General features: G+C 41.5%; 1 protein-coding gene across 1 annotated transcript; it reads right to left on the reverse strand.

Moving 5' to 3' along the window:
- Positions 1-1,995: 1,995 nt before the first annotated feature.
- LOC148036115 (protein RRP6-like 2) lies at positions 1,996-55,145 on the reverse strand. The gene is made up of 12 exons (XM_087678107.1): positions 54,361-55,145; positions 54,103-54,261; positions 30,558-30,716; positions 23,174-23,257; positions 22,963-23,042; positions 21,631-21,681; positions 21,430-21,538; positions 21,254-21,336; positions 21,062-21,107; positions 20,831-20,918; positions 19,411-20,015; positions 1,996-2,966 (listed from the first exon to the last, which is right to left on the reverse strand). Exons 1-12 carry the CDS (start codon positions 55,024-55,026, stop codon positions 2,163-2,165), a joined length of 2,934 nt encoding a protein of 977 aa, XP_087534233.1. The 5' UTR covers positions 55,027-55,145; the 3' UTR covers positions 1,996-2,162.
- Between the last annotated feature and the right edge of the window lie 16,944 nt (positions 55,146-72,089).

Below are 72,089 nucleotides of genomic sequence, written 5' to 3' on the forward strand. Positions count from 1 at the left end.
TAGGATGATGGACAACACAATATATACCACACAAGATCATGCAAAGCTAGCTACCACCCCCATGGTGGTTAAGCTTCTCTTGTAGGTTGCATTTATGGATAGACTCGACCACACCCTAGACCAAGTGTGTCAAAGCAGGTACATGACATACATCCAGCATAACAAAACTGCTGCTGCCAGAAGAAAATTGCAGCCTAACATCACCAATGCCCACAATATCAAGAGAGCTGTCATCACCCAAGCGCACAGAACCCGAAATAGTACGATATGAATGAAACCACTCTCAGCAAGGTGTCACACTAGGTGGATGCATTACTATCATTATTATAAAACCAAGTTACACATACAAAACATCTCAACAATACGAAGGTGAACCAAATCATCAAAATTGACATCGTTAATATAAATACAAAGAGGAGACAATCTATATTGGAAACACCATTTGGCATGAAGATCCACTTTCCAAGGATGCCTTCACCATTAGATAAACATGTAGTTGTAAATGTCATGAGGCATCTGGTAGATCAAATGCAAACCTACTAACACTACCTTGCACTTGAAAGAAAGGGATGGAAACTAGAACGTGCCAAAGGGAAGCAAAGATAAAACATTACATGTGGTGGATGCTTATCTTGCATCAAATAAAAGGTTTACCATTGCCTTCCTCATGAGGTATGAAGTCCCTAGCATCAAAATATAGCTGCACCCACATACATTCACTAAGTTCTCTCATTCCCATAGCGTCTTCAATCCTTCAAGTTCCCCAAGTACCTCCTAGTTGTATTCCCAAACACAATGAAGGGCTGAGCATAAGACAAATGTGTCCAAACACTCAACGGGGACAAGCATATAGCCACTAGCATCTTGCACCAAGCAGTAATTGCCTAGAAGTCAACCTCCATTGATGGCTCTCATGTACATGCGTAATATTGTATGCTCAAATTTGTGAGCTCTCAACCACGTAAGTGTTTTTACACACCTCAATAGAAAGCCAACGCAATTTTAGAATTTGAAAATAGGGAAATGCTCCATCAACTTGTTTAGCCTTTAGATTTTACAAAAGGAAAGCATACTAGTCAAACTATCTACTTGATTGTATGCGTGTGATGCTTTTGCCAATGTTCCGTTAAGAAGAAGCAATATATGTAAAACGTCAAGATCTGCACTGCACTACTTTTGAAGAAAACATGAAGAGCTTATAGTTCTTGGTGTTTTGGACCAATTTTGGTGTATAAAAATTCTTTCCAATCCACTATGAAATGTAGAAGTGCACCAACATATCTGTCACATTTCCTCCCAATTCGCTATGAAATGTAGAAAGCGCACCAACATGTCTGTAAGGATAACAGCCCAAGGTTCATGAACCTGAACCAATTTGTGGTCCCTTAAAAGTAAGCAACATTGGGTAGTTGCCAATCTTTTTGAGCAATCAATCTCCATAGAAATAAAGACATTCGCATGTCCATTAACAAACAGGGAGAAGAAATTGGATATGATGATAGCAATGCTATGTTCCTTATGCACTCTAGGAAGTTCAGTGCACTTGTGTTGCTGGACTAGTTGTGATAGAGTTGGAAACTAGCAAGTGCATGCTAGAACCAATTTGAAAGCCAACTCTGGCAACTATATTGATTTTATAAATTAGTAAACAGTTATAGGCTATGCTAAAGAAAGATGTTTCTTGCATGTTAGAGCCTAATTTGTGATTGAGAAATAGATAACATCTATAACGCCTATTTCCAAGTATGAATAGACTCTGCAAATCTGTGTAAGACCTTGGGTAAATGAAGTTTGGGAAGGCCCAATTTTAGCTGGTGGATCTGATACAAGCTCAATTTTAGCTGTCTTGGTCATCCTCCTGAAAATCATCCTTTCTTGTTACATTTTGTAATCAATATGCACTTGTTTCACCCCAGCTGCTTTTCTCTGGTCAGAATAAAACAATACCGACGATAATAACAGCAAAACATGGCGTGTTTTTTCCTCCCAAGTATAAAATGAGGTTACAATGAATGCCTCACTAAGAAACATAGGAAAAGTCCTCCCTGCTGACTTTTTTCACAGCCAGATGGGGTGGGAGTTTTCTCCTATTCTCAAGTTTCTCAAACTTCCACAGTCATCCAGTAAGTAAGAACATGGTCTATTTGCTTCAGTCAAACCACCTATTTAAATACACCAGTCCTGTTACCAGTCTGAGGAAACACTTGCCTTCGCTTTCCAGGAGAGATTCCTTCAGGCTTGAACTCTTTCATTCTCCTAAGTGGATCAAAAAACGTCTCATCAACTTTGCCACCATAATCCCTGCTACTGCCTTGCTGCTTAGGGTGTTTGAATTTTCTCGTGTCTGTAGAAATTGCTTCTCTGTGGGAGACGTCCTCAAATCCTTTGAAAAAACTTGTGTTCTTTCTTGCAGTTGCATAATCAAACGACTCAACTTGATCGCCTGGCCTTTCAAAATTAGACGCTGTAAGGTTTGATGTGCAGCTCTGATTTTTCTCAAGATCAGTATCCATGCAACCAATTTCCAATGTTGACAAGTTTTTAAGCCTGGAGTGATGTCCTGAGGTCCCATGACCCCAGTACTTCTCAGAAATGGAAAGAGGTAGTTTGGACCCTGTAGTAGTTGTTTTCTGTTCTGAAAAATCAGGGGCAGATTGTTTAACAGAAGCCAAGACATCAGGCCACCAACCCCTTTGATTACCAGTTTCACAGTTGCTAGTGCCCTCACTAGCCTGCACATGTTCCTTGTCTTCAGGAGTAATGTCATTCAATTTGGTTTGATTCTCAAAAAAGATGACCTCCTCTGTTTGAAAATCCCTTTGCAGATCATCTGAATGGGCTGTACCCTGTCTTTCTACTACTTGAGCTCTCTGTAGTCGTTCATCTGACTGGTCCATGCCCATAAAGTTGTGAAATGGAAGAACAAGAGAAGCCCTGATTTTCTCTGCTTTCAACTTGGCCTCAACCTGTAGGACAGTGGAAACCAAACATCAAAATTTGCTTTTTATGTGCCCTACTGAATCTTAAATTACAGGACATAAGTGCAAGTGTAGGCAGAGATCTCTCTCTCTCTCTCTCTCTCTCTCTCTCTCTCTCTCGTGAAGATAATTGAATTAAGTAGCAATATTTACATCAGACCATCAGCTCAGGTAAGAAAAACAGAACAGACACAAATCAAGCTGAAAGGTGTCTAAGACGATAACACACAAATATCACACAGAAAGGACAGCTGGAGTGGAGCGAACAATATCCAGCCAAGGAGCAGCAATGTCAGGAAGAACCAAGTCAGCTGAAACCATAGAGGAGATCTGCCATAACACTAAACATCGAACACGGGCCACATGACCATCGATGCCCGAAGCAGAATAAAAAATGAAAGCATTCCGAGTACGCCAAATATGCCACAGAGCTGTCCATCGAAGGAAATGGAAAAGCCACGAATAATTTGATTGAGGCAACCTTCCCATAATGCATGAATGAGCTGATAACCACTGCTGAGTTGCAAAGGACCACATAGGGAAACAAAACTCCAAATCTGTCGAGCAATTGGGCAAGAGATGAAGAGATGAAGCAATGTCTCATTGCATGTAGTGCAAAATACACGACGACCACGGGAGATATTATGAGCACTCAACACATCCCTAGTTGGAAGACCTCCAATAAGCAACCTCCACACGAACACTTTAACCTGATAAGGCACCTTAGACCTCCAGAGTTGGAGAAATCTATTTTTGTTGTCCCGAATATGCCATAATTTATTGGCCTTTCCAATGTCCCATCTCTTGACCTCGACTATCTGATGATAGATCTGATTAGCTGATTGCTCAAAATCATCAGGAACCACAAATCCAATCCTGCCAAGGAGATAATGGCTATAAAGCACACAATGGAGAAAATCTCAGAAGCTTCTCCTATAAGGACGACCAAATGTCATGATAGCCACCAAGCACCCGAAAGTACTGACAAATATGCTGGAAAGAATAAAGATGGGGCTGCCCAAGAATGACACCATTATGGACTGTCTCCAAGCCCAAGCGAGCCATCCAATTAAATTTATCTCGCTGCAAGTCTTTATCAGGGCAGTCCAACAACCTAAAGGTAGCCAGCACTTCTCTTTGCAGTGAATTCTCCTCCTTACGAAGATTAGGGGGGCGCCAAACTACAAAACCGAAATCTCTTGCTAGGATGCAATTGAATGAGAAAGGAGAAAAGACTAGGAGACCTTAATAGGCATCATGGAATTCAGCACATGCCACCAACACAAACTCGAATAATCATGCGACCATGCAAGATAACAATCTTTTCAATGAAAGATTTTGCAATATCTGTCTAGGAATGACTCTACACACAGTGTGCCTACAAAAGTGCCAATCTCAAGGCAGCCATATGAAAATTAACATCCAATAAAGCTACTTCCCCCATCCTTTTAGGAGTAGTCATATGCTACCAAGAAATCCACACCTAGCCCAAACGATTCCCTTTCTTTTTCCACAACATGAAGCGGATAGGCTGAACTAGTTCCAAAAGAGACTTCTTAGTCCAAGTCAGGGCAAAAAAAACGAGACCATATTATCCATGATGCATTGAGAGACTTTAAGTCTCACATGCAAAGACCAGCCTTGAGATTTCCAATATATAAACCAATCATGTATACAGGATGACATCCAATCAAGCAAGGCGCGGGGAGCTATATCCATACCAATAGAATAACCCAAGTGTCAGGTAATATCTGCTTTAGAAATCACTACTCCTTGCCAACCCAAAGCTTGCAAATCACTCCCCGTACAAGAAATCAGTGTAAATTTCTGAGCATTAATATAAAGCTTCGACGCTAAAGCAAAGAGATTCCACGTAATCATTGCCTGATTTACATTAGTCCAATTAGCCTTAAGAAACACTAAGGAATCATTAGCCAAAGATTGATCCAAAAGTTGGGCACCATTGGGAAGAGACAAATCATCAGCCAAAGATTCACCCAAAAGTTAGGCACCATTGAGAAGAGAGACAAACCAACAATCTCGCCTTTGATCAACCAACATATCCACCAATGAGAGCATTGGATGAGTGACTAAGGCAAATAGCAAAGGACTAAGAGGGAAGCCTTGCTGAAGGGAACGAGACAAGGCAATTTCATATGTGATCTCCCCATTAAGTGCCAATACGTACCAGAGCACCGTGACTAATGGTATAAACAAGAGAAGTCATGCAAGCACCAAATCCCATGGTGGACATCAGCTGCCGCAAAAAAGACCAATTGACATGATCAAATGCCTTTTCAAGATCAGGCTAAGGCATAACAACTTGCTGGCCTCAGGCTTTGGCATAATCAATCCCCAGTTGAACATTCAAAATGTTATGTATGATATTCCGTCGCTTAATAAAACCATATTGGCGTGGATAAACCAAGTGCGAGAATACTTTTTGCAATCTATTGGCAATGATTTTATAAAAGATTTTATACAAAGAATCCATAACAGAAATGGGTCTCCAGTTAGAGAAGAAACCTTGGCAACAACCAAATCATAGCAATCTTCCAATCTGAAGGCATCAAAACACAATTCCAGACTTGTTGACACAAGCAAGTTAATGGATCCTTGAGCTCAATACGGACTTAAAACAGCTCATCAGGAAACCCATCCTAGCCAAGGCTTTTCCTATGTGGTAAATGGGACGACGCATCCTCCACTTCGGCCTCTAAGATATCAGCCTCTATCAAATCAACCCATTCAAGCTTAACTTAATTACTAACCAAGCCATAAATGTATCGTCAAGCAAAGTGAACAAAATCAGAAAGAATATCTTGTGGATCCAACAAAGATTTATAATAGTTGATGCACATTTGAATGATGGAGCCAAGTTTAGTAGCCATATCATCTTGCTCATCCAACAAACACACAATATTTTCCCGAGCGTATTTCTAGTGTAAACAAGCGAAGAACTAATAAGATTGACAATTATTATCATGCAAACCTTCCGCTCAGGAGCCAACAATTTGTATTTAGCATATTCCTCCTCCTGAAGAGATTGAACTCTATATTTCATGAAACCAGCCTTCCGTTCGTGGATGGGCGGTAGTTCCCTAATAACAACTTAGTTACAGCAGTAACATTTATTACAAATTTGAGAAATGCAAATCAACTTACAATCTTGGACACTGGACACCCTGTTGGCCCCAAAACTGGCGCCCCTTTCAATATTTATTTAACTTAATTGAAAAAGAAGTTGATGTACGATGGGATTCTCCTAATCCCTTTCAATATTCCACCTCCCCTTGCTGTCTAAAATGACCAGCAAGTCTTCAATCTGATTTGCCCCTTGATTCAGGCAATCAATCGACCTTCACCCGCTTTGATGCAGATGGAAAATGCCCCAAATTCATTGAATTGTTGGTCCCTCCACCTAAATTTGATTGAAAACAGCTTCATCCCTATTGAATTGAAGTCTTGGAGCTTTCAATTTCTAGCATGCTTCTCGAGGCTACTACTAAACCCTAATTTTTTCTGCAAATTAGGATTTACAGCAAAGAAATCTGAAATTTATCCACCTCTGGTGATCTCAATGCTCTAATCTCTGGAGCACCGCTGTAGAAAGATTGGGAGATGAGAGAGAATGTTGAGGAGAGAAAATTCAGACTTTCTTTGCAAAGAACTGAAGAAAATTTGTCATTCAGTGCTACTTCCTTGTCTCAACAGCCTGTAGATGCAAAGAACTGAAAAAAATCAATCATTTACTGTTGTTGCCCTGTCTCAACAACCTGCAAATGCTGTCAACTGTTGTTGATTGGTCTTCTCTTACCCTAGCTGATATAGAGACAACGAGTGAGCCAACAAAGTTTGTGAATGTTGCAATTCAGCCTGAAAAGAAGCAGCATGCTGAATACCATACTATAGGGACAACGCACGTGCATTATGCCTAAAAACAGCCCAAGCTTCCATACCCCTAGATAGGACCCTCCAGCTAAAAGCAACAATCAATTGCTGGATACACTCCAAAAACTGATTTTGTAGCAAAAAAGATTGATTGAAATGCAGAGGCAAACGAGCAAGCAGAGCATTAAAGGCATGAACCAGCCTATGAGTCAAATCCAAAACCAAGGGATGGTGATCTGACAAGACATGCTGTCACTCCACCCACATATCAATCACTGCAGGAAAAAAAGAATCGCTCTGACAAATGTAAATCCTATCAAGTCTGACCCAAGTGTCTGGATACTAAAGAGAACAATAAGTATATCCAAACTGGGATACATCCAAGACCACATGTCATGTTTCAAAGACACAGCTGCCAATGCATCCCAAGCCTGATGCTTAAGTCATCCATGACCGAGTGAGGTGAAGTCGCCTGATCCGCAGATACACATGCATTAAAATCACCCATAACAAAATCTTGACGAGCCATGGAAAGGTAGTGCAAGTCATCCCCAAAGCTGACGACGTTCTTGAGCAGTAGAAGGAGCATACACACCCACCAACCACAAAATATCACCCTCATACGTGATTTCGAGCATCAGAAATCTGTTGCGAGCATCAAGAGAAACCAAGGATGGTTGTAAGGAAGATCGAACAACCAACATAACTCCAGATTTATGTGGAACCTATCTACTAAAAAACACTGTATAATCCTTGTATGCATAAGAAGAACCTGCCAAAGCATGTTGTTTGTGCTTCATGGCACAAAAAACATTCCAATTAACAGCTAAAACAATTTTCCACAACCGATACTACTTACTGCCAAAAAGCATAGGATTGGCACTTCCAAGTTGGCCTTGCATATGCATCAATTGCCCCATTGGCAACATCATGCTATTGTATTTGTCTCTTCGATGCATCTTGCTATTCTGAAGCTCTTGAAGACGATTTTCTCTTCTTGCCTTTGTTGCCCTCCTTTAATTTAAAAAGCGCATGAATTGAGGATCATTTGCCAATTGCACAAACATTTCAGCTGCTATTCTCAATTGGTCTTTACGGACGCTGATCATCAAATTCCTCTTTCTCTTGTTGGTCATCACCTTCAAGAGACAGAAGAACCCACCTTTTGATCTAAACCAACATTATCACCTTGTTGTCTATGCTGTTTGCCTTGTCCAAGATTAAACATTGCATTTACCTTAACACTGTGAATTTTCATATTGAGAGACATCATCCCTACTTGACCCTATCTCACTATCTAAAGACATTCTTATTGTAATGCTCAGCTCAAAACAATTTCAGCAGTAGAACAAATCTTCTAACATTTAATCAAGTGCCTTGAGTCCACTAATTCAGGGGAGTTGATAATATCTTGGCAATGGAACCTTAAAACTGGCCTTCTTTTCCGGACAGGGTGGCAAATAACTTAATTAACCACCACTAATTAAGTGAGTAATTAATTCACATAAACTGAAATCAATTCACATAAGTTGGCCCCAAAATTGGCGCCCCTTGTGGTATTTCTTTAACTTCTTATTGTAAATGGATGGAGTACAGCTGAAATCATTTTATCTCCTCCACTAATCCAAGTGCCTCTTGCAATCAAAACTAATTAGCAAGCCTTCAAACCAACTTGCCCCATGGTTTCCTTGGGGATTGGACTTCACCCTGCTCCTTGAAAGACAAATTCAATCCCAAATTTAATATTGGTTGGCTGGCCTCTTGAATCTCCCTAAAATTCTTTAATTTCAATTGCTAGAATCCAAGTCCTAGGCCCTCAATTTTGAGCACACATCCCAAGGTAATTGTCAAACCCTAATTTATGCAGTAAATTAGGGTTTACAGCAACAATTTTCCAATATCTCCACCTCTAATGACTCAAATGGCTGGATTTTGTTGAGATAACTTGAGAGATGACTATGGGATGAGAGCGAATGTTGTAGAGAGAAATTTCAGAGTTTCATTGCGAAAAATATTGAAAAACTACTACTACTCTACTCAAAAAGCCATGAAAGCTGTCACCTATATTTTAGAACCACCAGAAAGGTTGTTACCCCCTCCTGTATGTTATCACTTACACAAGGACCTTGGGCTGTTGTCACCTGCTATATGACTAGTCCCTGGTGGCTACAAACCACAACAGCAGTATCTCCTTGCTCTCTAGCAGCCTCCTTTTCTCTCAAAAGGGCTGGAATAGCCTTCCAACAATACCAGAAACGCTTTTTATACTTGCATGAGCAAGTTTTGCCAAGTGATAGCCTTCTAATACCATTTCCCAGCATTATTCCACAAAAATAATTCCACCAGTATCCTTGAGCAATTATTAGCCCTTAGACATGCATATTAATTAATTAATACCTAGTCTCTAATGTCACCACCGATATTAGTGGCCAATAAAGTCAACTAGGCCAAAATCTCACACCACGTAGCAACAAGTACCTGTCAAACATAACTTATTACAACTTTTGTATTTATTATCAACTAATATTTCAGGGTCCTAGGTCCCACACTATGAAATATTTAACTTGCCCCTCATACGTGCAAGTCACGTTAGCACATTTGAATAGCTTTTAATCAAATAGTGAGCAAAGCAATAAAATTTCACGTCCTCATGACAATGGGCTTCTTACATACTTTTAATTGTTACTAAGAACATTTAGTATACCTAGCATAGTTCGGTCTAAAATTTCTTAGCATAGTTAGTATACCTAGTACGATTATCCCTAGGGTTTTCTATCAAAAGGCATCGTGCAAAGTGCACACTAACCATTGATTCTACTTTGATTCATTTTCATATGACCAAGACAAAGTGAACAGAGAGAGGAGAGACAGAGACAGAGACAGAGAATGGAACACACCAAATCTACAATGAAGAATGTTGTATAAGGAAGCAGATATGTACACGGGCATAGAGTGTATGTCTCCACCTCAAAGATCTTACACTGTGAAACCCAAGGACAGCAATCTCCATGATCAGCAGTTTGGAAACCTGAGATCAGAAAAACTGTGAAAGAGTGTACTGAAGCCAGGTAATATATAGCCTGCCAAAAATAGGAGAAAATATCCTGTCAGCTGTATTTAATGCAACCAACTATGCTATCCAACCACACATGTATTGTCTAACTGCACTACTAGACTACCATGTGTCCTGCACTGACTGCCACCTACTAACGTCACCTATACGGCGAGACTGCCACGTGTGACTGCAAAGAGTTACTCACAAATTGCCTATCTGAGGAATGTCAATCGCTAATACCCCTCTCAGATCTTGGACAAGGCAGAAGGCTAAGGGATCTAGAGCACTGTCGAAGTAAAGCCTAAGGAAGAACCTTCCTAAACAAGTAAGCAAGATTGTCCTCTGTCTTGCAGTAGACTAGAGCAATAATCTCATCTAGAATCTTCTCCCGAATGAAATGATACCGGATCTCAATGTGCTTCGTTCGAGCATAAAACACAATGTTCCCAGCCAAGGCAATGCAACTCTCATTGTCATAGTGAAGGACAGTAGGACCTGTTTGTGGGCGACCAAGCTCCTCCAATAGCCTACAAAGCCACATTGTCTCACATGTGGTAGCAGACGCCCCCTGATACTCCACCTCAGTTGAAGATAGGGCGACTGTGTGTTGCTTCTTGCAGCTCCATGAAACAACACTGACACCCAAGGTAAAGCAATAATCTGACGTGGACCTCCGATGATCCACATTGCCAACCCAATCTAAATCACTCCACCCTGTAAGTACCAAGGCTGCATCACATATACCTGCTAGACAATAGATCCCAAGATCAGTGGTCCCTCGTAGGATCCGCAAGATCCTCTAAGCAGTTTGTCAATGCACCATCTTAGGTTCACTCATGAACTCGGCCAGCACACCTACAACATAAGAAGTCAACACAAGTATTGAGAAGTCAGATCAAGGAGCCAACCAACTGCCTATAACAGGTAGCATCCACCAAAGAAGAATCGAAATGAATTATAGCCTTCCAATTCGGGTCCATAGGAGTCATAATAGACTTGCATCCCTCCATCTTACGCGTTGGGGAGCTCTCTGAGCGTGGTCCTGCTCAACATCTCGACGTCTCTTGGAATCCATGGAAGAAATTGATGGTTTCGAGCAGCACTTCCGCATAGGTTTGGAGAGAGAGAGAGAAAGAGAGACTTGGCTGATTGTAGCAGAGCTTCATCGCGTCAATAGCAACAGAGAGACTTCTGCATGGGTCATTATGTGTTTGTGTGTATGTGTGTATGTGTGTTTGATGTGACGCTCTACCCTTGTTTATATAGTAATGAGAGGGGGAGGGGTAAACAGAGGGCGCTTGCTTTTTGGCGTTTTTGATGACATCATCGATGGCAAAGATTTTCGTTTACTAGTCAAGAGCTCCTACACATACCGCTACTAAAAAATAAAGATCCCCCTCAAAGCGTGATAGATCTTATGACCTAGTATAAGAACGTCTGTCATAAAGTCTCCGATACCCTTCGATGCCCCCTCTGTCTAGTCCTCCCTTTGAACAGCACGAGAGAGATTACCCATTCACCTCCCAACCTCACCTAGAAGATTGTTGGCTCCTCTCCCTAATTCCACTGCCAGCCGTCCGCTTCAGGTGAGTCCTACTATTCTTAGACTCACTTACTCTCTAGGCTCCCCTTGAACCCATTCGGGTGCCCAAGGCCCCCGGACGGTCATCCCTCGTGCTTGTCTCCCATAACTTACATTTATTAATGTAACATTTCCTTCCCCTTAAGAATCGATTTCGTCCTCGAAAACGATACTTGGAAGCTCCAGCTGTAAATTGGGAAACCTTTTCCTTAAAGTACTTACTCGCTCCCATATTGAGCTTTCTTCTGAACAATCTTTTCATTTGACCAACTATTCTTGATAAATAGTATTCCTTGTTCGTCTCTTACGAACATTTAATATTCTTTCTGGTTCATATAGATTAGATCGGTCATCTAATAGCTCCTCAATGTTATCATTTAAGATTAGATTATCCAAACCACCCAACTTCTTCCTTAGCTTACTTACATGAAAAACTGGATGTGTTTTACTACCAGCAGGTAGTTGGAGCTTGTAAGCCTGTTCTCCCACCCTTTTAAGTATTGTGAAAGGACCACAATACCTGGGTGAAAGCTTTGGACATCGTCCCGTTTTCATGGTTTTAGTTTGTTCAGGCACCTTAAGATAGACCTATTCTCCTTCTTCAAAGGAGATGTCTCTTCGGTGAGGATCTGCATAAGCTCTAGCTCGATTTTGAGCTTTCTTAATATTTTCTTGAGCAAATTTTAACATACTATTCATATCCTCCAAAAAGTCATTGGCTGCCTGAACCTTTTCCTTATGCAATCCCACTGCATGAGGAGCTCTGGGCTGAAACCCATACATTAGCATAAATGGACTATATCCAGTGGAAGAGTGCTTAGCACTATTATATGCAAACTCTGCTATCGGTAGATACTCTTCCCAATTAGTTTGCCTTTTACTTACATATGCCCTGAGCATATCTTCAAGGATTTGGTTAACCCTTTCAGTTTGCGGGTGGTCTGCCGTACTCATGCTAAGTTTAGTATCCAACTTCCTAAATACAGCCCGCCAAAATTGACTATCAAATTTCCTATCCCGATCAGAAACTATATTTGCCGGAAGGCCATACAATCGGTATATGTTCTCAATGAACAGTCTAGCCAATTTTGGTGTTTTAACATCAGTTGAAGTTGGAATAAACCTAGCCATTTTGGTTAATCTATCCACAATCACCCACACAAAGTCGTGCCCCCTCTGTGTTTTGGGTAACGCAACAATAAAGTCCATGGAGATACTCTCCCATTTTCCCGAAGGAATCTCTAATGGGTGGAGAAGTCCTCCCATTTTCAATCTTTCAGCTTTATTAACCTAGCATTTATTACATTTGACCACATAGTCAAGGATGTCCTTATTCATTCCAGGCTAATAGAACTGCCTTTTAATAAGATTATAAGTTTTATTAACTCCCAGATGTCCCGCACTAGGGGTATCATGACACTCAAAGAGTATCTGGCGCCTTATTTCTTCATCTTTCGGGACACATACCCTACCCTTGTAGAGTAAATAACCATTATTAATGGTAAAATTCTTCCACTTGAATCTCATTTGAGCAACCCCTGATGCTCCATTTCCTTGATGAACATCCTCAGATATTCCTTCCTCTGTGGAGGCTCTTCCATTTGGATCCTCGTTATTTATTGCTTCCCATATGTTGGAATATGTCGGATCAACCTCGCATATCCCTTTCAAATATTCAAGTAAACCGGAAGTGAACTGAGTAAAACTCAATTCATTTATGATGGGCCTTCTGTTGAGTGCATCAGCCACTATATTGTACTTACCCTTTCTATACCTTCTTTCGTAGTCGAACTCTTGGAGGAGTTGGGCCCATCTGGCTTTACGCCCTTGTAGATCCGGTTGGTCATTAAGCCACTTAATGCTTTCATGATCCAACAAGATCAAAAGCCTGGCACCGTACAGATAGTGCCTCCATTTCTTCATTGCATGTACTATTGTATACAACTCCCTCTCATAAACAGAATAATTCCGTTTTGCATGGCCTAATTTATTGCTTTCAAAAGCAACCGGTCGACCTTCTTGTAATAAGACCGCGCCTATCGCCTTATCACTGGCATCGGCTTCAACCACAAATCGTTTATTGGGATCCACAATTAATAGTATTGCAGATGTAGCAATAGCTACCTTAAGTTTTTGAAAACTTTCATTTTGGTCAGTTCCCCAATTAAAGCTCTTCCCTTTTCCTTTAAGTTGGTCTGTCATTGGAACAACTATTTTGGCATAATCTCGAATGAATCTACAATAAAATCCAGATAAACCTAGGAAGATCTGCAGCTCTTCCAAGTTTCTTGGAGATGGCCATTCAATAATTGCCCTTACTTTTTCTAGATCCATCTTGATTCCCTCTTTCAAGATAATATGCCCCAAATATTTGACCTCTTGTGCGAAGAATTCACATTTAGTTTTCTTCGTGTAAAGGGAATGTATTCTTAACAATTGGAATACTAATCATAAGTGTTCAAAATGCTCTTCTCTTAATTTACTAAAGATAAAGATATCATCCAAGAAGACTACTACAAACTGTCCTAGATAGGGCCATAACACACTATTCATCAGCTTCATAAAGGTAGCTGGTGCATTAGTGAGGCCAAAAGGCATCACCAAAAAATCATAATGCCCATATCTAGTACGAAATGTTGTCTTAGAAACATCCTGTGCCTTAATTCTTACTTAGTGATAGCCTGATCTTAAGTCTATCTTTGTGAAGAATTTTGCCCCTTGTAATTGATCAAAAAGATCCTCCATTTTGGGCATAGGAAATTTATTCTTCACTGTTATTTTATTAAGTGCTCTATAATCAACACAAAGTTGCATAGAACCATCTTTTTTCTTTACCAATAAAATTGGCGAAGCCCAAGGTGAATTGCTAGGTTGTATAAACCCTTTATCAAGATAATCTTTAATTTGTCTTTCGACTTCTTGGTGCTGTGTTTCACTTAGCTTATACGGTGGTTTAGAAATAGGGTGTGTATCCCTATCTATGTCGATTGGGTGATTTACATCACCCCTATTTGGTGAAAGGCCACTTGGTAAATCAGAAGGAAACACATCTTTAAATTCATCTAACAAACCACTTAATTCATTACTTACATTTAGCTCATTAACATAAAAAAATTATTGCTTTATATTACAAAAAGTAAAAGTATCCTGTATAGGAAGGGGCCATAACATATATACCTCACAAGCTTCCTTCTTTATCACCTTTTGAACTTCAATGGAACACATCAAAGGGTTATCAGATATTTCATGTTCACCTTGAATCACAAAAGTCTTACCATCTCTTTCAAATTCCAGTGTATTATGATGATAACTACGTTTTAAGGATGGTTCCAATCCCCATAGCCACTCCCTCCCTAAAGCAATATTGGCTCTTTCCATATTCATAATTTGGAAATCGAGTTTATCTTTATATCCTTGGGTCTTAATTTCCAAATTGGATACCATTGTATCCCATATTTTATTATCCTGACCTTGCATCATACGAACAACATATTGATGCCCACTCTTTTGTTGGGGAAGTTTCAATTTTTTGACAAGTGCATAATTTATGAAATTGTGGGTGGCAAAGTCATCAATCATGACTCTAACCCTCTTTCCAGCTATCAATCCATGCACTCTAACTAAATCATGTGGCCCAAAAGTAGGCTGCCACATAGAAGTTGACATACAACACCTGTGTTGTACATCCTTGTCCAAGACCTCTAAAGATTTATACTTTTCATGCCCCTTTAATTTCAGGGTCTTCACTACACGGATTTGTTTTTCTTTTCCCTTGCCCTTGTTCTTATCCTTTCCTTTATCTTTCCCCTTTTTCCTTTGAGGGCAATTCCAAGCAACATGGTTAGGGGATAGGCAATTGAAACACAGCCTTTCTTTTTAGCCTTATCAAAGTCATCTTGACTTAACTTTGGCCTTATATATTGTTTCTTTTCAAAGGTTGTTTCTTACCCTTGAGAAATTGCATTTTTCTTTTAAATTTGCCTACAAATTTTGAGGCTTCAAATTTCTTAGTCTTGGGCTCCGTATCAGTGAGACTAGTGAGTGTACCTGGACGCGTATTATCTTCATTGATTAATGCAAATTTAATTGCCTCTTCAAGCGTCTTAGGTGAACTCCTTTTCACTTCCTTTTTAAAGGGCTTATCTAGTCCCCTTATGAATCCTTACCCTTGGTCCTTCAATGCTTTGATACCATGTCAGAGTGAAGACCAAGACAAGAGTGAACAAAGAGAGAAGAGAGAGAGAAAGAGAGTGGAACACAGAAAATCAGAAAATCTACAATGAAGAATATTGTATAGGTAGATATGTACATGCGCAGAGTGTACATCTACATATGTCTCCACCTCAAAGATCTCACACTCTATGAACCCCAAGGGCAGTCTCCACCATCAACAATCCAGAAACTTGAGATCAGAACTATGAAAGAGTGTGCTGAAGCCAGGGAATAAATAGCCTGTCAAAAATAGGAGAAAATATCATGTTGGCTGCATTTAATGCAACCAACTGTACCACCCAAGGAATGCCAATTGCTAGCAAATTGATCATCATTCTCTTAAATTTCCTCTCTTTCTTTCTAGCAATACTGCCCATACAACTAGGCCAATAGTGATATCATAGTCAACTTTATTCTCTCACCATCACCACCCTTGCACTCTTTGTCCTTACTAGTTCACTTTTTCTTGGGCTATTCCACACTACTAAAGCACTCCCTCAACCTTAAGTTGATGGAAAGTTCTACGTGTTTCTCTGTTGGGCGATAGTCTATGACAATTTGTCCAACACCATCATCTAGAGCCACACGTCCTACAAACTTTGCAACTCAGCCCTCAACCCTTGCAAGACCGCCACCTAAAATGGCTCTGCCATTTGCAGCAATTGCCACCATATCTTTATTGCTTTCATTGTGAAAGGCTTCACCAGCTCCACCAAAGGCTCTATCTGTAGCTCCACCACCTACCCGTTCACAAGTCCTACTAGCCCATACCACCCTATTTGAATGAAAGTGTACCCCAGAGTCATGAACAATCATGGTCCCATGAGCAAACAATGGTTTAGTGTATGTCATAGCACGAAACATCTAGCACTAGATAACAAGCAAACACACTAACACCAACAAAACGTCACCCTAGAATATCCAACCTACACATGAGACACTACACAAGTTATACCCATGATATAGAATATAAAGGGAATGGACACCATACTCACCTCCTAGCCATGGAGCCAAACAAGCTCACCCCCGAGCCCTAATTCAAACAACATATCAAGTCACAACCACGTCCCAAAAGCTTGTGCCTCATACCACCAGCCCATAGTCCCAAAATATGGAAGCATCAGCCAACAGTCCCAAAGTCCAACAGTGGACATCACACAATGATGTGCTCAAATGGTCCTTGAGTCCTTTAAATAGGACTTGACCGCCCTAACCCTTTAAGTGCCCCTAATGCATTCACACTAGATCCCTTAATGACCATTGTGACCAATGTTCTTGGCGCCCATCTGAATAACCAAGGATGTAACAATATCATAGGAGTGTTCAAAACCATGTGTCGACAAGACTTTGGCAATTCTTCTCATTATCTAAATGAAGATAATGTATGTGATCATGTATATACATAGCTACTTTTAGACTCATATTTATCACATGAAGTAATCAAGACCATGTGTAAACAATGATGTGCCTACTCTTCTCGTCTTCTAATTGAGAATGATATATTGGAAGAACCTCCACTTCGTGGGGATTGTGTTTTGCCTTGCTCCCAGCCAGTTCTCTCATTTTGTCACATGGTTGGAACTTGTCATAGCCTATCTTCAAGCAAGCATTATGCCATAGCTCACAAATGATCAAACTAGTACACAAGCCATTAGTTTCCTCACTACTAATGAGCTGTCGTTTGGTATGTCAATGGACATCTTTTTATGTCACTAGCATTTATCATCACAATCTGATCTTCGCATGCAATACAAGCAAGTCATGATCATGGACCCCACAAACAAATTTCTACACATGCAAATTTTGTCACGTCATCAAGTACGACATTTCCTACATCACTAGTGAAATACCGAAGTCATTAAGTGCATTGTATTCCATTAATTCCTATTTTGGTTTCCATTTACAACCCCAAAACATCTTTATTTGTATCATTTGTTAGTGCCAGAGCGCCACTCAAGAGATTTCAATGACTCGTGTGCCTATAAATAGGGCATGGGCATTCATCCATCTTCACTCCACACTTACTCTCTCATTCATTCTTCATCATTTCCCCATCACACCTTCAGCCTCAGCCCTCTTACCATTGTTGTCTGCACCCCTACCCTGGTGGATATCTCAATTCCTGGTGCTGTCCAGCTTATCGTGATGCCATACAAAAAGGTGATTTCATTCTAGAGGTCTTACCCACATTGTCATCAGCTCCAAACACTCAAGTTGCCGTGTTTTGAGTCCACACAACCTAGCAGCCTGTTCCTCATCATCTCCATTGCTGTAGTTGCTGGTTTCATTTCTCCCTGGACCTGTACAACAGATCATCTTCATCATTATTGTGTATTTCCAGCTCCTGCTGCCAGCCCAACACCCAAGGAACAATTCCCAGCCATCAGCCACTTAATGGAGGCTTCTTTTGTGGCAAATTAAAGCTGTCTACCATAGGTTACACCCTCTCATCAGCCCTACTTCAGATACCTGCGCTTTTGTGTTTTCTTCACTCCTAAAGGGCTGCCCAGCAATTGTCTATCTGCAGCCACTTACATGGAGAGATCTTCATCAAATATTCCAGCATTTTCTTCTCCAATTGGCTGCTCAGCAATCTCCAACAGCTCCTGAGGACTGCATTTCGCTCCCTCTATTGTTGTCCTTCATCTTCCAGTGTCTACTCCAATATTCCATTGTCCAGAGGACTGCATTTTGCTCCCTCCATAAAACAGCCCTTTTTCTTGCCATTGACACCTCTACCCAAAGCACTCCATTTCACTCCCTTCTAGGTGCTACAGCCTAATCAGCCATAAGACAATGCAGTCATCTTCAAGCTTTGCTCCATTGTATCAGCATGACTCTGTGTTCATCATTATTCATTCATATTCTTCTTTACTGTTTCTAAGTTTCTCGTCTCAGTGTTTGCAGTACACTTAACCCTATCGTCTCTCGACATGGTATCAAAGCATACTACTCTGTGTTTCAACAATCATATTCTTGTGTCACAAGACAGTTCTAATTTAGGTTCCTGTTCCACAGTAGGAGTCCATACACATTAAACCCTAGCGTATTCACACTACTCACAAAAATCCTTTAATCCCGACATAAGACTTAGGAACTTGCAACATACATGAAAGTTCCTCTTGTGGGCATGAATTACTGATGTATTTCATCATACAACAGCAATAACTACAAGTGATAAGCGTCCTTGACCTATGCATAAATCTACCATGGAAAATATGTACAAATTAACTGCATGGAAACAAGGCGATCAGATGTTTATCCTTGAATCTTCTCGATGTTCAAATTTACTTGGAATCCCTCCAATATCTAGAAGGGATGTTTAAGCCCCTCCAATATAGACAATAATAAGATGAATACTAGTCTGCCTCTACACTGACAAGAGTTAAGTGCTTTGATGAAGCAGGACCTAGGTTGCACAAGTTCATGCTAAGAACGCCTTCAGATAAGGACTGGTGCAAACGGCTTCTCAAGCATTGGAACTATGATGTAGTTTTGACTTCCTTTTCTCTAACATAAACTTGTTTATGTCAACATGGCTTTTTCTTGTTTACAAGAAGAGACCTGCATGATAAACTGTGGGGAATCTATGCATTCATCATACCAAGTTAACTTTGACACTGCAAACAACACATGATCTGTATATACTAAATATCAATCTGCAACAAAATCTCCATCAAGTTAAAACTTGCCTGCTCAGAATCTTTGTCACTGTGTCCACCACTTTTAGTTTGCCGCATACTTTTCTTACCAAGCATAGAAGCTAGACCTTTGGCTTCCTTTTTCTTCATTACTGCACCCACTTTGGCAGGTATTGTCATTAAGACTGCATCAGATTGAATAGCTTTAGCACCAAGTTCAGCACCTGATACTGGCTCAGACAAACTATCAATGTCAGTTGCAGTTTCTGTTTGGGTGCTTGATAAGGAAGGATCATTGACTGGTACTATGTCTTTATGCTCTGAAGGTTTGTATTCAACAATTGGGCTAACTTGAAAAAGAGCAGCATCGGCATTGGTGTTTCTTTCATTTACACCCAAGGCAGTATCATTTTGCACCACTCTTGATGGTGTATTTTCAAACGGTATCTCCTCAAAAATGGGCATGTGAGTTTTCTTTTGTTGACTGGAACTGGGCTGAGCTTTAAGCAGTAAATCAGACTGTTCTTTGAACATTGCAGCCATCGATTTTGACTTGTTAATAATGTCCACAATAGCGCCTATGTTGCGAGCCACAAGTGTATGCTTGCCCTTCAGCATTGGATGCAGTCTCTTTGCAGTGTCAGGCATCTCTTCAGCTGCAGAAAAGAAGAAGAATCGGCAGGGTCAAATTTACTCGATGACTTTCCCTTTATTTTTGAATTTCAATTTGAAACACAAACTTATAAGTGTATGCTAGTGATACAGCTACAGAATGAATCATACCAATAAAGAGTTTAGAAAGAATTATAAATCACTTACAATTTCTTGATATAAATTGATGAAAAAGTGTTCATGTGCCAAAGTAAAATAAATCCAAATGCATGATTGGAGACCATGATGAGTCTATAGGAAACAATTTGCTAACAGTAGTCTGCAATGATTAGATGGATAGCCAAAATGCCGCCCAACATATTTTTCCCACAAGAGCAAACCAACTTTGTAAGCTCCCAATATGCTATTATCTTACATTTGGGCCCTAGAAAAACCATGCAGAAATCCTTGTGCCACATTAGAGCTTTCTGCTATAAATTTTTAAGCCTAGCAAAGAAAAGCAATACGCAAGCCATGAGGGAAGAACATGATGACTGAGGCCCATTCATAGATAGTTCAGCAAAGACAGAAAACCAGCATTGTCCATGCATTATCAACCATATTCTTAGTCCAGTCTTTGATTTATACAGGCTTTGTTAAGTTAAATTTTAAAACAGAGAACCGTTCCACAAGTGGATGAAGTTGGTGAATTTAACTCCAAAAAATATAATGATTCGTAGCAAGATGCGAGTTTAATGTAGTAAAAACCTTCCAATCAAAAGGCAATGAGAGAACTACTGTATGACCTGCACTCAGAGAGAGACTCTGAAAGTGCAGTATCGTTTTGATACAAATAATTAGCAGACTGATAGATACCCACCTAGCTTTATTAACAGATGATTGGGCAGCACATAGCCAGTGCTTTCATCCTCAGCACGAGCAACCTGATCTCTCCACATATATAATCCCTGAGATGGCATACCGACCATATATTTCAGCACTGATCCTTGATATAAAAGACAGAAAAACTACTGATAAGCTTTTCTGGCTTTCTTTGCATTACAACTGTGAAAATATTAGACACTAAAGCTCCATATGATCCAGCACTTACAGCGAGCACAGCAAGCTGTTCTGCATGGAATTGTTTCTCATGAAGCCTGTTACACCACAAGACATTACAATAACTCAGCTTTCGAGTCCAGAGTTTGAATCAGTTCTGTGCTGACCTTGTGAAAGTGCTATCCCCTTTTGTACAAGGGTGCACCTGGTCTTAGAAAAACAACAGCCTTTATACAATTCTCACCCATAAACCTGCAGATAGGATGTCGAAGTTGTGATTTCTTTCTCATAGAGTTTCAAGCAAACATCCCTGCTCCGATTGCAAACCTAATCACATCAGAAATTTATTTCCTCATTAGGTGCCTATACCTATGGAACAAGTAGAGACTCAATTTCTGATTGCACAACTCATGTATACACCTCTCTAAGAGGTTCAGGACCCTCCAAATCACCACATCGAGTAGAGATCAGCATTTGCTTCAACATATCTCCCACATATAACAGGTAATGAGTATCCTCCCTTGCATAACTGATTCACAAAACAGATACTTGCATTACTTCTCCCTCCGTATGTTCTAGATAGAACAAGTAGGTTTAAGTCTTAATTCCCATTAAACACACCTCAGCATTTCTTCTGTCAGGGGTCGAAGTCGCCAATCGGCCATTTGATACCTGCAGCATACCCCAGTTGAAAAACATTGCAGAAAATCAAGTCCATGCATTGAGAACGTCTACACTTTCAAGGTGGTCCAAAATTTTGGGAAGGAATGGAATGAAATAAATACGATACCACCCAGGACATGTCAGTACATTATACATATATGCACAAGGCCCATGACAGGAATGGTCCCCAAGCCCAAAAGGGGCTAGAGCACTCTAATGTGCATCGAGACTCTAGGTCATCTCACAAGTGATGTCCTAGAAGTCCCTACCTCCAACAAATACGTCATTGTATCTCAGTTGGCATGTGCTATGGAATTGATGACACCTCAAATACCACATGTTACATGGACCTTTTCTTCACACACCACCTCAAACCTTTGTGTTTTTGGGAACTAGGGATGAGGTCAGCTGGAAGAGGAGTTGGAGACACCAATGATAGCTTTGAGAGCATACCACACTTTGAATGGATCCTGAAATAGAGCAATGGCAGTCTGAATCTGTCTAGAGACTCTTAGTGAAGTTGAGAGCAGTGTAGGGAGCCCAGACTGCTGATTACTTTTCTTTAATCTTATGATAAACCATAGTTTTTTATCATTATGCCTCGACCATCCCAACAAATGAAATCTTTAATATTGTGGATCTTCCCCTGAAGAATATTAATGCACAATCACTCCCTCATAAACTGTTACCTTTGTGTTTTCCCTTTTTATGTGTACCCCTTGGTCTCTGAATTTATTTGTATTGCCTAGCCTGTTAGATCTATACTTCATGGTGAATTTTGGAATCTTTCATATATAAGCATGCATGTGTTATAATTGTGTACTAGCTGCACACATGCATATATGTACATTATATAGATCCTAAGATGGAAATGGCCAAGGAATGGTGCGAAACTATAATACAAGTTATATCATTTTAACGTGTCTATGCATTAAGGATGTTGCATCAACCTCAACACTTCCTTACCTTACGATGCTTTCCATGAACATAAGTTGAAACCCTTCAAAGATATATTGATGATGGGCACAAGACCAGGTTCAGGAATTAGAATTAGATACCAGGACCCAGGCCCTTCTTCAATATTATCATGATACCTTGCAGCCCTATCTTGACACACTTTGTTTGAGGTCAATTGCTTAGAAGTAACAAAAGCTATAGCTTGTACATTATGAATCTTTTAAAAGGGGTTGTCTTCAAAAATCAAACGAGCTTACTATCTTAATCCAATCTAAGTTGTATTGTAGATTGGACAAGTTAATGCACATCATCTATGCACAATGAAAAGCATACCGCTTATCAGGTGTAACCCCACAAAAGTTCTCCAATAGATATGAAAGACTGAAACTCTTGAAACCCAGGACCCTTGATGCCTGCACATAAATGATGATGAGTAAGATAAGTGCACCATCACACACAAAAATACGCTCCTCACCAGTACACCTTATACCGGTGAGGGTGGAAAACCTACCAGAGAGGTACCATACATCAAAAAGTTACAAACCTGCCCTGTATCGAAAAGGTTGCACACATAAATACCGAAATCACGTTGCAGCCACATTATATCCCAATCTGCACCATGCATCACCTATGACAATCACTCACCAATTAAAACGAAAGAGAGAAGGGGGGGCAGGCAGGTGTGCATATGATTTTCAAATGTCATTGACAAAGAGAGAATATCTTTCAAGTCTATCATTGTCCTTTAATATTCTCAGAAAAACAAATAACAAGCAAACAAACAAAACAGAAGCATCAAATAGTTTACTCATGTCATGTCATTATATAATATCAGAAGCCATGAGGGACTCCATTGTTAGTTATATAGAATTGATCATCCCAAACATAACGGCCGCATTGTCCTTGTGACTAATCTACACCTTATTTGCACTCAAACAAGAGAAAAGTAAATAATCTTACTTGTTAGCTGAGGCCTATTGAGCTACAAAAACTTAGGTCAAGACTCAAAACGATTTCTCAATTATTCATCAATTTATTTGGCCCTCATAAATTCAAATTCAATTAAGGAAAAACTAGAGAACTTTCAAAAGGACAAAAGTTCTAAAAGATTTTGTCAAAGGGGCACAAAGCCACTATCATCCCACTAATACCATTTTCCATCACTACATTGTCTTCAGCATCAAATCATCCTACACCCATCACTATCCCTATTGTTTTTCATTCAGCCTCATCATCCTTTGACAGATCAAAAGATAAGGCAATGCAGTATGCTCTTTTGCCAACCTAGGCAAACATCTTGCTGCTACATGTGCTTTGCTTCAAGTTCGTCTGCTCCCAACAATCATGGACACACCTGTTGCTACTACAACCTGAAAAACTGCATCTGTAACCTGTTCTGCATCAAAATGTAGCATCTGCTGCCCTTGTTTGCTGTCCATGCACTGCAAACTGCTGGTTTTTGTCCTGCATGGAGTGGTGGCTATTAAAGAAAGAATGGGTCCGAAATGTGTGTTTCATAAGCATGAAATATTTCAAAATGTTCCAGATATTTCAAACCTGTAAGAAACACATTTCTATGCAGCATTCACTGCTAGGGTAAAGTCTTTGTTCACAAGGTCTTGATATTGGTGATATGTTGCGATTTTTTTGAAAGCTTGCTTATGGCAGATGTGTTTTCTGTACTAGTTCTCATGAGACTAAACCTCACTTTTCACCTCATGTCCAATGGTCAAGCGTTTGATTACACGCCAATATATCACCCTCTCTCACCTCATGGGTGATCTGATACAATACAATGATACAATAATAATGACTCATCACAATCCATACAACATAGAACCACCATAGTAGAACCATGGATACCCAAGTAATGGGTGATCAAGCCACAACCATGGTGCCTCAAAGAGAACCTGATGTCGATGTCGACCATACCAGCTCCTAAAAATATAGAAGAACCATAGTACGTCTCTGTGTCTGTCAATGTCTCGCAATAGCATACAAGACTATCTTGTCAAAAATGCCTTTGAACATACGTGACCATGGTTTCCTTGCCGTTGGCCAAACCGCCAAAGTGTCCCCTCATGTGAGCACAAGACTAGGAGCCAAGCTCGCTCTCTGTCAAATAACTAGCTCATCATAAACCTCGATGTCAATCCCAACTCCAGGGTTCAAACCTATGAGACTTCAGTCGATGCGTCAAGGGCATCCCTCTCTTGAACCTGTGCACCTATATACCTGTATAAATGAGGTTCACTGACACCATCCCAACACTCTCTCACACTCCCTCTCTAGCATCGGAGAGCTGTGAGGGATGACTGCATCACCAAGACTAGAAAGCAGTAGAGGAAGGGGCAGCCAAGCCCTTCCCTCAATCTGAAGAAGCGGATCCCTTTCACACGTTTGACTTGACTGGAGGATCAAAGTTGGAGTCTAAGAAAGAGGAGGAATCGATAGAGAAGTCTGCATTCCACTTCTCCTTCTTCTTCCATGAGAAGCTAACTCCTTGCATTCCTTTTGCAAATGGCCCTTCTTACCACAGTGATAACATTGGGCCTTCAACTACTAACTTTTGTCGTCTCTCTGCAGTGATAAAGGCCTCACTAGAGCCTCCATAATGAGATAGAAGCCTCCCCTATAAATGCAAAGATGCCTCATGCTCAAGCAACATCGAGGACATATGTGCGAAGCACACAAGTTTAGATGATGTCTGCGCCTTCAAAGCATTCTCCACTCCATTAAACTCTGAGATAAGCTTGTAGAGTACCGTTCCCACAAGATGTGCCTCTGGAAGGACAAATTGCATGTGTTGAAGCTGGTCCTGTACATGTGTAATGCAGAGCAAAAACGACTGATGGCGTCCTCAAACTCATACTTCATCTATTGAAGTTGTCCATAAAGGGTCACTGCACGCATGGTGGAAAGTGCCTCATACGACATTTGAAGCTTCGAACATACTTCAAGAGATATTCTACAAGAGGTAACCACTGGTAGAACTTCTTTAGAAATACATCGAAGATGAGCAAAACAAGCATGCGCATCATCCATATCCCATGTAAGCACTACTTCCTCATGGTTGTCCTCACCAAAATCTCAAGACGTGGAATAGGTCCACTAACAATGTACTAAATCCCCTTCTACACAAACCAGGCTTTCATGACAACATTCCGTGTAAGATAGTCAGGTCCATGTAACTTATCATCAGTGGAAGTGCATAGAGGAGCCATATGGAGAGCATAAGAAGAAAAGATAGAAAAGAGAAGGCATACGGAGAGAGAGTTCAGCCACACCAACAACATAGATTGCACAAAAATAGAGTTCACACGCAGCATCCTCAAGCTGATCACAAAAACACAATGCTGTCAGCACCAAAATCTACAAGAAAAAACAGTCAAAAGATGTCGCCCAGCAGTAGAGAAGTGAGATACTAAAACTGCAGGAACATTGGGTAAAAATCAGCAGGCGACAACAATATAGAAGCCGCCAGAGGAAGCAATAGAGTCGCAACCTGAAAACGCAGGTCCAATTGGGGATGACATCAGCCGATGTTGCATCAAATGCAGCAAACACAAAAGAAACTGATGGAAATCAGCACGATGGGCAGCAACAAACAGTTAATTGATCAGAAAATGAAAGGTGAAGGCCTGAAATCAGCAGAAAAACATCAGCAGGAGCATAGATCCTGCAATTTGATACCATGTCAAAAGTAATGCACCAATGGAAGCATAAACAATTGCTGAAATAAACTACTAAACAGAAGACAAAAGGGCAAGAAAACAAAAGACCACTACAAAGGAAGAGAAGTCAGAGATGTGCTCGGGAAAAGGAATCCACCACCCTCTCCAAGAAGGAAGGCTGGTTTCAATAGCCCACTGCCCAAAGCGCCTGTTTTGGGGCCAACAAGGTGTCTAGTGTTCGAGATTCTTTAGGTAAATTGTGCATTTCAATTTATGTTTATTTGTTGATTGCTATAATGAGTGCTTAATCATGGAATTACCACCGTCTCCAAGAAGGAAGGCTGGTTTTAATAGCCCACTACCTAGAGGATTGCGTTTCACTCCCTTAACTGTGTAGATTCCCATAGTTATTGCCGTCTGATTCAAACAGGATAGTACAGTCATCTTTTGAGCTTCGCCTCCGATATATCAACTTTTCTTCTCATAGCATGATTCAATGCATCATCACTGTGTTCTGGGATATTGAGCTAAAACATGCTTTACAGGCTGATTATCAATTTTAAACATCCCCAAAACACGCTTAATTAATGAAAAACACAAATTTGGTGCATGGTTTAAGCCCCAAAACCCTAATTTTTTGGGGCACCCTTCAACATCTATAAATAGAAAAGCTACCAACCATTCAGCCTCATCCTATTGTGCAGGTTTTTCACTCTGCCATGCAGATTTCAGCCATCAGCCACCTACCCTCTATTGTCCAGCCATCATCGACTATAGCCCATCACTATCCAGCCCTAGACGGCCTGTTTTCAGCCATCGCCTAGTTATTTGGAGATCTCCATCGTTTTCATCATCATATCACCTAATCAGCCTGTGTTTTCAGCATTTGGTGCCAAGCGACAAGCTACTGCCATCTCTCCTACCAGGCGACTGCTACGGTTCCTACGTTTTTGTTGTCCAATAGGCCATCTACACCAGCAAACACCTCCCTTATTGTCGCCTCAATTCCTTGACACTTTGGTGATCAGCTGTTGGTGTTTCCCACACTCCGACTGGTGGTCACAACACTTCGGATCTGTCTCCGGTGGATATCACTCTCCGACACTGCATTGCTCTACCCTTGGGCATTCTGTACACTCTTAGATTCATTTACAGCATTCATTCACTTCAAAGTTTCTTCTCTGTGTTTGTCTCCGTGTTTGAGTTTTGCGTTTTGCATTTATGGTTTCAATTTTTCTCGCCTCTGTCTGAGTCTTTGTGTCTCACTCTTGGTTGTACATGTTGTGTTTCCTCAGTGCAAACCCTAGCATATCTTCACAGGGGTTAGGGAAGCAAAGTTCTATTTATAGGACTCAAGGCCCTATTACACATATCATCATGTGATCACCACTTTTGGATTCTTGGCTCGTAAGCCAACATGTCCAAATGCTAGGATGTTATGGGATGGTGGTATGGGACGCCAACTCTTGCGGCGCATCCATAATCCTATTGTTGCATCCAAGCTCGAGGGTGAGCCTATTTGGCTCTAGCTACAGATGAGTTTGATTGTAAAAAATATAGTAGGATTGGCAATGGGAGAACACAGAATGTACAAACAAGACTAACCTATTGACTTGGAGAATATCCTAGCTCCTCTTGCTGTGTCTCTCCTAGAGTTTGGAGAACAAAAGACCATGTGGATCTATCGTAACTCCATTTTGAACCAAGGATCTTGACCTCTAATTTGAAAGAGGAACTCCATCCAAGTAGCGTACTCTCCTCTTATGATCTTTGTACTTCTACCCCTCGTCCTCTAGGGCCTCCACCATATTGAAGTCCCCACCTATTATCCAATGATCCACTTGAGGTAGTGCTTGATTGATGGTAGTTTAAAACTATCTTCTTGTTTCGATGGCCATTCAGGGCATAGATGGCTCCCATGTCCGCACAAAAGTCTCTCTCCTTTTACTCATACTCTCAAAACCAACCTATATCCTTTCCCACCTCCATAGAAAGTATGGATACTGTCAGTCCAAATGAGAAATTCGGTGTTTCAAAGAGATTCCAAAAAATGTAGCAAATGAGAGACACTAAAATGAAACAGGAACAAAAAGAGAGACAAAACATTGAAACAGTTGGAGCCGCAAGGCGTTTTCAATAACTATGATACTCCAAATCCTAGAAAGAGTCTCTGCAGTGGAAACATCATGCGGCCATACCTTGCACTCCAAATGTGAGAAATGATCCTTGCACTCCAAATGTGAGCAATGATATTAGCAACGAGCTCCCATCTTTGGCAATGTCTCTAAATCTGTTGTGCTTGTGAGGTAATCAGGAGCGGAAATCCTATGTGAATGCTGGCTGATCATGAGAAGCAAGTGGCTCCATTTAAATCCCCATATGATGGGGCTCTGAAGCTACTGTCCTGCAAATCACAACTGTATTCTACTCAGCCATTATTTAAAAATCAGAGTCTGGTCTCTGGACACACCTTTGAACGAAAAGCCCATCTATCTTGAGGCAGATTCTCCATGCATCTTGACTTTTCAATGGGACTATGGTTTTCTTTTTCAAAATCTATTGTAGAAATCGCAGAGACAGAGACTGCAAGGTCTCAGAGGTGCCAAAGTTATGGCAGAGATGGTAATAGAGAATGTCCCCAAATGGAGGACAACAAATACAGGGACTTCTCTCCAACCAGAGAGAGAGCGTTCATGTTTGGTGAATTGTGGTTCAAAAATCGTGTTCATGGTTGATCGTGCATCTATTCTGGAAAGGACAAGAAATGTGTATTATGAATGGGCAGCTATGTTAATTGTGAGAAAGAGGACCCACCCAAGGCCAAGTGGATTCTGATTCAAGGATGAACTGACTGCACAGACTTTGGATTTGACTTTTGCCGTGGCGTTTGTCATAGATTCTGCCCCTGGTAACAGTTCTACATAGGCCCCCACCCTTCAGCTGTAGAAGGATAAAGTGCAGGACCTGCAACAGCAACTTGATGATATCTCAAGCAAGGCATTCTAAACATTATGTTGAGTAGAATTGTTGGGCAGTCTTCTATCTGTTCCTAATGATGATTGCCACCCGTGTAGCTTTGGCAATTACCATGTTTTTATGCCACATCTGACATCTTTGAATCTGGAAACAGGATAAAATCTGTGATGTGCTGAATCTTAACAATACATTGTGTTTTTTCCTATATTAGCTTCTTTTTATTCCATCTTCATGTAACCAATATTCTGGATAGCATGGATCACTTCACCATTGTCTCCAATGTGCTTCTGGATGTTCAGAGTGTTCTTTGGAGGCGATGTATAAGGATAATTTAGTCCTGGCAATCAGAGTCCATCATTGTCTGTTAGGGTACAGTTCACCTCAAGCATGAAGAGTTTGAATGAAAGATGTTGAGGATCAAACACAGTGCCATAATGAAAAGAAAGATGTAACAATTATAAAGAACGCATGGTTCATTTTTTCATTAAGATGGTATCATGTGGCATTTTACAAAGGATTCTAGTCTTTCTAACCTCTCCACCTCCACTCCTCTTGCTGGGCCAAGACTCTTGCAACAATAGACATACTTTATCAGATCAAATGATTTACATGCTTTTCCTTATGGAACATTTGTGATTTCATGTAAAACAAAGTTGCAAAAGCCACAGCTAATACAAAATCTAAAGAATATTAGAAACAAAGTGCCTCATAAATATTATAAGAGGCTTAAAATGTTGTTGTGATTTTCAAGCTTTTGATCTCTCGTTTCTTCTGATTGCCTGCAGCACACAGACCTTCAAACCGCTTTCTTTCTTGGCCAAGGTTAGTCTGACATGGAAAAATCATGAAAAGAAAATCAAAGCACTTCCTACTGTAGCTGCCTGTCTTCTGATCATCCTAATTGAACTTTTATCATTAGAAACTTAACTTGCCATTTGGTCAAGAATCCAAAAACAGGTTTATCTTTAAGCAAGAATGAGATGATCATTGAAAACTTCATCTGCTGTTCTATTTAAGAATGAAAAGATGATGCTTTTCCACAGAAAGACATGAGATCTCCACCCTTTCGCAAAAGCACGTTTACTAGAAAAAGAGGCATTCAATAGACCGGCAAGATGATGTTTTGTTTTTTACTCTATGGTGAATACTCCTCAAACCCTACAACCAATCCAGACTAGAAACCTTGGACAGACTTACAAAATACAGATCCTGTCTGCAGATAACTAAGCCAGTTGCATGCATTCGACAATACAATAAAGGTATCTGTTTGAAGCACACCTTTTGTATATTTGCATTTGCAAATACGTCTCGTAGTTGAGGACCCACAAATGATCGCAGCTCCAATGTATCTACGACAAAATCCTCAGAACGCGTAGAGATTTGCATCAAGCAGGTTAGCCCTTGGAATGATCTGAATTGGTGATGCTCAAGATCAACCTGTTGGAAAAGGACACACAAAACTTACAGATTCCCAAAAAAAAGGTTCACAGTTTCAAAAAATAACTTGTCAAAAATTGATGGATACCCTGACATGAAAACATGCACGTGTATAGTTTATTTCCTACTAGGAGTGGATACACATGCGTGCACATATAGGTGAGCTCATTATCATTACATATACACCATTCTTATGGTCGTTTACAATTTAATGATAACAACTCTCTCCACAGCAATACAAGAACCTTTAACTATGCAAAGATCCACATCTGTAGAGGCAATGTACCAAAGTAAGGCTTTTCACGAGAAACACTCCTCAATAATGCTTGCAATTTTTTTAAACGGGAAATGTTATGACCCTGAATAATATTGGCAACTGATACTATACATTGTCTCTATACATGAATGGTGGGTAAAGAGACAAGTAAGAGTACAAATTGTGTGGTGGACAATGCAGTTGAGCACTGATGAGCTTGATGGATCAAGGTTTCTAGCACAAATGGCATTAGCTAATAGAAATTCTATAGTTAAAAAGAGCATTTGGAGATAGTAGATTCAACTCTAAGCATGAGCGTGTTTCATCGTGATGGTGTGGTAGTGCTAACATGGCATTGTTGGGTGTAAAGGCCCTTTACGCTCTCCCGTGTATCTCCCGTGTATATATTACTTCACATGTAAACTCATCCTAGCGGGTGTAAGTGTACACACCTATCGGTCGCCTCTCACTGTTCAACAACTCAACTCACATGTGTGTGCTCTCTTTGCTTCAACTTGTACTTGTCAAACCGGTATCAAAACACAAGAATCGGCACAAGTAGGCAGTCGTGACCGGCAGTCACTGCAAACAGTGAAGTCGTCATCATTGTGACCAACAAGCGGCAGCGGCAATAACGCATGCTACAGGCATGCTAGACTGGCCAGCTGCAGGGATCAAACGACAAGCACAGATGATGGGCACAAGTGACAGACACAGTTGACGAGGCCAGGCGAAGGCAGATGACAGCACGTTCAAACGACACACACGACAGGGACCAGCACGCGATGAGACCAGCACCCATGCATCAGACGCACGTGGCGTCACACGGCAGTAGACGGGACATGCAGGTCAACCTTTTTTAAAACCTGGAATTTTTTTTGTTTTCTCTCTCTTTCTCTACTGGACATTCGCACGCGCAAGCACAAAACACAAATATGTGCAAATTTGCCACTGGAAATTTGGGGCTTCTCTAGATTTTGTGCCTACCACATACTTCAGTGACTCTAGACCCATAAATTGCAGACGAGTAGTACATGGATCTCGGAAATTTTGGGGATTTTCAAATGCAAGTGAAATTTTTGCTTGGTTGAGCCAATTCCTTTGGAATTTGTGCACTCTTGAATTCCGAAATTGGGGCTTTTGCAGAATTTGTAAAATTTCTACAACATTTGCCCACAATTGATGCTCGGGAACATAAATTGATACAATTGGGTCAGTTTTACTGTAAAAAGTTTGGGGCTTTTCACATTGATGATGTATTTTGAGTTGCTTTGAGACTGGACAGTGAAATTTGCAGCAGATTTAGTGCTGAGTGGGAGATTTTTGAGCTTCGGATGCTTCAAATGTTGAAAAAGGGCAGCTTCTCTTGGTATATGTATTACTGAAAACTCACTATGCAGTGAAACAGTGGTAAATACAGCATTTAGGTCATTGCATTTGGGCATTATGGTGATGTATTACTGAAGTGGGAGCTGTCATTAATGCAAATGTATCAAATTTGATTCGTATATATGCTGTAATCAATACTTAAGACTGAAATTGCAGCTAAATATCTGCTTCTTGGACATCTTGGAAGTACAAGAGTGTGTACTTGCTATTACATTCAGCAATCTTGCTATTGGCTGAAAGCATTCATGAAACCAGCCTTCCTTCCCTGGATGGGTGGTAAATCCCTGGTTACAACTTAATTACAGCAGCAAACAATAAATGCAAATCTGAAAATACAAACTTACCTACTACTGATCTTGGACAATGCGTACCCGATTGACCCCAAAATTGGTGCCCCTTTCGGTATTTCTTTAGCTTTATTGAAGAAGTAGTTGATTTACAATGGGATTCTCCCAATCCCTTTCGCAATCCAAACTCCCCCTTACTGTCCAAAGTGACCAGCAAGTCTTCAATCTGTTTTGCCCCTTGATTCGGGCACTTAATTGGCCTTCGTATACTTCATAGACGATGAAAATGCCCCAAATTCAATGGCTGGCTAGTCCTCCACCTGAATTTAGCTGAAATTCACCTTCAGCCCTGAAAAATCCAAGACTTGGAGCTTCCAATTTTTGGCACACTTCTCAAGGCTACTGACAAACCCTAATTTCTGCTGTAAATTAGGGTTTACAGCAAAGAAATTTGCAATTCTCAGCCTCCAAGGGTCCAAATGCTGAGATCTTCAGAGCAAGGCTGTGAAATGGTTGGGAGATGAGAAAGAAAGCTGTAGAGAGAGAAAATTCAAAGTTTTGTCGCGAAGAATGACTGAAAATCAGTCAAATGCAGCTGCTGCCCTACCACAACAGCATTAAATGCTATCGCCTACAACTGATACATCCAAACCAACTATCACCTTGTACCTGGATGTAATCGCCCAACTGTGGGGAGTCTGAATCTGTAATTGCCTCCTCAAAACTCACTCGTGGCTAGCTGCAATGGCTGAAAACAGGCTGGCCATGGCTGCTCACAACTCTCCCACATTCGCTACAGCAAGAATGATCTCGTTTTTCCTCTTCTTCAGCCTTTTACCAGCCTGTATGGGCAAGTTTGCCAAAAGTGGCAACCTTCCCAAATGGTTTTTCCAACATTATCCATCATTAAATATTAATTTTCAGTCTTTAGTTACTGAAAATTAATCTAATAATTATTTCAGTGCTCAGAAAAATAATTTGACTGGCCAATAATTGAATCAGCTAGGCATCTTCCACTCCCGAGTCTCGCTATGCCATCTTTGACCATTAGATCGGTGTTAGGTACCATTAAACACCACATCTCTAGTGTCACCAACTGTTGAATGACCTAGGTCAACAATTGACACCAAATACCACCAAGTACCTGTGCAACATAACTTATAGCTATTGAGCTAAAACATGCATTACTTGCTGATTAGACTCTTAAACAGCCCCAAAACACACTAAAAAATGCTCTTTTAGACTAAAAACCCTAAAACGGAAAGCAATTCGAGAGAGTTCAATGGAAACCCTAATTTTTGGGGTGCCCTTCCACATCTATAAATAGACAGGCTGCCCCCATTCAGCCTTATTCCGTTTGTGCAGGTTTGTCGCTCCACGTGAAAATTTCAGCCATCAGCCTCCTCCCACGTGGCTATCCAACCCTCGAGACTGCTGCCACTCCATCCGTGTTTGCTCCTGCTAGTGGCACCTTCATCCATGCTGACATCAGCTACTGGTGACATCATCATCTGCTGCGATCTGATCATCCAATCATCGCCAACCACATCAAACACTGTTTCAACCTGCTGTTTATAGCGGACTGTGCACAGTTTCCAGCCTCCGATCGGTGGTACACTGCTGCATTTACCAGCTTCCAACCTCCAAACAGCTACGTTTTGGTGACCACAGCCTGCTGCCATTCACTATTCAGCACTCCTACACTCCGACTAGTGGTCACAAACTTGAGATCCATCTCCGGTAGACGTCACACTCTGACATTGCTCTGCCCTTGAGCACACTGTACACTCTTACATTCATTTACAGCATTCATTCACTTCAGAGTTGTGTTCTCTCTCTCCCTTCTTCTGTTTGTGTTTGAATTTTGAGTTTTGCGTTAAGGGTTTGAGTTTTTGAGTTTTGTGTTTAGGGTTTGAGTTTTGCCCTCTTTGTCTATGTCTGTGTCTATGTCTGTCTCTTTGTGATTCTGTCGTGGTCGTATACTCTGTGTGTCCTCAGTGCAAACCCTAGCAGTTTTCTTCACATGGTATCAAAGCCGGTACTCTTGTAAAGAGTATCCTACGGATATTGTGGAGAGCTAGTCTTTGTGCGAGGCACACAACACGACTCGTAACCGAATCACAATGTCCCAGACACCTTCTTCTCCAATTCCTATGATGTCTTACCAGGCTTCTCCATCATTGGAGGCCGTGAGATGGCATTAAGGACTCGCTGAGGAGGACGACACTCCAACTTCACCAAATTTCACTAACATGACAGAGGAGAACTTTGAGGAGTACTATTGCAACAAGTACGGTGATGTTTACACCCCTCCTACCAGTTTTGCTACCACATTCGGACCGGTTGGTGAGGCTGGCCACCTCTCCGATCGTGGAGGACATACGGCATTCGGAATGTCTGGTGATCCATCTTCATCATCTCAACCAAGTCCAATGTCAGGTTTGTACAATTCTTTTGTGTTACATGAATCAAAACCCTCGCCTGTTTCTTCTTTTGAGGTACAGGATCCGGATGGCTTTGCGTATGTGAACTTCAATAGAGGGGGCTCACGAAGCAGACAAAATTTAGATACATCTACAGCTTGTGTTTCATTTGAACATGTCATACACACTTCTCACTTCCCTCCCATCCCACCCTCTTCTATATCACACCTTGATCACCTCTCATCATCTTTCCAAAACCTTGGATTACACTCCACATCTGCATCACACACCCTAGGGGTTGGATCTTCCATCTCCGCTCCTAGCACCTTTTCCTTCTCCACCCCATTCTCTACCTCTTTGCACCATGGTACTTCGTTAGGGGGAATGCTACCCTTTAACGCAGTGCCTCTCACCTTTCAGCAAATGAGCACACCCATAACTCCTGGGTCAACTGTGATGGGCATCCCCCTCACTATCCCCAGCTTCACATCTCCCATGACCACTCATATGCAAGGGTTTCCATCCTCAACTTATGGTGTGTCTTCACACTCTCCTTGGGTTACACCTACACAGGGATTCCCATCTTCTGCTTCCCGTGTTCCCGTCCCACCTCCTTGGGTTCCTCATGTGGCTACCATGCCCATGCCTAGTCAGCCCATGCCTACCTATGGATCCACCTTGCACACTACCCGCATGCCTGGTGGGCACTCTGGTTCCCATTCCCAAGTGCACTCCACTCCCCCATCCTACCCGTACTATAGTTTTTCACACTATCCATCTCCGAGCACTACCACTCATGTTGCAACGGCCAAGAATGCCTTCACGGATAAGACATGTTTTAACGGGTCAAATTTCACCACTTCGTCTAATTTCATGCAACAAGTGCTTGAGTCTCAGGGTCTTTGGGACCTCGTCATTGGTCTAGAGCCTGTGCCGGACCCTCAACTAGCTCACCCTACTAACATCTGTCGATGGAGAGCCCGCAATGCCACAGCCAATGTTGAGCTGATACAGTGATTGCTTCCTGAGTTTCACTCTCAATTGCAGCACTTCCCGCTCGTGTCGGAGCGTTGGAGTCACCTTCTCAACCACTATGCAACTCGTGATCGTACTCGGTACATCAATCTCGACTTTGAGCTTCAAGAGTTCTCTATTAAGAAAGGGGATAATCTAAAAGTCACGCTGGCTGAATATATGCGATTACTTACCGAGTTCGCAACTACTGGCTTTCCAAAGTCAGATGATGATCAAGTTACATTTTTCTTGAATAAGTTGCCCGAAAAATACTTTAATTTCATTCAACACATCATCTCCCAACCTCGATTGCCAACCTTCTACGAGTTTGAGTGTCAGTTCTTACGTTACGCGAGGCTGCATGATCAAGTCCACAAGAAATCCTCATCACAGCCTTATTCAGAGCAAAGGGGGTTGGTTGCCTCTTCTTCGGGAGGGAAAACCACCAGTGGCAAGAACTCGCAAGATGCGAAGGCAAGCCAATAAAAGGATGACTCCTCTTCCTCAAATGGAACCAAAGAATCTAGACCTATCTGGCAGCAACTCCCTAAGAAAAACCGGTTTTGCACACACTGCCAGAGAGCAGGCCATGTGAACGAGGAGTGTTGCTCCAAGGCCCAAGGTCTTCCACCTAAAAAACCTCTATAGACCGCTGCAACTGCACAGTCCAATGGGGCTATGCCTTCCACTCCTGCTTTGCCTGCCCCTTCAGCATCCACCATTGTTGCTGGACATGTGGCTCGAGTACAACCTCAGCAGCCCATCTCTTTCACTACCCCTAAGGGACTAGCTGATTGGTCTGCAGGTTCTGATCCCGTTGCACTTCATGCATCTATCTCACCTTCCTCCCCACCTCATCAAGCGTTCCCTTGGTAGAGCCCTGCTACTGGATGTACGCGATGGTAGCCACCTTCTTAGACTAGCATATTTCTAGGTCCTTTCGGATACCCTAGGTCAGTCTAGCATTCATTTTTCGCACTCTTAGAGTCGAGCCCATAGAATTCATTGTCCTTAGCTTTTCCATTCTTTTGACTTCTGCTGCATTTACTTACACATACACATTCATTGCATTTATTTTGAGTTAGATTTTCTTTCTGTTATGTTTTGCTTTGGAGCATCTCCCCACTAACCTCTCTGTTTACAGATTCTCATCTCTTTTGCAAGGTTTTGTCTTTCAGTGTAGGGCTAACTCAAAGATTGCTTTGGTTCTACCTGGGCTAGAGACGTGGGGATGCGCACCGTTCCTTTCATGGTTTCATCATCCTAGGAGTGCTTGCTCTTCTTCTAGCATGGCGGTTTCCCCTCCCAAGGCGGATCGTGCGGCATCTCTCTCGATACTATCATGGCGGTGACTTCTACCTTGCTCTTCTAGTGGGGTGCTTCATCCACTTCATCCACTTGCTCTTCTTTCATTCCTTATGGTTCTCCGCACCATACAAAGACCGACGTCAAGCTCCTCTTCCTTCTTCGGCATCTACATTAGGGGGTTCCTACCCTTCTTGTACTCTACAGGCTTCAGCACTTTGTCTTCGACATCGACTTCTCCCCCCTCTTGTACCTTACCCCTTGCATTGCATGATTTCATCATCTTTGTACTAGGGCGCTTGGGCAAGTGAACAATTTTCCCAGGAGGGAAACTGTCCAAGTGGCACCTATTGCATGAGCATTCTTCAGCATGTAGCATACTTTGTTTCTCATTGTGCAAAGCACCACTTGACCAAATCCTAAGCTGTTTCCACCCGCAGTAGATGTCCCCACACCACCATCCTCCTTCATCACATGGATACCTCATCACCTATTTTTCCTCGTCATCAACACTTTGAGTGGATGGGTTAGCTTATTCTATTTTGTGATGTGTTGGGAATACCCTCCCTACTCCCGTCTTCTGGGTCACTATTACTCAATCCGCCGCATCCCATAAAATTTACCTCACTTATTCAAAACAAAAAAAAAAGTTCCATGTGGTTCCATCCATCTTTATAGGGCTTGGTAGGCTACTGGGCAGCCGACATGCACCCTTTGTCCAATGCCATGTCCTCTCTGGGATGACTACTTGGATTCCCTTGGTATGATAACCATCGCCTCTATAGTCTTAGTAGGCCACTAGGCCGCCGACGTGCATCCTTTGTCTGATGCCTTGGCTGCTTTGGGGTGGGACGCCTTGGGGTAAATAAACATCACAATTTCTAGCCTAGCCTGTCGGATCGGTTTTGGGCCTAAGAGGGGGTGTTGAGCTAAAACGTGCATTACTTGATGATTAGCCTCTTAAACAGCCCCAAAACACACTAAAAAATACTCTTTTAGAGTAAAAACCCAAAAATGGGGAGCCGTTTGAGAGAGTTCAGTAGAAACCCTAAAACGAGGAGCGGTTCGAGAGAGTTCAGTGGAAACCCTAATTTTTGGGGCGCCCTTCCACATCTATAAAAAGACAGGCTACCCCATTTAGCCTTATTCTGTTTGTACAGGTTTGTCGCTCCACGTGCAGATTTCAGCCATCAATCTCTTCCCACGTGGCTATCCAACCCTTGAGACTACTGCCACTCCATCCGTGTTTGCTCCTACTGCTAGCGCCTTCATCCATGCTGACGTCAGCTACTGGTGACAACATCATCTGCTGCGATATGATCATCCAATCATCGCCAGCCACATCAAACACTGTTTCAGCCTGCTGTTTACAGTAGATTGTGCACAATTTCTAGCCTCCGATCGATGGTACACTGCTACGTTTACCAGTTTTCAACCTCCAAACTGCTGCGTTTTGGTGATCAACCTGCTGTCATTCACTATTCAGCACTCCTATACTCCAACTAGTGGTTACAGACTTGGGATCCGTCTCCGACCGATGTCACACTCCAACATTGCTCTGTCCTTGAGCACACTATACACTCTTACATTCATTTACAGCATTCATTCACTTCAGTGTTGTGTTCTCTCTCTCCTTTCTTTTGTTTGTGTTTTGAGTTTTGAGTTTTGCGTTTAGGGTTTGAGTTTCGCCCTTTTTGTCTGTGTCCGTCTCTTTGTGTTTTTATCATGGTCGTACACTGTGTGTCCTCAATGCAAACCCTAGCAATTTTCTTCACAATAGCAACTTTTGCCATTGACATCCCGTGATTTTCTCAAATCCCAGGCTCGTAAATTTACTCTAACCCAAGTTGCACCTCACATGTGCAACATTTACTTAATCATGTGATTAAAAATTAATCCACATGTTGAGTGAGGTTTCAAAAATACATGTCCTCATGACAATTCAGCCCTTTATTGCAATTGTTTATTGTTGAAGATGGCTAGTAGTGCATCTACATCTAATACAAAGAATCTCTTTGAGATTCGTAAATTCAATGGCAATGGTTTTGATTTTTGGAAAGATCATATGTAGGGTATACTCTTTCTAAAGGATTGTGATGATACTTTAGTAGAACATAAGCCTATTGCTTTGTCAGATGAGGATTGGGCTAAAATGAATAAAAAGACCATTACTCACATTAAAATGGCAGTCATACTGATGATATCTTGGTTAATATAGGCGCTTGATACTACCTTGGGAGAAACTCAAGGCTACTTATGAGAATACAACTCCTATCAATTACATACATCTCATGCGAAAATTGGTTAACTTGAAGCTTGATGAGTCTAAGCCTGCATCAGAGCATTTAAATGATTTCACTGGTATTTTGAGTTAGTTTACAGGATGCAGGCTTGCCAGCTTTTGATCCTAAATTGAGGGCTATCTTCTTGCTCATGACCTTGACCAATTCATGGGAAGCATTGGTTGTGTCATTGAGCAATAACCCCAACTTGACATTTGATGGTGTACATGGTTCTATTCTCAATGAAGAGATTAGACGCAAGGCAAGTGGGGAAAACAATGGATCCGTCTATAATGTAAAAGGAAGAACTGAAAAAAGATTTAATGCTGCAAATAAGAACAAAAATCGTAGCAAAAGCAAGGAAAAACAGCAAGATGTAACTTGTTATCAATGTGGTCGCAAGGCCATAAAAAACCCAATTGCAGGTACTTTAAAAGGGAACAAGAACGCAAAAAGCAGGCTAATGCAAAAAGCAAAAAGAATGAAAAGGATGGCAGCTCTACCCCTAAAGAGAGAGAAAAAGCAAATATGGTATCTAGTGTTGTTATTGAGGAGATAGAAGAGGATAAAGATATTGATTTGCTAGTTGCATTTTCAAAATCCACATGCTATGACAGTGGAGGACATGTACATTACTAAAACGGATGTGATAGATGCTTTGTTGTCGACTCATGATGGTTTGTTACAATCATGGATTATTGACAGTAGTGCTTCATTTCATGTAACTCCATCTTTGGAGTATTTTTCTTATGCTAAAGGTAATCTTGGAAAAGTCTACCTTGGCAACAATCACGCATGTGATATTAAAGGATTGAGCACCATACACCTTGCTTTTGAAAATGGTCAAGAATCGATCCTTCATGATGTTAGGTATGTACCTGGCATCAAGAAGAGCTTGCTTTCTATTGGGCAACTAGACAGCAAAGGTTACTTCACTACTTTTGGTGGTGGAATGTGGAAAATACAGAAAGGGTCTATGCTAGTCACTAGAGGTGGTTAAAAGGGGACTATATTATCTCTACTGCAAAAGGCACTTCTTGGAAAGTTTGTTGCAGTTGCTGATATGCAGTCACACATGGAGTTATAGCACAAGCATCTTGGACACATGAACCAAAAGGATTTGCACGCACTTTCTTCACTTGGAAGAGTTGATGTGAAAAACTCAAGCTTGACTTTTGTAATGACTATGTTCTGGGTAAACATGTAAAGAGTCTATACTCTCATGGAGCCTCTAGGAAGGCATGTATCTTGGATTTAGTCCATTCTGATGTATGCACCATGCCAATAAAAACTCATAGTGATTTCCATTATTTTGTGTCTTTTATTGATGACCATTCTAGAAAGCTATGGGTTTACTTGCTTAAGCAGAAAAGTGAGACATTGGATGCTTTTAAAAGGTTTTATGCATTTGTTAATACTCAAAAGGGTTTAAAATTAAAATGCATAAGAACAGATAACGCGGGAGAGAATGTATCTAGAGAATTCAACAAATTTTGTGATACAAATGGGATAAAAAGGAAACTTACCTCTCCTTATAATTTGTCACCTAATGGTGTGGCTGAGCGAATAAATTGCATGTTATGTGAAAAGATTTGGTACATGTTGTCCACAGCTAGTCTCTTGCAATTGTTTTGGGGAGAGGCACTTAAAACCGCAGTGCATATCTACAACCGATCTCCACACCGTGCACTTGAAAGTGGCATCCTTGAAGAGATTTGGTCTGGCAAACTTGCTTCATATGACCACATAAGAATCTCTGGCTACGAATGCTATGTACACATACCTATTGATAACAAAACCAAACTTGACATGAAATCTCATAAAGACATCTTCATGGGTTTTGCAAATGAGGATGAAATGGGCTATAGAGTTTGGGTTCCAAGCATAAAAAAGGTGCTACACAACCGGGATGTGGCATTTAATGAGTCAAAGCTGCTGAAAAATGTCACATCTAATAACTCAGACAAAAAGAAAGTTAAATTTCAGCATTATCAATCACTTGAGCAACCATCAGCCACTGAAAATTCAGCTCCTTTTGATGTTGATTATAACAATTAGTGTATCATTATAGAGCCAGATGAAAATGGGCAGCAAGGGAATGTTGAACATTAGCTAGAGCACCAAGATCAGCATGCTGAGAATGAATTACAACAGCCTGAAATTGTATTACAGCAACCTAAACATGCAATTCAACAACCAAACAATGAGGTCATTGACATTCCCTTGGATGTGGATCCATTACCTAATAACACAAATCATTGGATAAGAAGGTCTACATGTGTCAGAAGACCTATACAAAGATTTGATCCTTCTTTGCATTGCATAATACTCATAGATGAAGGTGAGCCTCTTACATATAAAGAGGCTTTATCATGTGAATTGAAGTAAAAGTGGGAGCTAACTAAGCAGGAAGAAATGAAGTCATTGTATCAAAATGATACTTGGGATTTGGTTACATGGCCCAAGGATAGGAAAGCCATTCCTAACAAATGGGTCTATAAAATCAAATGTGTGGATGGCAAACCTAAATACAAAGCTAGACTTGTGGCTAAGGGCTATACACAAAAGGAGGGCATTGATTTTTAGGAAGTGTTTTCTCTTGTTGTCAAAATGACCACTCTTCAAGTGTTATTTGCCATTGTAGCATTTATGGATCTTGAACTTGATCAGATGGATGTTAGAACTGCACTCCTGCATGGTGATCTAGAAGAAGAGTTGTACATGAAACACCCCGAAAGTTTTGTTATACAAGGAAAGGAACATTTGGTATGTAAGTTTAAGAGAAGCTTGTATGGTTTGAAACAGACTCCTAGACAATGGTATAAAAATTTTGATGCCTTCATGCACTCACATGGATTTAAAAGTAGTAGTGATCACTACTTATATATTAAGAAGGCTAATGATGGAAGACTTATTATACTTGTGCTTTATGTGGATGATATGCTTATTGCTAGTAAGCATAAAAGCCAGGTTAATGCATTGAAAAGACAGCTGAATTCAGTCTTTTCCATGAAAGATTTGGGTGCAGTTGAACACATTTTGGGCATGCGTGTGACACAAGATAGAGAGCAGCAGCTCTTATTTCTCATAAGAAAGGTACATCAACAAAATACTTTATCGTTTTTCTATGGCTAATCCTAAGCCTCTTGGTGTACCTTTTCCACCTATCTTAAGCTTAGCAAGGCAGATTGCCCAAAAGATGATAAGGTAGCCAGCTCTATGAAGGGTGTTCCTTATGCTTCAACTTGTGACTCACTCATGTATGCTATGGTTGCCACTAGACCTAACATTGCTCATACAGTGGGAGTTGTGAGCAGGTTTATGTCAAATCTTGGCAAAGCACATTGGGAAGCAGTGAAATGTATCTTACAGTACCTTAAGGGCACACAAAGAAAATGTATTTGCTATGAATAGGGTGCGTTAGATCTGTAGGGATATTGTGATGCAAACATGGCAGGTGACTTGGATACTCGCAAGTCTACTAGCGGGTACATATTTACCTTGAGTGGTGGGGCGGTTTCTTGGTGCTCTAGATTGGAAAAGATAGTAGCACTCTCTACCACTGAGACTGAATATATTTCAGCCACTGAAGCTTTAAAAGAAGCAGTTTGGCTTGGTCATTTGGTCAAGGACTTTAGGCTGCCCACCAAAACACCTATACTTGGATGTGATAGCCAGAGCGTTGTATGCCTGGCTAAGAATGCCATGTTTCATGTACGCACCAAACATATTGATGTTCGGTATCATTTTATCAAACAGGTTCTAGATGATGGTCTAGTCACCTTGACTAAGATCAAATCACAGGATAACCCTACAGACGTTCTCACTAAAAGTCTTGCAAAGGCTCCACATGAGCATTGCATTCGACTTGTGGGAGTTGGTTAAAGGTTCGCTTGGGACCTTTAAGTGGGAGGTTGTTGGGTGTAAAGGCCCTTTACGCTCGTGTATATATTATTACTTCACACGTGTGAACTCACCCTAGCGGGTGTAAGTGTACCATACCCTACGTATAAATACATTCTTTTTTCTTTGTGTGTACCACACCGGTACACACTTATCAATCGACTCACTCCCACACTCTCTCTCACTATTCAACATCTCAACTCGTGTATGTGCTCTCTGCTTCCACTCATACTCAACAAAGTGAAGAATAGTAGACATGATGAGCTTAGAGAACCCGAAACTTGACCTTGGGAGAGCTCCATTACTCCATGCTTGAAGGTATATATAGGCTTAGCCACCAAGCCATGGTTGAAACATCCAAAGCTCTAAACTAGGAAGAACCGATAGATCCTAGGTGTCATTGGGGATAAAAGTAAAGGGGAATGGGATCCCACTCTGAAGTGAAGAAAGATAAGCCCTCTCAGAAGCCCCCGTTGAATCCCCTTCAGAGAGAGAAAGGGATTCAAGAAACGCATGGATCACAACCTCCAATACATTAAAGACAAACGAAACACCGCTAGCAATGCCGAAGAATGTATCTAGGCCTCCAATGGAAGAGAAGCTAGACATCACCTAGAGGTGACCTCCCAAACCTAAGTAGAGGAGGGAGTGGAAAGAGAGGTATCACATAGAATCTCCTCGATACGCACATTGGAATCACAGTCCGTGGAACAATCCAAGGGAGAAGAGGCAATAGATAGCTCCCATGGAGCCATGGGTGGACAACAACCATTATCTCTCAGTGGAGCAAACTGCAGAGCCCAAGAAGAGTAAGGAATTGAGCATCCTCTCTCTCTCTCTCTCTCTCTCAGGAGTGGACTAACGAGAAGATAGTATAGCGGACTATAGAACTAATGGCCAGGAAAGCCACTACACTTGAAAATGGGTGGAGGAAACCTCTATAGCACATTGCAGCGATCTCCCAAAGGTTGTAGCACCTCATGATCCTCCTTTTGCTCGTAAGAACTTAGTGCACATCAAGTGTGTCTTATTGCCTTGAGCGTAATACTTTGATAGCCGATGCAAAATGATCTCTACGACCCAAAAGGAAGATGTGGCACAAGGAGTGCGTGGTGGTAGACGCATATGCTCCGATGGTGTAGAGAGCAAGAGTCAAAGTCCACAATCTTCAATGGTATGACCATTCTTGCCGCAGTAGGAGCACCCAATGGACCATCCATCAAGAGAAGCAATGGTACCAGAGTATCAACCTGGAAAAGGGAGGGTGAGAGGGAGAAGAAGAGAAGGGTATCTCCCGATGATGCAACAAAAATAAGGGAAAAAATCAAAAGATGATCCTGAAAGTCTTTGCCTTCTTCGATGCAGAAGATCTTTGCGGCTTTTTAAGCACCTCTGGCTCTGATACCATATCAAGAAGTGACTACTATGAAAGTGAGCCAAAGAGACAATTGGGGTTGGGGGTTTTTTTGGGGGGGGGGGGGGGGGGGGGGGGGGGCCACACAATGTGTATATGGCAAATACTAAGAGAAAAGAGAAACTCAGAAAACACAGAAGAAGAAGATGAAACGTTGAATCATACTAAGTGAACAAAGTTGGTACAGCAAAGCCGAAGCTTTGAAGATTATTGCACTGTCCTATCTGATCGAGCAACAACACCTAAAGGGAATTAGCACAATGAAGGAAGAAAAACGCAATCCTCTGGGCTGTAGGATGTCAAAGACATATGCTGAAGGTGAAGGATAGTTGTCGAGGGAGTAGAAAGCAGTCCTCTGATATTGTCTGAGAGGAGGAAGAAGATCATCAGCTACAAACATGTACTCCTGAAGATGAGGATCAACAAGACAGCTTACTAGATGAGGAAATCCAACCCCTAATGGAGCAAAAAGGTAGCAATTGCTTATTGGAGACGTCCTCGATGCCAAGGAGGTGTCAACAATCAAACTATGAAACGCAGTGCAAGAGGCTGACGCCATGTGGAGCGTATTGTCGCTAGGTAGAGAGAGGTGATCTAGTAGTAGCAAAAATGCATGTGCCTGCTGATGCCAAACGGAGATGATGATCGCCAGGTGGAGGAAGAGAATCTACAGTCAAAAACGCAAGTACAATCTGATGCCAAATGGTGAAGATGGTCGCCAGGTGAAGAAAGAGAATCTGCAGCCAAAAACGCAAGTACAATCTAATGCCAGATGGTGAAGATGGTCGCCAAGTTGAGAAAGAGAATCTACAACCAAAAACACACGCACAATCTGACGCCAAATGGTGGAGATGATCGCTAGGTGGAGGAAAGGAATCCACATCCCAAAATACAGCCTGGAAGGTGAAGGAGACAAGGCACCTGGTGCAAGTCCCAAGAAGAGATGAAGACCTCAAACTGCAATGTCCTCCGAGTGGGCTGTGAGTAGCAGTGGAAACGAAGGGAGTTCTGAGTGACTGAACATCAGAAGGAATAAATGTGGGATGGAATAAATGGGTGGAGCCAATGCCATATTTATAGGCATGGATTGTCTCAAAGTCGCCCACTAAAGTCTCTCGAGTGGCACACTGACTCTCTCGAAAGGTGTCCAAAAAACCTTTCCGAGCTGTAAATGGAAACCAAAAATAGAAATGGAGGAAAACAGTACGGAATGATATGGTTTCTCAACATTTAATTGCAATAATGGAGATCATGTGATGGTGCTCATCCAATCTCCTTCGAGTCTCCTCTCAATCTCAAGCCAAGAGAAAGCTAGTAACTCCTCAATACTCACATAATCGGCCTACTTCATGAGAATGTGTTGTATGGACTCCTGGGATTTGAGCTGATGTGCCTTCACCTTGTTGTGGCGCCTTGGTCACGTGGTGTGATACCCCTCATCATGCCAACTATCTATGGCACAACCTTGTACACTCTCATTTGGCTTGCGGGGGGAAGGTGTCAATGTGTGCAAACCCCCCGAAAGGGAAGTAAGCTCCTTCACATCTAGTGTTATATTTGAGATCCTCCTATATAGATACAATCAATTTACTGGCTGGCTTGTGAGAAGCATATCCTTAGATATCAAGGTGAAGCTACAATACTACAAGCACAGTGATGCATACATGCCAAGGGCGGGCCAAGTACGCATGGTCCACCCTACTCTAATGGACCACATTGATATAAAGAATCTTGAAAATAATGAGACAAAGACAAAGAGAGACTCCATAATGTAGTCAACTATATTCATGCCATGTCCAAATGGGTAGCATGTAAATCCTACAGATAACGGCCATTCTACTAGAACGAATGAAATCTCTCTCAATTGAATGACCTCCATCTCCATATCCTTGAAATTATTCGTAAGGTTTTGCCGAAGACATTTCATTCCACTTGCCATTGAAAATGGCAAGGTTGTGTGCTCCTAGATCTAGAAAATGTCTCCTCCATGGTTTAATGTCTACTATATCTTGTGAGATATTGGTGATGCATGTATTGGTGTGTCCATCTCCACACATATTGATCCAAAGTGTCAAACAAAGGGTCTTGCTAGCTGATAGTACATGCCTTAAAGTTCCTAGCAAACAATATGTCTCCTATGTTTGAAAACTCCATGACATCTACAAATAGCTACTCCCAATCTCCCTACAGCTGTCCAGGCTGATATGCAAACTCCCATCTGTAAAATATTACACGGCGCAGCGAACAGAATCTGAGAAAGAGATAGAGAGTACACAACAGATAAGAGGAGAATCAGTAAAATTCTTTAACTCCAAACAACTGATACAAAGATGGCTCTGTCCACCCGTGCGCTTCCAATGAATGAAGCTTAGATGGCGATCTAGACAGAAGATAGGTGAAGAGCTTAAGGCTAGCTGGAACAACAACTCTGACTGGGTGAAAGATGAGTGTAAGATGGCTGCGAAGGGGTTTAGCTTTTATAGCCCGCGAAGGTCGTTAGGTCGGCCTGCTGACCGACCTACCATATGAGCCTCCACTAGTCGGCCAGGGAATATTCCAGGGAATATTCCCTTTACCATCGGGCCGGGGGCGCTGCCCTCGGACCCCCGCCAAGGGGGCCGCTGGCCCCCCTGGGACCCCCCAGCCAGGGGCCGCTTCCGCGGCCCCCGGACCCCACAATAGGGGCCCCTTTTAACTCCCTTACCACGCAACTCAATGCAATGTGCCTCGAGTTGCTACCAGCATAACCACTCCGTCTAACCCAAAGATTAGACCCACAACAGTCACCTTTTTGCCATCCGGTCACATAGACCTCATCTGATATACAAGTCAGGACTCAACCAATGTCCGGGCTCACATTTGGCTTCTCCTCATAATGGGGGCCTTACAACTTTGAGCACCATGGATCATTGGTAGCACCTAATGAGGGTGGGGCATTGATCATATCTAACACCCCCCCTCAATGTCCACCCATAGGTTAACTATCTCCTCGGCCCAATGCCGAGTCTCTGAAGATGAACTTGAAGCAGATCCTTCGTAAGTGCTTTGGTGAAGATATCTGCTCCATTCTCCTCTGTTGGACAGTAGACCAATTCCACTATCCCATCCTCCATCAAATCACGCACATAGTGATACTGGATCTCTATATGTTTGGTGCGTGCATGAAACACTGGATTTTTGGCAATGGCGATGCAACTCTGATTGTCACATCTCAGCACAGTTGGTTCTTCATCCTGCACTCCCATATGCCATAGAATCCTTCTCAACCATACGGCCTCACATGCAGCAAAACAAGCTTCCTTGTACTCTGCTTCGGTAGAAGACAATGCCACTGTTGGTTGCTTCTTACTAATCCAAGAGAAAATTCCTGAACCCAAAGAGAAACAATAACCAGAAACTGACTTCCTGGAATCAATGTCTCCTGCCCAATCTGAGTCACAGTTCCCCACAAGAGAAGTTCCGAAACTGTATGTGATACCATAGTCAAGAGTTTTCTTCAAGTATCTGAGCACCCGCATCCCAGCCTTCCAATGACTCTCATGAGGTTTGTTTGAGAACCTGCTCAAAACACCAACAGCAAAACTGATATCTGGTCTGGTGTTACACAAGTAGATTAGACTGCCGACCAACCTCCTATACCTCCCAATGTCTGCTAGTGCTGATGTATCCTCAACGGATAACTTTACATTCACCTCCATAGGTGTAGCTATCTCCTTGCACTCGGTCATGCCAAATGCCTTCAAGATCTCCCATGCATACTTCTTCTGAGAGATGAAGATCTTTCCTGGCTCTTGCCAGACTTCAATCCCCAAACAATAGTGCAGCAAGCCCAAGTCTGTCATTTCAAACTCAAAACTCAAAGCCTTTCGAGTTTGGTTGATCATATCTTCATAGTCACCTGTAATAAGAAGGTCGTCCACATATAGGACAATCACTACAGACTTTTTACCATCCCTGTAAACATACAAGTTAGCATCTGAGGCACATCTTTTGAAGTTTAGGTTTAAAAAGAACCTATCTATCCGCTGGTACCATGCTCTGGGGGCTTGTTTCAGCCCATACAATGCCTTCTTCAGTTTACACACTTTGTTCTCAGAATGGGGGGCCTCAAACCCTGGTGGCTGAGCCACGTACACCTCCTCCTTGAGGTCACCATTTAAGAACGCTGACTTAACATCCATTTGGTACACTGGCCACTTCTTGTGGGCAGCCACTGCAAGTACCGTGCGAATAGTGGTCATTCTGGCAGTTGGGGCAAATGACTCTTGAAAATCAAACCCTTCAACTTGTGAAAATCCTTGGGCAACCAGTCTAGCTTTGTACTTTTCTAAGGTACCGTCAGCCTTGTACTTTACCTTCCAGATCCACTTGGTGCCAATAATCTTCCGCTTTGCTGGCCGATCCACTAGCTCCCAAGTGTCATTCTTCATTATGCTGTCATACTCCGCCTGCATAGCAGCCTTCCATGATGGATCTGCAAGTGCTTCTTCTAAGTCAGTTGGCTCCTTTACTTCTCTCATAATCTCAACCATCAAGGCCATGTTGACTATGTGAGCAGAAGCCCTCCTTTGCTCCTCTATTCTCTGAGACCTCCTTGGTCCGTCTGCCTTCTCCTCAACAGATGCAGGCATAGGATTATTGTGGTCATAGAGCTGCTTCACCCAGCGCGGCAATGGCTTTTCCGGTGGGGTGATGTCAGGTTGGTGAACTTTTTCCTCATCATCTGAAGATGATGCTTCCTCCTCCTTAAGGATAGGGATAGCTCTCGGGACAGGTTCATAGTGGACTACTTCTTCGCTTGATGATAAAGTGGAAGACCTTGCCTTCTCCTCCTCCACTGTATGCGGCTCCTCCTTGAACACCACATCACGGCTCGCGATGATCTTCTTTGCCTCTTGGTCATATAACTTGTAAGCCTTCTGCTCATCACTATAACCCAAGAAGATACATTTTCTGCTTTTTGGTTGTAACTTGTTTCTCTTCTCATCTGGAACATGTGCATAACATTCACATCCAAAAATTCTGAAATGTGAAACAGATGGTTTCTTACCAGTGTAAGCCTCATGAGGTGTTTTTCCCTTGAGAGCCTTTGTGTAGCTCCGATTTAGAATGTAGACTGCAGTATTAACAGCTTCAGCCCAAAAATGGTTAGGCAATCCCTTGCCCTTTAGCATGCATCTTGCCATCTCCACAATGGTACGATTCCTGCGTTCCACAACACCATTCTGCTGAGGTGTGTGAGGCGTCGTCAATTGACGCTTGATCCCTTTGCTCTTGCAAAAGCCTTCAAACTCCTTTGAGTTGAACTCACCACCACCATCTGTTCTAAATTTCTTCACACTTTTCCCTGTTTCATTCTCAACAAGTATTAGCCATTCTTTAAACTTACCAAAAGCTTGAGCCTTATCACGAAGGAAGTACACCCACATCTTCCTACTGTAGTCGTCGACAATCAACATAAAATAAGAAGATCCCCCCAAGGCCTGTGTAGGCATCTTACCACACAAGTCAGCATGCACCAACTCTAGAGGAGCATGTGCTCTATTCTTGCTTTCTTGTGGAAATGCCTTTCTCTGTTGCTTGCCCATCATACAAGCTTCACATGGTTCCTTCAATTCAGTTATTGTAGGTAGGTGAGCAACCATACCTTGCTTTTGCATCTCCTTCAATACTGCAAATCCGATGTGTCCAAACCTTTCATGCCAAAGCTTACTTGTGCCCACTCCAGCGGTGGCTGTAAGAGCACTTAGCTCATACAGGTTGTTCCTTCTTTCTCCTTTGCCAACAATTGTGCCAGCACTATCAATAATTTCTGCACCTGTCTTCTTGAACCTCACTTCATGACCAAGATCAGTTATGGCAGCAACTGATAAGAGATTTCTCCTGATTTCGGGAACATACAACACATTTGAAAGCTTTTTGACTTCACCATTTGCAGCAACAAAAGAAATAGTACCTGTGCCCGCAGCAGGGCATTTAGCATCATTTCCAACCGTCACAGTGATGGATTCTTGTAGAGGCTGCATAGAACTGTATAGACCTTTCTTGTTGGTCATGTGACGGGAGGCCCCACTATCCAACACCCAAGAGTCAGTGGTAGATTCTTCTTGCGCCGAGGAGCACACTTCCTCAATGGTCGCCATGAATAATTCCAACTCTGCTTCAGCCGTATTGGCTGTCTCTTTCCCTTTAGTTTTAAGGGTACCATTCTTTTCATCTGCCTTCTTGACACGACAATCTACAATCGCATGTCCTTTCTTCTTACAGTAGAAGCACTCTCCTTGAAACTTCTTCTTGCCGCCCTTTTTCTTTTTGTCACCATCATTTTTGGTGGAGGAAACACCTTTGCCTTTTGCATTGGCAGAGAATGCAGCATCTCCATTGTTGCTTCCTTCTCGGGCTTTCAGCCTCAACTCCTCCTCCATTAATAATGCACAAAACTCCTCAAAAGTCAAAGCTTGAGGTCTCACCTGAGTATTAAGGGCAGTTACTAGTCCATCAAACTTTTGTGGACAAATCCGAAGACACCTCCGAGCTAGCTCTTCGCTAGTCTTTTGTATCCCAGCGCCAGCCATCTGGTCGCGCAGATTCTTAATCCGAGTGATGAATGCTTCAACCGTCTCTCCTTCAGCAAACTTCTCCGCTGCTAGTTGATTCTCCAAGTTTTGAATCCTTGTTTGGTTTCGTGTTTCATACTGACTCCTTAGTACATTCCAAGCCTCTGACGCTTTGGTTGTATGCTGAATCAGAGTCAAAACACTGTCAGAACAGCTTGTAACTAAGGCACACAATGCATCTGCATTCCTTCGTTTCCAAGCTCGTAGAAGATCTGCATTCGGAGGAATCATCACACTAGGATTTGATGGGTCGGGGGTAGGCTGTGGTTCTGCGTCAGTCCCCAGCACAGTCTCCAGAAGCTCATAAGAATCAAGGATAGTAGTAATTTTGAACTTCCACAAGGTGTAGTTTGTACCATCTAACTTGCCTTCGCTGAAGGTTGGTGGACGAATCCTCAGTGTTTGAATAGCCGGTACAGCAGCACCACCTCCTGCACCGCTTCCTGATGCGCCAGAACTGCTTCCCGGAGTCGACATCGTTTCTCTTTGCTGTTGAAGCCTTTGCCTCTTGCACTCTCTCCGATCTCTAGAGCCCCCTGGGCTCTGATACCATGTAAAATATTACACGGCGCAGCGAACAGAATCTGAGAAAGAGATAGAGAGTACACAACAGATAAGAGGAGAATCAGTAAAATTCTTTAACTCCAAACAACTGATACAAAGATGGCTCTGTCCACCCGTGCGCTTCCAATGAATGAAGCTTAGATGGCGATCTAGACAGAAGATAGGTGAAGAGCTTAAGGCTAGCTGGAACAACAACTCTGACTGGGTGAAAGATGAGTGTAAGATGGCTGCGAAGGGGTTTAGCTTTTATAGCCCGCGAAGGTCGTTAGGTCGGCCTGCTGACCGACCTACCATATGAGCCTCCACTAGTCGGCCAGGGAATATTCCAGGGAATATTCCCTTTACCATCGGGCCGGGGGCGCTGCCCCCGGACCCCCGCCAAGGGGGCCGCTGGCCCCCCTGGGACCCCCCAGCCAGGGGCCGCTTCCGCGGCCCCCGGACCCCACAATAGGGGCCCCTTTTAACTCCCTTACCACGCAACTCAATGCAATGTGCCTCGAGTTGCTACCAGCATAACCACTCCGTCTAACCCAAAGATTAGACCCACAACAGTCACCTTTTTGCCATCCGGTCACATAGACCTCATCTGATATACAAGTCAGGACTCAACCAATGTCCGGGCTCACATTTGGCTTCTCCTCATAATGGGGGCCTTACAACTTTGAGCACCATGGATCATTGGTAGCACCTAATGAGGGTGGGGCATTGATCATATCTAACACCATCTGCATCTTCATACTTGAGAAAGACTACTCTCCTGCGTCTAGTGTGTCTCTATGTAGAGCATAAAATAGCAATCAGTGAATATCTTTACAAATAGAGAGATTAATTCTCTCCCACCTCCCACTGCATAGTCATGTGTTGCATTTAAGACATGTGACAAACGTGCCACTCCAAAACTAAGACACGTGTTCCTTTATCCTCAAATATCTTGAGAAAACATCTAAATTTTGTGCCACTTGAAAGTCCCTAAAATAGTAATTACTAACTTGACTGTGCTCTTTCACATGCCACAATGTCCCATACATTTATCATGTATAACCTGCCAAAATGGTAATGTTTTGACAGCTGGGTCATAATTGCCTACCACCAGTTTCATTGACTGATGCTGTGTATGTTATACCACCAGTTGCCAGCAATAACATTCCCACAGCCAATCTCTCCCTTGTTGGCCTTGTACTTGGCCCTCTGATGCAGTGGGGACCAGGGTTTCCACAAGATAGAACTCCCCACATACCAAGCGCTTGCATAAACTGAAAGTTTTCCCATTTCCTCCTCAAAGCCTTTTGCAGGACAGAAATTGGATATGTTTGCTGCACAGGGGAAAAAGCTAACAATGAAATTTACTCAATCTTTATATATTCTCCTGCAAGCTCATCTTTACTGTATAACAAACCATAAAAACTCATCAATGGTCATCGTGAAAATAGCCTGGTCTTCATCCCTTCTGTGCAAGTAGAGGAATCTTTTAATTCTAGAGAATAAGCAATGTATTCATCTTCTTGACTGAAGATTCGTTGGGAGCGGAGCATTGACTTGAATCTGGCAATGATCCACATGTTTCTGACGTATTCAACTGCAAGAAATGGAAGATTCAACACTCCTGCCCTAGGTCGTCTACATGCATTTTCAGCTGTGGGTGCACATATGCAAAGCCAATTTTGCTGAGCAAAGGTAAACCATATTCGAGCTTGTTGCCAATGGAGTCACTTTATCTTTACTCCAGAAAAAGCTGTATGCCCGTGCCAACAACCCATGCTCCATTATCCAAGCTATCAGAGAACAGGCCCACCAACCATTAGCTATAACAGAGTGCTAACTACTGACGTGATAAAACCCACATAAGAAATGTGACACACACAATAGAGTGTTATCTAACATACATGGTAACACATAAAGCTCGACAGTAGTCAAAAGGGTGGACATACATACAGCAATTTCCTTTTCTTGCAGCAATTTGGAAGTCATATGCTTCAATGCTGCTGGAGTATTCACAAAAGTGAAGGATGTCTTCCGCATCCCTTCTGGCTTCTTAATATTGGTATGATCCACCATTGGCAGATCCTCAAAGTCCAGACTCAGAAGTTCTTGCTGCAAAGGTTTTGTGGCCCATTAGCCTAACACAAAAGAAGGCCGTCTCAAAGGTTACTGATAAAGCCAAACTGTTGACAGCTAGCACTGCAATAGTACCTGCAGAGGATGACGCTGGGAGCACTCATCTGATGACATGTCCTCAGCTCTGCCATTGAAATGCTTCGGATGCTTGAATGGAGTATTAGAGTTGTCCACAGGAACTTCGAATTTATCCTGTGGGCGAGGAATTGATCGTATATGGAAAGGAACGGGGCATCGCTCCAGCTTCCGATTACTTTTATCTGTGTTCTTATCAAGCTGACTTGCTGGCTTGAAGGGGCCTTCTTTTCTCCTCCTCTTTCTGGCGTTCTGGAAGATGAATCCATCATCGTCGAAGGAAGCGGCCCCTTGCTTTGACCGTTCCTGCTTGAAGCGGTCGAAATTCGAATCGACAAGCTCAAAGATTTCGTCCTGTGTGCCGACTAGCCAGTCATGGAGGTCCTCCTTGCTGCCCGAAGGCCAGGAGGGAACGCGGGGGAGGATGCTGAGGGAGGAGAGCTGGGAGAGGAGAGATTCCAAGCGCCTCTGTAGGCTGTGGACGGGGTCTCTGAATTCCGAGAAGTTGGAGAAGAAGTGGAAGTCCTCGCCGCTCGGCAGGTCGGACGCAAGGCGCTCCAAGACCGCGGTTGACTGCGGGAGGCGATTCACTGTGTCGAGCAGGAGCTTGGCGTCGTCTGAGAGGAATTCTGCCGCTGCAGCTGGGGACGCATCCCCTTCCGCCATAGCTCTCTCAACGACAGTTTTCAGACACACTCTTCTGACTCATTTGTAACAGTGACGAAGGATTACCAACAAAACTCCCAACATGTTTATTTGGTCAGGACAAGATTCTCAAAATGCCCCTCAATTGCCAACGAAGGATTACCAACAAAACTCCCAACGTATTTATTTGGTCAAGACAAGATTCTCAAAATGCCCCTCAATTGCAAAACGTAGCATTACAAAAACTAGATTGACACCTGTAGCCACACGATCGATTTGCGGAACATCTACAAATAACAATATCTAAAAATTAAGATAAGGTATTCTATTTATTATGGATATTGAGAAATTAACAATTATGTTGAATATCTTATTAGATTTTGAGGAATGATGAATTTACTCGATTAAAAATTTTTTGAATGGCATGGATCAAGTACAAAGTGGAATAAGTGTATTTGTTTATTAAGCGTCGCGAAGCATGGAATACATAGTGTACAATATACTGCTATTTTAAATCAAGTTTCTTATCTTCAAAAAGTGATATTTTTTACATCTCACTAGGTGTCTATGTAGGTTGTTATAACCTGGGGTAGTTGCATTCCTTTTTAGAATTGTTTCTTGCTCCAAGTTAATAGTGTTTTTTATGTTATCACGGTTATCGCCTCTTGATGTTAATCTCAAAATTTTCTTCAAATAGCTGGTAGTTTTGGATGTCTTCTTCAAGTTTTCTTTTGTGTTGATAGAGTCTTTTTTGAATGTTTGTCATGTGATCTGCGTACACCTTTCCATGTTGCTTGTATCTGATGCTATAGATGAAGTGCATGCCCTTGTCTCCTTGTGTTGTCACTTTTGAATTGGTTGATAGGCGTTGCTTGGGGTTGGTGTTGGATGATGTAGCTATGCTTGAGCTAGTGGTTGTATTTGTAGTGACTAAGGTTGGTGTTCTGGTGCCATTAAAAGTTTGATTTCTTATTGGTTTGTTGAACTGTGCTCTTCTACAAAAAATGTTACAATTGGGAGAGTTAGTTTTTTCATTTTGGGTTAAACATATTATGACTTTTAAATAAGCTATGTTTTGAGTACTTGCTTAGGAGGTATATGATAGTATTAAATGAATCGCTCCAAGTGCCATGGATAAGGTTGTAGATGTCTATGTTGAGTAAGTGTGTGACCTTTTCGATGGTCATGGCAGGCCTTTCACCATCGTGCGTGTACTTGTTTGCTTCCCCTTTTTTTTGTCAGCTTCTTGTTTTTTAACTTCTGTTAGGGTCTCAAGCGAGATGTTGAATCCGTAATGCAGGAATCTCGATTGTGTGTATGGAGATGTTTGTTTTTGTGTCTAGTAAGACTTGGGCAAAATTTGTCATAGTGGATTGCTGTGTGTATCTTTGTACTATAGTTTGAATTTATAAAGTATGTGTCTTAGAAGTCCTGCCAATGAGGTGTTTGTGTTAGTGGGGTTAGAATATAAGACAAAAGCAAGCATTCAAGACAATAACTGTGTTTATAATGTTTCCAATTATGTTTTGTTATCCTAGTTGTTGAGTATGCACTTGGATGTGTCCATAAAGTTTTGGAGATCGGTGTAGTTTGTGAAACCATTAATGTATGTTGATGATCTATGGCCAAAGATCTTTGCCATTTTAATCTGGTTTATTGTCAGGTACTTGCATCGTTGTGCATTAACGCGATGTTGCTCAATTTGTTATTGGGTATTCCTATGGTTTTGAATGTATAGCTTGAAAATCTGCATGCATAGTTTAATGTTGTTGGATGTATTTATATTATTGGTTTTTTGTAGATTCAAAGTAGTATTGTTTGTGTTATGTGCGCCTAATCTAGAGTCACATTTTTGTTTGCAAATATTGTTTATGTATATAAAAAAGCAAAAAGTAATGGTGTTAGTATATGTGAAAGAACTATAATACAAGCAATAATATTTAGTAAATAAATAAAAAATTATTTATTTTTCATACTTATCGGAAGAAGTGTAGGTAATGTTTCGAGTTGTGTTGTGTTATAATGGGGTATGTTGAACTCTGCTTTGCTCAGATATGTTGTTTTTGGGTGTGAGTCGTACAACTATGTTTGGCATTGGTGTAAAGGTAGATGGATCTAGAAGTCCAACTATACGTCTGTACAATGTTGGCTCTTCAATCATATTTGAAGTTTGACAGTATGGATCTATTCATATGTGTAGTATTTATGCAAAAGCTACTTGTTGTACTTATGGAGGTCATCCTTGTATGTGCATATAATTGTTGTTCTCTGGTCTACAAAGTTTAGGTTCTCATTCTCATCGATGATGCACTCGTCTATGCATTGTTATATCTCTTTCTTGGTTGGATACCAATGCTTAACAACTTGTAAGAATTGCAAGAATGGCAAATCATAAGCATGTTGTACTGAACTGCGGAGGGTGTGGTATTGTGCATGTGTCCAATAAGCTAATGCGGTGATGTGACATTGTTAGTGGAACTTAGTCTGATTTGCAAATTGGTGGCAATTGTGCAAGGTCACTTAACAATATCACGAGCTTTTCATTGAATGGATTGAGTAGAAAGCCTTGGCAAACATTTACTATTTGGTGTACTATTATGTCAAATGTTGTTCATATCAACATTGACATCTCGTCAAAGATGATTGTGTCTACTTCTCTTAATATGATGTGAAAGGGATGCAGGAGACGTGGGAGAGAAGAGCACACACAATGTAGGTACTGTCAACAATGTTATGACAGCCTTTTTGCACTTTCATATATATATGAATAAAGAATATGGGTGGTCACTATACACGAGAAGGCCCAAGGGCCTTTTACCCCAACAACCTCCCACTAAAAGGCCAATGGGCCAGGGAGTGAAAAAACAAAACAAAAGAAAAGAGACAAGGTGAGGAATCGTGACATCTCACCCAACGCCCAATCGGAAAGCGAGCTGTGCAATAAGTGGCGGGAACCTCCTCACAATAAGAGTCAAGCATCCTTGAGTCCATGACATCCAGGAGATAAGCGATCCCATAGCTCTAAACAATAGAGCAATCCATAACTACTTCTCATGAAGCAAGCAACACAACTCATAAGTGCACAGTTGTAAAGCATCAGAGTGGCGCATAGCATCAACGCAACGCATAAAAGACAGCGGAGAGCATATAGACTCTCCAAGGTCAATCATCGAAAGAGGGCCAGCATCCCGGACACAAGTCAAATGGGGTCTCAAGATAGTATGTGGCCTCACCAAAGCGGAAGACTGACATACGGCTGTAGAATCAACTATAAAGCGCACTGAACGTGCATCAAGAGACCTGAGAGGTGTCTGCATCTCATAAAAGACAGCATGACGGCTGCATAAAACCTGTTGGGCATCTAAATCCCAAAACCTGTAAGCCGAAAACTCACCATCTCCGTAACCAAGGAGTATGCATTTGTGTGGCATAGGCTCATGTGACATACTGACAGATGCCTAGCAGCCAAACATCCTCAAGTAATCATAGGAGGGTCTCATGCCACTGCATGCCTCATGCGGAGTAATAACATCCAAATAGAAACACGACGTCTAATTAACCAAGTAGACTGCTATCATAAGGGTCTCGGTCCAAAAGCCATAAGGCAACCTAGCTGTGGTAAGCATAGAAGCAACCATTTCCTGTAAAGTCAGGCACATGCCATGAGCAATCCCATAATACCGTGGGCATAAGAAATCAATGCCATACTCATGACAAGAGATCCGTAAGCTAGGAGAGATAGCATGACTCTCATAATCCATCTGCAAGCATCTAGGCTTGCTACCAATAGAATCCATAAACCTATCAAGCATAGTAACAGCATCCTCAATCCGTACCAAAGGGTAAGCCCAAACACGGTGGGTAGCATGATCCATGAAGGTCACAAAATACTATGCCCCACCAAGTGACTGGGAAGGCATAGGTCCATATACTGCAACATGGACTAGATCTAGAGGAGTATGCCTCACACGATCGCCATAAGCTAAAAAGGCTCTGCACGGACCATGAGTACAATGAGGGCAAGTAGCATGGGGAAGAGCATGCAATAAGCCCATATCACATAAAGTATCCATCTTAGTGTGTCGTACATGGCCTAGGCGACAATGCCATAACAATGCATGTGGTATCTGCATAACTGCAACCATAGAATCTCCCACATGAGAGACATGCACTACATAATCACTGCCATATCTAGCACCTCTGGCCAATACCAAGCAACCACGATGGATTTTCCATGAAGTATCCCCAAGAGAGACATAATATTTTGCACCATGCAACTGACTAACAGAGATTAGGCTCTTACTAAGCGTAGGTATATGCAAGATATCATGGAGCATAAGAGAAGATCCATTTGGCAAAGCCAAGTGTATATCCCCTATACCAATAACATGACAATCCTGCTCAAGGCCCAAAGAAATACATTCGTCAACCTTCCTGTAAGAAGAGAACCAAGCTCTATGCAGAGTAACATGACAAGATGCCATCCAATCATAATGGAGGGGAAGGGTGGGGATATTACAATGGCTCTCTCTTTGTGATATACCCTAGCTCTATTTGGGTCCTAAGGTGTTTATGCATCTTTCTATAATCATCACATGCCATTTATTATGGGGCATGACCTTGTGCAAAATATGTCATAGCATGTGTGGAAAGCTTTGGAGGGTATTGCTCCTCTCTCTCTCTCTCTCTCTCTCTCTCTCTCTCTCTCTCTCTCTCTCTCTCTCTCTCTCTCTCTCTCGTTCTCTATCCTTCTCGCAATCTCTTGGAGGGGTATCCTTCTACCTCTCTCTAGCAGCCTCTCGGGGTCTCCTTGTGCTTCCTTGTGCCTCCCATGCCTCATATTTATAGCTCAACAAGAGAAGAAGGGATATGACTGAGAGAAAGAGCTCTTTGTGGAGGGGATCTTGGAAAAATCAGTGATCTCATGCTCAAATCATAAATCAGATAGTTCCATTGGCTCCAAAAGGGGGGTAAAACCCCAAGACACTTGATTAGAAATCTTTCAAATTACTCCTTCTTTTTCTTCATGTTTAAATTGTTGTTTACTACCTACAAACTACAATTGTGACGTGCGTGATTTCACCAATCTCTCTTTTTTTTCTTTTTATAAAATCTCCAAAACTAGCTAAAACATCACTTGCTTTTTATTTTTAAAAAAATACATCCAATTCTAGAAATCTCCATATCTTTTTAGGACAATATCTAAAATATCTAAAACATGCTATTTTTTGCCCAAAAATCTAATATTTTTGGACCATCCATACTATACACATTAACACTAGTGATTGATATGGCTCATAACTCTCATTCACATTATAACTTTCGTGAAGGGCTACACAATGATGAAGCTCGAATGCCTAGCAAGGGTATTTACCTTGGCAAAGTTTCGACCTACTGTCAACACACTTCAAATTCTATGTGGACCATGAGGCCTTGTCCTTCCTAATAAACAAAGTAAATTTGAAGGGAAGAATGGTGAGATGGCTCCTTCTCTTCCAAGAGTTTGACTTTGAAGTGGTTTACCAAACCTAGTCGCTCCCATGTCTTGGCTGATCATCTATCGTGAATCCCTCAGAGCGATAAAGAGGAACAGGAGGATGACCTAGACCTCCCTAATACTTCCCTTTTTCTAGTCGAAACTGTAACCCCATGGTATGCAGACATAGTCAACATCTTGGAAACTCAACAATATCCTCCTAGTATTACTAAACCGTGAGAAGAAGAAGGTTTTGTTGGAATCATCCCCCTACACTCTACTAGGTGGTACTCTATACAATAAAGATAAAGATAAAATGTTACGAATATGTATTGTAGGAGACAATATTGGGATAGTTCTGAGAGCATACCATGACGAGCCCCGTGGGGGATACTTTGTAGGAGAAGCAACAGCCAGAAAGGCTTTGCTTGTAGGATATTGGTGGTGGCCTACATTACACAAAGATGCCTATGACTACTACAAACATTGTGATACTTGTCAATGGATGGGAAAGCCTACCAAAACTAGTATTGTGCCTCTACAGCCCATCCTTTCCCCTAAAGCCATTCGAGAAATGGAGAATTAACTTTGTTGGCCCCATCAACCCTCCAACCAGAATGAAGCAGAACTGATATATTTTGGTTTGTATGGACTACGTGACGAAGTGGTGTGAAGCCAAAGCTTTGAAGCATGATTATGGCAACAACGTGGCCTTGTTCCTATACGAGAACATCATCACCCATTTTGGTAGTCCCTTGGAGCTAGTTAGTGATAGAGGTGCTCACTTTCTCAACAAGATTATAAAAGAATTGACAAAGTTGTATAAGTTCCACCATCACAAGTCCACACCTTACTATCTCAGAGCCAATAGCCAAGTCAAAGTTACTAATCACGCCTTTGCTAGATCTTGATAAGGACGATTGTCACACATTGTCGTGATTGGGATTAACTTACAGAGATCCTCTGGGTGTATAGAACCTCCCATAAGGCTACTATTGGACTATCCTTCCAATTGGTGTATGGTACAAAAGTAATTTTCCATGTTGAGTTAAAGTTGCTCTCTTTTGTGAGTGTCTATAAAAAAACTTAGAATGTTTGGATGAGACTCATAGGATGGCCCTATATAGTGTATGGAAGCCACCCAAGCTCGACGGAAGGTTTATCATGATAGCTTCATTAAGCATAAGGAATTTAAGAAAGGTGACCTACTCTTAGCCTGTGACTCGAGATTTGACAAGTTCCCAAGAAAACTACAATAGCGTTGGATGGGCCCCTATAAGGTACTTGCTATCAACCCTAACGTTGTCTAAGTGTAGGCGGTCGATGCTTCTAATGATCCCTTCTTGATTAATGGCTATCACCTAAAGAAGTGTTATCCTCCCTGAGGATCTTGACAATTACCACCAATAGCATCTTTATCCCTTATGCGTCGATTGATAAGGCTTTGCATATTGCTCCTGATAGCCCTTCTACTTATCTTGACGAGGTGGCCTTGTTCTTCTAGCCCCTCACAACCGCCTCCCACCCCTACTTTTCTCCCTTCTCATCTGATCTAGCAGAGGTGGCGAGGATGGTTCTGATACATGGTATTCTTGCCATTCTCCTCTTGGAATTTTTTAATTTTATATATATATATCGATCATGGGAGAAAATAACTTTGGTCCCTGTCATGCCGACCTATTCTTTGAAAAAAGGTGAAAACACCCTTGGGAGTAGGGAAAAAAGAAACAAAAAAGAAAAAAATTAAATAGGTTATGGGTGAAAAGGAAGAAATTCCATGTCTCATAATAGGCCTCATTCTAAGTAAACATGGCAAACACCCTTGGACAAGAAGCTAGGTGTGGACAAGGTAGCAACACCTCACAATAGAGATCAATTGATTCTTCAAACGAACTTCGAGGATGCGATTCAGAAGTTGCCTCCCTTGGTGCGTTATATCTTGCAACTCTATCAGTGGATCTCACTCCTACCGCAGACATCTCTCACCTACAAATTGAAGTTCCAAATCTGTCGGCTATCTCCTTGGATACGCTTCTTCATTAACGAACATTGTTGACATCATCAACCAAACAAAGCTAATCTTCATCTTAATAATCCCTCGAGTGACAAGAGCTTTTATCCTAACTGGATGGGGATGTGAGTATGGGCTGCCCTCTGTATTTATTAGAAGAGTGGGAGACAAAGGGTGGAGTGAGTAACCAATCTTTGCCTTGTAAATCCAATAGAGAGGTGAGATGTGTGAATAGAGCATTGCATGCATGGGCTAGTAGACCTCTCAATGCACAAAGCATCGTATGTCGACAAAGGGCGGCATGCACTACTGCACCATCAATTGCGCACAAAAGCCATACAATTTGTGCACAAGTAGCAATGAGGATTACATCAATGGGTATTAGGAATTGGGTTGCCCTCTGTATCCATCAACAGAGCATGAGATAGAGGGGGGGGGGGCTGAGTGTGACTGATTTTCCTTTCATCAACTAAGAGGTGAGGATTGAGGGACGTTATGATAATTGGCAGCACGCGCTGTCTAAAAGCCAATCAAAGGTATAGGCCGTATCACTGAGTAAGTAATCTGCAGGGTAACATGATGCCAGGAGTCTAGGCTCAGCTGCATCATCATGGGTAACTACATGCACCATACCACTATCAATAGTGGTCTCACCTATTGTATCATTGACTCTACTCTCATGGCTAGTGTGGTGCAATCTTTTATGCTCTCTAATCCACTTGAAGCATTTACGCTTCACATGCCCTGTCTTTCCACAATGCAAGCAAACAGAACCTATAAAACCTGTAGAAGAGGACAACTGCTCTGTAATAGCATGAGGAGGGTTGTCCAATACATCCAAGGAGCTCAAAGAATCAAGGGAACTCTCATAAGAGAGAATAGGCTCATCAAGAGGACTGTCTGTATGACTAGAATAGCTGGAAGTCGTCATAGGATATTGCAAAGGGGACTCATCCAAACCAGAAGGAGTGAACATAAAGGCATCAACCACGGATGCAAAAGCTCCCACACGGACAAGCCTAGCAGACAAAAGCATGACATATCCAACCACTGTAGCTCACATCCATAAAAGCATAAGCATGCCTTGGAGCCATAAATGCATAAGCATCCCCGAAGCATAGGAGTATACATAACTTTGTAGTGTCTCATACCATGTACTGACATACATATCCAGCCAAGAACTGCAGGTGGCAAATAAACCTACAATAATGAAGCTCCAATAAAAGCCCAAATATCTATGTAAAAGCATCCAGGTAAGAGGCTCTGTAGAATACATAGCATCAGACCATGTGTATACACGGGTGGCCATAAAGATCAACTGCTCCCTGACATACACGTGCAATAGCAACCCAAATAGCATAGATGCCATACAATAAAAAAGCAGGACAACCATAACTGGAAATCCCAAGCACTATCCAAGTCCACTGATCAATAAGTATCCTACATATCAAATGCAAATGAGCAATCACAGCTCAATAGGCAACTGCCAAAACAAGGGAGCAGTTCACTGCTCAATACCTGTAAGTGCATCCAAGTAATAGCCAAGATCCATAATCAAAGCATCAAATCCCATATAGTATCCAAGGTCATAACGAAAAAAGCCAAGTCAATGTCCAATTGCTCAAGGGAATACTCAAATGAATGTCGAGACGAGCTCAAACAATTGCCATCCACAGCCAAAGCATAAAGCATTCACCAAGACATCATAACTCATACTGGGTAGCCTAGGCATAAACCATGTCATAGATGAAATGCCAGCTGCAAAGAAGTGATAGTCAAAGCCAAATCGAGCTCTAATCTTAGCTCAAAAGCATTTTGGAGCATAAACAAGACATGTGGCATAATCCAAATACATCATGATATCATACCGAGTAGCCGGGAGCACTTGTGACCAATAGGCATAACCCAAGTGTAGCATAAATAGCTGCAGCCCAGAAGTATCTAGTAGCAAATAACAGTCCAAAATTGAGCAAAATAATGCTCAAACCAAGCTCAAATCAAGTGCCAAATCATAGGCATACATTCCCTGACATGTAGGCACCAACCGGGCATAATCGGGCATCAAATGACCATGTAGCATGAGCATAAAATGTAATGACAGGGGGCTACCTTGTTTTGGGCTGCCTGTGGAATGTGTAAAACAGTCAATGACAGAGCAAGATCAGCTCCAAAACCATCTCACATGATAGGCATACATTCCCACATAATTCGGGGAGCATTCAGGACCAACTGGGTGACCGATGTCAATGCCAATGTGGCCCAAACATAAAATGCTAATGTAGCAATGTTATAAAATATCTGTGAACAGTCTTGGATTGAAGTAAATCAGCCCACAAATCAATGCCAAGTTAAATGCCAAGTGCCGGGGGGTCCAATGGACCAAGATCAAGTGCCAATGAGTAGCCAAGTGGGTGGGGGAGTTGTAGAATGATCACATGTTGTCTAGGGCCTACCAAAAAATGGCGCAAACTGTCCTAAAGGGATTTGATCACGTTTTTGATGAAGGGGGAGCTCAATAGGTGCCAATAAAGGCCCAAACAAAGCCTCAACAAGCTAAACAAGGTGGGAAGCTTCAAGCTTCAAGGGGGAAGCTCATCAATGGCTGCCCCAACCTGTAAACCTTGTTGTACCTATGTGGACTGAAATGAATGAGAGAGAACAAGATCTCATACCTCGTGTAGATGCTAGGAAGAGCTCGTGAAGGAGTGGCTCTGATACCAGTTGAAAGGGATGCAGGAGACGTGGGAGAGAAGAGCACACACAATGTAGGTACTATCAACAATGTTATGACAGCCTTATTGCACTTTCATATATATATGAATAAAGAATATGGGCGGTCACTGTACACCGGCAGGCCCAAGGGCCTTTTACCCCAACATGATGTACTCCTCATTCATCTATTGTAATGATACATGATATTGCCATGTACGGACCGATATCTTAAATTGATCATGGACCGTGGTCGACATGCTAGATAGTTTAGCTATAGCTACTCTTGTACTTGTTTGTTAGCAATACACTTTGATTCGTCACAATGAGATTGTAATTGTAGTAACAAACAAGGAAGCTTTTTCCACTACGTGGAGTGCCACTAATGATGTGGAGGCCAGATATTGCATTGATGAGTTGGTTGTAGACCGTTTGTTGTTCTCGTATTAAAGTACTACTATGTATCATTTTGAACTCTTTTGTCAATTGCAACATATGGGTTCATGTTGATGCAATATTGTTAGGATACTCAGTTGACATTGGAGCTATTGTGAACATTGCTAAGTTATCTTTAATGAATGGGATTTTTTGGATGATCATATTTATTAGCTAGTGGACTTGGTCTGATGCGAGTAGATTTCTTTGTATATACTCAGTGACATACATTTCGAGATCTTTCTCATTCACAAGATTACGGAGTTGGCACTCTACGTAGCATCTTGTGTTATATTTTGACCACTTATGAGCTCATTCTTAAACTCGAGTATTACTCATTGCAATAATGTGTTGAAGAAAAAACCTTCCGTTTGGTGGCCTATTTGAAATTGGTGAATCGTACTAGTCTTTTGTGAGGTTGCATGATGTTTACATACGTATCTCGTAGATTGTCTTTAAGATCAAATGAAGATGTATGTTTGGTGATGCTATAGTTTTTGTGGTACTTATAGAATATCAGGTCATCTAAGCATGATGGTTGAGTGTAGCATAGATTGACAAGATGCTTGACGATATTCCCTATCCTTGTGAGCTGTTGTGGTCATGTGCTAGTAAGGGAGGTGTCTATGTATTCAACAGCCTCGGTTCTTGTTAGTATTGGAATTTCCATGCATTTCAAGGCCTCCTTAGTGGGAAATATTAGCTCGGAAAGTATTCACTAAATACTAGTTTTTGGTTATTTGAATCCAAGACTTGCAAATGTCTTGCAAGCCTAGTCTTTCAGCATCTTCTACCTGAATGTTTAATATACCCATTAACTTGGCTTTCATTGCATATTTCAGCCAGTAAAATGAAATGGATGTGTTTGTTACTCGATGAATGTTCATGTGGACCCCCCACTAGACTCATGTGATATGGCACAACATTGTGATGCTCATCTCCGGGATGGTACTAGATGTACTGTTGTGTTTCAGTATCTATTGTTGGTTCTGGATTATTGTGTGCAGTAAATGGAAATCCATACTTGTATTTCCCATGGCCACTGGTACCAATTACATAGCAAGCATAACAACACTTATGAAGTTGTTTTAAGATAAGGGCTCTTAGTTTGTGTTGCCTTGCATCGATAATCATTTGACAGAATATATGGGTAAATCTTGTTTGTTGTATTGTCAATGTCTACATTGTGCAACCATAGGATGACATGAGTGTGTAATGAGCTCCTATGTTGAATCTTGAACATGATCACATGATGCTAGACATGTCCTAGATAAGTAGCTTTCCGAATGATGTATTGATTGAAAAATAGGTGGAACCTAGTATGGAACAAGACAGTGTACTCGACAAGGCAACCTTTCCATGAGAATTCTAGATTGAACTCCTTTGCAATGTCTTCCAATGTGTTTATCTCAGCCCACCTTGTAGTAGTCACCTCACCTATAGTGAATGTAAGAAAAAAGCGAGACATGTCCCACACATCCACCATTGTGATAAGGTCCTTCAAGTTACATTGGTGTCGAGAAGGGAACCTTAGTATTGATGAAGGAATGCTATAGCAAAGCATATGCCTGACCACTTCCTCATGAGAAATGTTCTTATTCGCTCTCTTGTAGTTGTCAATGTCTCTTTACAAGCAGGTATTGCTCGTGTTATTTGCAATCAGTACAGCTTGTCTTAGTTGGTATAAAATTAGGATATAGGGATTGTGCAAAGGTATAGACATAGAATAATGTTGGCATGCACATCTTGCTGTATTCACTAAGATACATGTTACCATCATATGCATCATGCCCAGTTGGAAAGAGGAATGGGAACAATACATTCTCCAAGGTTATATCTGTGCAGGATGACCCTATCATAGGTAAGCCATCTATTTTGAACATTGTTGTTCTTATTAGAACCTAGCTATTATCCAAAAGGATAATGCATGCAAACTCGTGTTTATTAGTCTTTTGAAATGCTTGTCGTTGACTAGGCTCAACTATGATGTCGAGCAAAGTATAACCTGCTTCATTTTCTATTTGTAACATTGGATTGAATGGGAATCTTTCACAGTGCAGTCCTAGAATCCTTTCAATTGATCGCTTGCTAAGGATGCAAAGACATGTCTTTGGATGTGCATGTTCTGCTATTGTGATGTATTTTTGGATAGCTAGATTATGCATTATATTAAATGTGAATACATTAGCAATGGTAGATGTTGTTAAGTTTGGTGGATGGATGAGGAAGCATTGCATCATTTCAACATACCAAAGGATTGTCGAGAATTGATCGTAGATCCAATGTTCCATTTTCCATTACCATTGTCATTTTGGAGATTGACATGGAGACATCAATGATGCTTCAAAGCAGTAGTTGTAATGGTTCAGGGTACATAATCCTTTGTGTATAGTCTGGTAATAGGGCTACTATGTGCTTGTTCCAGCCTTTGTTTGCATGAATCATGATAGTGCTTGACAAAGTTGTCACAACTTGCATTTGTTCCATATATTTATTACTTCTTTGTGAGGAAGTAGTTTGATGATGCATGGTGACTACCCCACAAGTTGAACATATTGTTAGTGCACCAATGATGCTCGCACATTCCATCAACTGTATATCATACCAACTTGTAGCATATGGTTTTAGTGTTATTTTTCTAGAAGTCATAGTTCTCCTTTTCCTAGAAGATCGTAATGAGGACCTAGGATTTGGTATTTGCATGGAGTCCATTACTATTGTGTATCCTATTAACATAAAAATATATATCTATGCATTAGAACAGTATGATTTGATGATTGAATGGACTCTTACATCTTAATTCATATTGCACAGAGTCCATTACTATTGTGTATCCTATTAACATAAAAATATAGATCTATGCATTAGAACAATATGATTTGATGGATTGAATGGACTCTTACATCTCAATTCATATGGTTGAAAAAAAAAAGAAAATGTCTTCAAGTACAACCAAGCAAAATGAAACGACATGCTTTTAAAGTATGAATCACATGAATAATACTTACAAATTTTTGGAGCTAATTAGATTTTGTTATAGAAACTTGTCATAGAACTTGGCACATTCTATTGATCTAGAGCACCTTGCATAAGAAAAAATGGAAAATAAAAAATTTGCTTGATCAAAGTTTAAGATGTGGTGTTTCTAATGTTTGTCCTTTTTTTAAACATGTTCTTTTTTAACTTTATAAACTCAAAGTAGTAAGAAAAAAGAACACATAAATATTGTAGAAAGTCAGAGAAGGGTTGAGGCAATGTAGAGTAGCAGTGTGCTATCTCCTCTCATTTCTCATTATTGCATAATCACACATAACTGAAGTGAGTACAACACTTAGGCCTAACTGACCATCTACACTAACTATGATTATTCAATGTCCACATATGGAGACAACTAGACAACAACTAAGTGTCGGGTACACACTAGCCAAAGGTGAAAGAGCTTGAAGTCTTAACACTCCTCCTCAAGCTCAAGACATCTCTACACCAAGTAGCTATTGGAAAAAACTAGACTTATCTTTACCCAAAGACTTGGTAAAGATATCTGCAACTTGTTCATCCATCTTCACATGCATAAGATCTATTCTGCCTGCAAGAACCATCTCTCTAATAAAATGGTAGTGTACCTCAATGCGTTTAGTTCTGGCATGGTATACTAGATTTGTTGCCATAAGTACACTATTGAGATTGTCACAAAATAAATTCATTGGAGCATCCATCTATATGTCCAAATCAGCCATAAGCTTGAGCAGTCATGCAATCTCACATGTTGCCAACATAGCAACCATGTACTCTGCCTCAATGCTAGACAATGCAACAATTGCTTATTGCTACTCTAGCTGATCATTCCACTTTCAAAGCCAAAGGCATAACCACTCGTAGACCTAAGATCATATGAGCATCCTGCCCAATCTACATTTGTGTATCCAACTAGTTTTAGGGCCTTATCTTTCTCATAGAACAACCCATAATCTACAATGGTCTTTACATATCTCATAATCATCTAACAGCATCCAAATGTGGCTTTCTAGGCTTTTGCATGAAAACTGACTTATGAGCCCAACAGCATAACTCAAATCAGGCCTGATGATGGTTAAGTAGATCAAGCTTTCAACCAACTACCTATACATAGTCACATCATCAATTTCAACTCTAGTGCTAATGTCCAACTTGACATTTTGATCAAGAGGTGTATCAAGCAGTTTACATTCAGTCATGCCATATTTCTTCAGCATTTCCATGGTATAGTGTTTCTATATTAGCCACCATAAACCATTTTCAGCCTTGATTACCTCAATACCCAAGAAGTACTTCAACTCACCTAAGTCCTTCATATCAAATTCAGATTTCAGCATTCTCATAACATTCTGTGTCCCAAACTCATCATCACCTGTGATTATTAAACCATCCACATAAATAACCAGCACTATTAAGCCTCTATCTATCTTTTTCATGAATAGACTATGATCAGCCCTGCCAACTGTGAATCCCAAACTCCGCAAGTAATTACTGATCCTTGTATACCAGGCTCTCAAAGCCTGCTTCAGCCCCCCCATACAATGCTTTTTTCAGCTTGCATACATAATGTTGAAACTCAGGGTGTACATATCCTTCGGGCTGATCCATATAAACATCCTCTTCCAAGTCACCATTGAGGAAAGCATTCTTGACATCCATCTACTGCAATTTCCAACCTTTAGCAGTAGCCAATGCAATCATTGTTCGTATGGTTGCCATCTTGGCAACATGGCTGAAAGTTTCTTCGTAGTGTAGTCCATATTGCTGAGCATAACCCTTAGCAACCCGCTTGGCTTGTACCTCTCTACACTACTATTTGACTTGCATTTAATCTTATAGACCCATTTGCAGCCAATGGTATTTTTTCCATCTGGCAGTGGAACAAGATTCCAAGTACTATTTTTAGTCAAGGTATTTATTTCCTCATCCATAACTATGCACCAATTCTTATCCATCTTATTGCTTCAGCATAAGTGGCAGGTTCCTTAGCTTCCATAACCTTCATCATATAAGCATAATGCTTTGCAGAGTAACCATTGTAAGTCAATCTATCCACAAGATAGCTAACCCTCTGTGCGTGTCTGAGCTGTGGTGCACTACTCGATTCCCCTCTCTCATGAGGCGGGATATACCTGCTCTGCCTAGTACCACGCAGATAAAAAATAGCATGAGGTCATCATGTTAGGCGTCATCATACTAGATGCCTCCTCAAAGACTTTTTTCTTTCCCTTTGTTATCCATCACATTATATCTCCCCCTCACTGACATAGTGGTGTTAATGGACGATGAGCCAAAACTATGCAATCTCCCTGTCCATGGAGATAAAGAGGAAGATACATCCGTCACATTAGGACTTGTCAATGCAGTTCTCTATTGCAAATCAACTGTAGAAGCATGTGTAGAAGGCATATTAGACGGTACTACTATAGCTGATGCATACCAAGTAGCCATCTCATTAAATATAACATCCTCGCTCACAAGTGCCTAATGTGTAGAGGGATCATAACATTCATATGCCTTCTTTTCTTGTGCATAACCAATAAATACACACATGTGCTTTCGGATCCAGGTTCTTTTGCTTCTCGTCAGGAATATGCACATAAGCAATACACCCAAGTACTTTCATGTGATTGACATCAAGTTTGTAACCATACAACCTTTGAAAGGGTGTCATGTCATGAATGCGAGTAGTGGGAGTCCTGTTTAAGATATACATGGTTGTCTAACAGCCTCAACCCAATAATAGAGCGTCATATTCTTCTCATTCATCATTACACAAGCAGCTTCCATCAATACCCTGTCCTTCCATTCAACTACTCCATTCTGTTGTGGAGTGTAGCTGCATGTAAGCTACCTACACATGCCATTTTCAACCAGACTCATGTGATACATACTCCCCACATCGATGTCTGATCTCAAACAAGAGATGTAGCAATCAAATTCTTTCTCAACCTGCATTTTCTCAGATCCACTTTTTCTAAAGATGACCAACTATCAGGGCTAAAATCCCATGATTGGAATAAGATATGTCAGGTTTATACTACGAATGGATTGTAAGTGGCCTACATATTTTGCTATCAACTCTAGTAGAGGTGTTCATAATGCTTCTTCATTTGTGGCAGTTTATACTACCTATCACGATCACAGGATGCCTCACTCTAGAAATACGTGGGGTGATTTATAGGATCTCAAATTTAGTGCAATGGATCTCACAGAAGGAGATCAAGACATCCTCTATTGAATCCGCAAGGTAGGGAGCAACGGAGACGGTTTGTCTCTTTGAGAAGTACTTGCCCACCGGCATGCTCACGATACAAATCCACCTCCCGGTGCATCTTGTAGATGAAGTGGAGATTGCGGGACCTATCCATACGCGATGGATGTTCTTCTTGGAGCGCTTCATGAAAACCTTGAATGGCTTTGTGTGACAACGAGCTC

This window comes from Lygodium microphyllum, chromosome 5 (assembly GCF_053477565.2).
Source record: "Lygodium microphyllum isolate KBCC chromosome 5, Lygodium_microphyllum_v1.1.10, whole genome shotgun sequence".
Taxonomy (NCBI): Eukaryota; Viridiplantae; Streptophyta; class Polypodiopsida; order Schizaeales; family Lygodiaceae; genus Lygodium; species Lygodium microphyllum.

Excerpts from the sequence above, each read along its gene's own strand:
- LOC148036115 (XM_087678107.1), bottom strand. The coding sequence starts at position 55,026 with ATGGCGGAAGGGGATGCGTCCCCAGCTGCAGCGGCAGAATTCCTCTCA. Across the intron at positions 23,043-23,173 it reads ACCTTTTCGATACAGGGCAG|GCATCAAGGGTCCTGGGTTT; the intron begins GTTTGTAACTTT and ends ATTTATGTGCAG. Across the intron at positions 21,539-21,630 it reads CTGACAGAAGAAATGCTGAG|TTATGCAAGGGAGGATACTC; the intron begins GTGTGTTTAATG and ends TTTGTGAATCAG.